General features: G+C 47.3%; 1 protein-coding gene across 1 annotated transcript; it reads right to left on the reverse strand.

Annotated features, from left to right (window-relative positions):
* Nucleotides 1–22,278: 22,278 nt before the first annotated feature.
* LOC117883054 (interleukin-20 receptor subunit alpha-like) lies at nt 22,279–54,291 on the reverse strand. The gene is made up of 8 exons (XM_034782008.1): nt 54,161–54,291; nt 43,389–43,517; nt 41,590–41,710; nt 40,305–40,480; nt 33,901–34,079; nt 32,079–32,223; nt 28,560–28,690; nt 22,279–23,919 (listed from the first exon to the last, which is right to left on the reverse strand). Exons 2-8 carry the CDS (start codon nt 43,441–43,443, stop codon nt 22,993–22,995), a joined length of 1,734 nt encoding a protein of 577 aa, XP_034637899.1. The 5' UTR covers nt 43,444–43,517; nt 54,161–54,291; the 3' UTR covers nt 22,279–22,992.
* Between the last annotated feature and the right edge of the window lie 2,746 nt (nt 54,292–57,037).

The following is a 57,037-nucleotide window of genomic DNA, read 5'->3' on the forward strand; positions in this document are numbered from 1 at the left end:
AGCAATACTCCTCTGCCTTCTCCTGCCCTCGGACTTCTCTACTTGGCACCCAGCAACACCACTTCCCCGATTCTCTGTTCCCCTACCACACATGGCCCCAGGACCCTCTCTGTGCTAGGACATACATGAAGGCAGGGCAGGTCTCTGCCCTCAGCCCCAAGGCTTTCTTCCCGCATGCCCAGCCCTGAAAATCGCAGGGTCCCATCATTGCGACAGCTTCTCCAGCAGGCACTAAAATCCCATGATGTATGATCAGTTCACAGGAGCTGACAATACTGCCCCTCCAGCTGCTCAGAAGGGACCCCCTTCCTCACTACTGCCTCCCTCAGCCTACCTCCTACCCCCTCATTCCCCTGCACCCCTCTGCCTTCCCCTAATCCCTATATATTCCTGTACCCTCACTCAGCCTACCTCCTGCCCCCAACATCCCTCCAAACCCGATTTCCCTCTTTGCTCTTGTCTTTCTATATAGGTTTTTAGACCATGCTAATTCCCGTAGTAATGAGTGCCTGCCAGTAGTGCATTAAGCAATGTGACAACACATCTGTCATGTGCTGTTTGTTCTCTCATGCTCTCCACAGAGGGAGAAGCGTGTGCAGTGGAATGTGTCATTTTGGGTATGTTTGGGATGGGGTGTTTTTGTTACATACACCATTACCATGTGTTTCTGTTAGAGAGGACGGTCAAAGAAATGCACCTTGCCCTGAGAACAGAAGGCAAGGAGGTTTGCAATGGTCCTTAGCCCCTAGGGAAGTAAATTCAACAGTCTTGGACCAGCCCCCAGAGAAAGTTGTGTCTAACACAGAGACGAGATTCATGCCTATTGCTGGGAGTTCCATCGGAACAGAGGAACCAAGCTGTCGACCATAGTCTTCGTCCTGGAGCTTTAGATGGTCTTTAGGTAGCCATGGAGCACTTTGAAGATAACGAGCAAGACCTTAAACTTGATATTTGGCATGTGTTCAACTCTGTGGTTTTTATTAGGTTTTTTCTGTAATGCTTTTACCTTAAGAATAAATGTGCTTGCTTAGAAAGTGCTGAGTGGCAACTTGTAACTGCAGGCAATACACTGTCTGTAGCCCTTGGAGAGAAAGCAGCACACAGACTGGCTTGCTGGGGATATCACAGCATAAGGCCAGGAGCTGTGCACCCTTAAAGCACCCTGTCAGAAGGGAAGGGGGAAAGGGTCCCTGCCCAGAGACAGGTGATGGCTGGAGACCCAAGACCTGATGGAGCACTCCTGGAGTGGACCATAGACAGGTGCAGTTCCTCTGAAACTGCGACAACTGGAAACTAATGGGCAGGATCCCCTGGAGGCTAATATGAGGGGCAAAGGAGTCCAGGAGAACTTTTATATAAAGCCTTATTGAGGGCGCAGGAACAAATCATCCCGATGTGCAGAAAGAATAGCAAATATGGCAGGCGACAAGCTTGGCTTAACAGAGAAATCTTCGGTGAGCTTAAACACAAAAAGGAAGCTTACAAGAAGTGGAAACTTGGACAGATGACTAGGGAGGAGTATAAAAATATTGCTTGAGCATGCAGGGGTGTAATCAGGAAGGCCAAAGAACAATTGGAGTTGCAGTTAGCAAGGGATCTGAAGGGTAACAAGAAGGGGTTTTACAGGTATGTTAGCAACAAGAAGAAGGTCAGGAAAATTGTGGGACCCTTACTGAATGGGGGAGGCAACCTAGTGACAGATGATATGGGAAAAGCTGAAGTACTCAATGCTTTTTTTGCCTCGGTCTTCACAAACAATGTCAGCTCCCAGACAGCTGCACTGGGCAGCACAGTATGGGGAGGAGGTGAGCAGCCTTCAGGGGTGAAAGAACAGTTTAAGGACTATTTAGAAAACCTGGACATGGACAAGTCCATGGGGCCGGATGCAATGCATCTGAGGGTGCTGAGGGAGTTGGCTGATGTGATTGCAGAGCCATTGGCCATTATCTTTGAAAACTCATCGCAATCAGGGGAGGTCCCGGATGACTGGTAAAAGGCAAATATATAGTGCCCATCTTTACAAAGGGGAAGAAGGAGAACCCGGGGAACTACAGACCGGTCAGCCTCACCTCAGTCCCTGGAAAAAATCATGGAGCTGGTCCTCAAGGAATCCATTTTGAAGCACATGGAGGAGAGGAAGGTGATCAGTAACAGTCAACATGTATTCACCAAGGGGAAGTAATGCCTGACCAACCTGATTGCCTTCTATGATGAGATAACTGGCTCTGTGGATATGGGGAAAGCAGTGGACGTGATATACCTTGACTTTAGCAAAGCTTTTGATACGGTCTCCCACAGTATTCTTCCCAGCAAGTTAAAGTAGTATGGATTGGATGAATGGACTATAATGTGGATAAAAAGCTGGCTAGATTATCGGTCTCAATGGGAAGTGATCAATGGCTCGATGTCTACTTGGCAGCCGGTATCAAGCGGAGTGCCCCAAGGATTGGTCCTGGGGCTGGTTTTGTTCAACATCTTCATTAATGATCTGGATGTGGGATGCATTGCACCCTCAGCAAGTTCACAGATAACACTAAGCTGGAGGGAGATATAAATATGCTGGAGGGTAGGGACAGGGTCCAAAGTGACCTAGACAAATTGGAGGATTGGGCCGAAAGAAATCTGATGAGGTTCGACAAGTGCAGAGTCCTGCACTTAGGATGGAAGAATCCCATGCGCTGCTACAGGCTGGGGACTGACTGGCTAAGCGGCAGTTCTGCAGAAAAGGACCTGGGGATTACAGTGGATGAGAAGCTGGATATGAGTCAGCAGTGTGCCCTTGTTGCCAAGAAGGCTAACAGCATATTGGGCTGCATTAGTAGGAGCACTGCCAGCAGATTGAGGGAAGTGATTATTCGGCACTGGTGAGGCCACATCTGGAGTATTGTGTCCAGTTTTGGGCCCCCCACTACAGAAAGGATGTGGACAAATTGGAGAGAGTCCAGCAGAGGGCAACAAAAATGATTAGGGGGCTGGGACACAGGACTTATAAGGAGAGGCTGATGGAATTGGGCTTATTTAGACTACAGAAGAGAAGAGTGAGGGGAGATTTGATAGCAGCCTTCAACTGACTGAAGGGGGATTCCAAAGAGGATGGAGCTCGGCTGTTCTCAGTGGTGGCAGATTACAGAACAAGGAGTAATGGTCTCAAGATGCAGTGGAGGAGGTCTAGGTTGGATATTAGGAAAAACTATTTCACTAGGAGGGTGGTGAAGTACTGAAATGGGTTACCTAGGGAGGTGGTGGAATCTCCATCCTTAGAGGTTTTTAAGTCCCCCCTTGACAAAGCCCTGGCTGGGGTGATCTAGTTGAGGTTAGTCCTGCTTTGAGCAGGAGGTTGGACTAGATGACCTCCTGAGGTCTCTTCCAACTCTAATCTTCTATGAGTCTATGATTCTAATATGGTGGTAGTGTCTGTGGGATCTGTGACAATGTGAATAAGTGCCAACAGCAGTGAGAGCAAGTACCGTGGAAGGAAAAGCACAGAGACAAGTGTCTCAAATCTTTTCAGGAAAAAGAATAGCAAAAAGAGAAATAGGAGCAGGAATTAGGAACCGCTGCAGAAAGAATAGCCATTGAAGTTTTGTGAGCAGCAAAATTTGTCTGCTGCTGATCCGAAGCAATCGGAGGTGGTGGCTATGCTGCGCTCATCTGATCTGAGGTGGGATGAGGTAGCCTCTCCAGAAAAGGAGTGAGGAAACATCCCTTTTCCTCGTACACAGTGTGCTGGGGGCTGAGGAGACAGTGCCATACAGACAGTCCAGCAGAGGTAACAACTGTGGTCACTGGTTAGAGGTCCAGAGACTTGAAGGCTATGTGGAGAAGGCTGCTTGTGCAGGAAGCAGGCCTGGAGCCATAGAACCTTGGTCCCCAGGATAAAGGCCTCTGGTTCACCCAGGAGAAGAAGGTCAAGGCATACCTCTGGGAGCCAGGTGGAAGGACATGGAGACGGTACCTTATCAGGGCTAGCAGGCAAACAGATGTGGGTGTGGTGAACCCCAGCACTCTGCCTGTGGCCTGAGTCAATATGGCCACCACAGACGGCTCTGGGATTCTGACTGCAGGCAGCGGCGGCTCCAGGCACCAGTGCTCCAAGTGCATGTCTGGGGCGGCAAGCCACAGGGGGCGCCCTGCCGGTCCCTGCGAGGGCAGCAGTCAGGCAGCCTTCGGTGGTATGCCTGCGGGAAGTCCACTGGTCCCGCAGATTTGGCAGCAATTCGGCGATGGGTAAGCCGAAGCCGTGGGACCGGCGGACCACCCGCAGGCATGCCACCGAATCCATGTTACCAGCGGACCTCCCACAGGCATGCCACCGATGGCAGCCTGCCTGCCGTGCTTGGGGTGGCAAAAAAAGCTAGAGCCGCCCCTGACTGCAGTGCAAGCCTGTGTTTTGGGATGTGTTACTTTAAACCGAATCCAGCTTTTTCTCTGGGAAGGGCAGGGCAGGTGAATCAAACTCCCCCAGTGGTTCCAAACATGCAGAGAGAGATGTTAGCCAAAATGCAAACAGAGAAGGGCAGGAGGGAAGTTGAATTTCCCACTACGGGTAACACAGGAACCGAGCCCTGAGACAGCTGGGAAGGATGGGGAAGGATGTGGGGTGAGAGCTCCTTCAGCAAGGGCCAAATCATCCAACCAATAAATGTGGGAGAGTGGGCAGCACGGATCATCACGCATGCACACACGCGCACACGGATGCTCACATGCATGGGGGATAGGCAGAACAAGTTCAGACATCAAACAACAGATCCCAAAAAATCACAATATAATCAGTTTTTTTAAAATTTCCTGATTTTGGGCCAATCTCTTGATTTTTGAACTTTTGGAGTTGGCAATACTGTTAAAGTGACTTGAAAAATGTGGGAGACCTGTCATGATCCCAGCCAAAATACATTTTTATGCACTTGATACAGACAATTCACAATTGTATTTATACATTTATTACATAATAATCACATTCAATTTCTACTGCATGAAAAAAATCATACCTATTTATTGTTATTGATTTTAAATGTGGAGAGAGATGGGCATCAGAATTTCCACTGAGGCAGGGTGAGCAGAAAATTCCCTAGCTATAGATAATATTTTGTTTAATAAATCAGTTAGTTTTAAATGCAAAACATGTTTTGATAAATGTTTTTTTTCTTTTGTATCCAATATATTTAAGAGTTTTATTTAACATTTCTAATTGAATTTCAATTTCCATCCAAGTAGATTTTGATACAAAACACAAGTAAAAAATTAATCATCATCTAGTAAATAAGAAATGCATCACATTTTGTTTCAGAGTAGCAGCCGTGTTAGTCCGTATCCGCAAAAAGAACAGGAGTACTTGTGGCACCTTAGAGACTAACAAATTGATTAGAGCATAAGCTTTCATGGGCTACAGCCCACTTCTTTGGATGCATATAGAATGGAACATATATTGAGGAGATATATATACACACATACAGAGACCATGAACAGGTGGGAGTCGTCTTACCAACTCTGAGAGACCAATTAAGTAAAAGAAAAAAAACTTTTGAAGTGATAATCAAGATAGCCCAGTACAGACAGTTTGATAAGAAGTGTGAGAATACTTACAAGGGGAGATAGATTCAGTGTTTGTAATGGCTCAGCCATTCCCAGTCCCTATTCCATCCTAAATTGATTGTATCTAGTTTGCATATCAATTCCAGCTCAGCAGTCTCTCATTGGAGTCTGTTTTTGAAGTTTTTCTGTTGTAAAATAGCCACCTGCAGGTCTGTCATTGAATGACCAGACAGGTTAAAGTGTTCTCCCACTGGTTTTTGAGTATTATGATTCCTGATGTCAGATTTGTGTCCATTAATTCTTTTGCGTGGTTGTCTACAGCCAGGCGCTAAGATATAACCGCATTTGCTCCAATCCCTCAGACGGAGACAAGCACCTAGAAGATCTCTATCAAGCTTTCTTAAAACTACAATACCTACCTGCTGAAGTGAAAAAACAGATTGACTGAGCCAGACGAGTACCCAGAAGTCACCTCCTACAAGACAGGCCCAACAAAGAAAATAACAGAACACCACTAGCTGTCACCTTCAGCCCCCAACTAAAACCTCTCCAGTGCATCATCAAAGATCTACAACCTATCCTGAAAGATGATCCCTCACTCTCACAGATCTTGGGAGACAGACCTGTCCTCGCTTACAGACAACCCCCCAATCTAAAGCAAATATTCACCAGCAACCACACATCACTGAACAAAAATACTGACCCAGGAACCTATCCTTGTAACAAACCCCGATGCCAACTCTGTCCACATATCTATTCAAGTGACATCATCATAGGACCTAATCACATCAGCCATACCATCAGGGGCTCATTCACCTGCACATCTACCAATGTGATATATGCCATCATGTGCCAGCAATGCCCCTCCGTCATGTACATTGGCCAAACCAGACAGTCTCTAAGCAAAAGAATTAATGGACACAAATCTGACATCAGGAATCATAATACTCAAAAACCAGTGGGAGAACACTTTAACCTGTCTGGTCATTCAATGACAGACCTGCAGGTGGCTATTTTACAACAGAAAAACTTCAAAAACAGACTCCAACGAGAGACTGCTGAGCTGGAATTGATATGCAAACTAGATACAATCAATTTAGGATGGAATAGGGACTGGGAATGGCTGAGCCATTACAAACATTGAATCTATCTCCCCTTGTAAGTATTCTCACACTTCTTATCAAACTGTCTGTACTGGGCTATCTTGATTATCACTTCAAAAGGTTTTTTTCCTCTTACTTAATTGGCCTTTCAGAGTTGGTAAGACGACTCCCACCTGTTCATGGTCTCTGTATGTGTGTATATATATCTCCTCAATATATGTTCCATTCTATATGCATCCAAAGAAGTGGGCTGTAGCCCACGAAAGCTTATGCTCTAATAAATTTGTTAGTCTCTAAGGTGCCACAAGTAATCACATTTTGTAACATTATAAAAATGTGAAAAATAAGAATCTGAGTAAGTGTAAGTTAAGTTATATAATTCCTTAAATCAATGTGTATAGCTACAGTGTATACTCCTGGTTAGCAAAAGAAGCATCAAATTTAGTGTTTAGGCTATATTTAGTTGCAAATCATTATATTTTAATGCTTACCAACCAATGAGAATTAACCTTTCTTTAGAAAAATAACTAAAAAGTACGAATACAAAATAAGATTAAAGTACTTATTTAAATCAAGGTTTCCTACTTGTCTTCAATTTAAATCAATCCACCCTGCAATGAGGTGATAACTAGTTTAAAGTTTTAAATTTTAACCTACTGTCCTTGGCTAACAGTGGCGATTGTCCAACATAACCTAACAAAACAACTTCCAAAGTCCTTCATGAGTATTGTCTGATGTATTCTTCCATTTCATACAGTTCTTCCGAGCTGCAGAATGTCTTCCTTTTGCCAGACGTGGTTGAAATCATGCAACAGAAGGACCATTAAGCTTGAGTCACCTGCAGGATGTCAGTATGCGAACGGATGAATGGATGATCTTGAAGAAGTAGTTGTTCATAGCACTAAATCCACGTTCAGTGATGGCAGGCAGTAATTTCACACAAATTTAAAGGCTTTTCAGAACATCAAGACATAGTTTCACTCCAAAATCTTTGTGAATTCAGGAGGCTTGCAAAATCTCATGAACATACAGCTGAAACTGACAGCAGATTTCCTTTATTTCCTTTTCTCCATGCAAAGCACTCTGTTCTCCAGTTGGCCAGAATACTGGATTGAGAACGTTTATACTGGCTATGAGCTCTGTGTCCGTCTCTGGGGCAAATAGTTTCTTTATGTTGATGGAAAAGCTTTGGTAATATTGCATGGCATTTATTGATACATATCTTGTGGCTCCTCCTTCCACAATGGAAACAGTCTGAAACACACCATCCTCTGCTACTTTCTGTGCTTTGAATAAATAATCACCTGGTTGTTCTTTCACGGCTTTAAAAAGGTCTGCTTGCTTAAGTAATAACTTGTTTGCAGTCACATTACTTAAGTCATTCTTCTGTAAACCTCTGCTAGTTCCGTGCATTCTAGATGAGCATCATTCATCATTCCCAAGTCTTTCAAAACTGCATTAGATGTTATCTTTGTCTTAAGGCCATCATACTTGCTTCTCTCTCTATTGTCTTGAGACGTGTCTTGGGGGGATTCTTCAAAGTGCCTATGTGAAGCTGAGTAGGAGTTCCAGGCGGCATTTGCGGTTTTAAAACTTGATGCCACCCAATGGGTGTCAAGAATTTTGCCAATCTTTGGCAATTTAGATCCAGTTTCACTGACATATCTTTCAAGGGCTCCCTTGTCTTTTGGTGACAGGCTGTAAAGTAAATACAGAGATCCTACCAAAAATATGAAGTGGTTGACACCAGAAGTTTCATTAACTGTATCTTCAACAGCCACTCAAGTCAGTGAGCCAAACAATGCCAGGTAACAACCAAGATGGTTAATTCTAGCTTCACCAGACTGCTGTTTATCCCCAACATTTTGGAAGCTTCATCAAAACACATTCTTACCCAGATTTCTTGAAGAAGAGATTTCTCCGTACCACAACTTTCAAAATATGCCAGGAGGTGCCCTTTGATATCCTCAGCTGTCATTTCACTATGCTCAATCAAACCAAATAATATAGTAATTGGATTATCTTCATTTCCAAATAGGCCACATAGATAAATAATCAGCGTAGAAGAAACATTACTTATGGCCATGTTTTTGTCATCAAAATAGATAGTTTTAGTTTCCTTTCCTTATGTAGCTAACAAGTTTCTTTTTTATTTCTAGAGCGATATGACCAATAATGTCTGCAGCATCATGTTGCTTTGCAGAACTCTACCTATTTCAATTCCATTAGCCTCTTGAAGACTATTAGCTTTGGATGATCAACAAAAGTCAGTTTTTTTTTTTTTTTAATATAATACGCAGTCCTAAACACTTGGGTAGTAGTTTCTGCATGGCTGGAATTACTAATATTGACTGAGGTTTCTAACTTACCATCCTGTCTTTTATCATAATTTCTTCTGCTGCAAGGTGTGTTGTGCTACTGGATTTTTTTCAAAGCTGTTTCTGTCTAAAATTCCTACCATTTCAGAAGATGTTATGTGTGTGTCAATCCACTTAGCCAAAAATAATCCCTGAGGGAGCAGAGGCAGAGGCAGAGACTGGGCGCAGCATGATCCCATGCGCCAGGTCCAATACCACTCAAATTTGGCCCGGCTACTCCTCTGTCATGCCAGCAGGGACCGGGCTCCACCATTATACTACCAGCTCTGGTTACTGCCTCCCCATTGGCAGAGGTGCATCCCGACCCACCCCACCATAAGTAACGGAGAGGTGGTGGGGCCAATGAATGGTGTTGTGACCAGGTGCGTGGGCTCCTGTGTTGTTCCTCATCAACACAGATTCTGGCCCCATCCCAAGCCGCCCAGCTCTGATTACTCCCTCCCCATTGGTGGAGGGGTGCCACTGGGGCCTCACCAGAACCTGGAGTACTCCCAGCCCCCTATCAGACAGTGGGGAGACAGTACCTGGGGCTGGGTGGCATGGGGCGTGTTGATGGGGAAGCAGAACTGACTCACTGAGTGGGGCAGAACAAGGCAGCATCCATCCAGCTCAAACATAAAAAAAACAACCCACAGTCTGGGACTGCGATCCCCTGTGAGAGCCCTCACTTTAATCACTGCCCGTGTCTGGGTGAGAATCGGTAGGTCTGAGAGGTGTGAACCCAGAGCTGGTAGCTCTGTGAGGCGTGAACCCTGACCCAATAGCTCAGAGAGGGGTGAACCCAAAGCTGGTAGCTCTGAGAGGCGTGAATCCAGAGCCGGTAGCTCTGAGGGGTGTGAATCCAGAGTCAGTAGCTCTGAGAGGCATGAACCAAGAACCGGTAGCTTGGAGAGGCGTGAATCTAGAGCCGGTAGCTCTGAGAGGCATGAATCCAGAGCCGGTAGCTCTGAGAGGCCTGAACCAAGAGCCGGTAGCTCTGAAGGGCATGAACCCAAAGCTGATAGCTTGGAGAGTGTGAACTGAGAGCTCTCAGAGGTGTGAGCTCTGAGGGGTGTGAACAGCTGTAATCTCTCAAAGGGATATTAAAGACATTCAGACATGGTGATGGGACTGCAAACAGCAGCCAAAGAGAGGACTGTGTGTGTGGCTGGGCCTGGAGAAGCACTCCATCTGCTGAGCTAAGTAATGGGGGCCTGCCTCTCTGTGAGGGGCAGGTGACCCTGCTGATGTTCCTAGGGAGAGAAGAAAGCTCTGGCGGGAGGGAGGAAGGCCACTGCCCCTGCAGATGAGGGGCAGGGCAATGGCATAGGGTGGCACAGTGAAGCCACGGGAACCCCCGTGTCATGGTGCAGCGAGGGCCCTGAATTGCCTTACCCCAGCCCTAAGCCCAAGTGCCAGCAGAGCTGCTGCCATGTTACAGCAGGACTGGTATCGATGCTCCTTTTCAACATCTCAGACCCTGAATCAGCAGTCACATGTGATGATCCCATTCAAACTTGCATATATGATGCCTTCTGTAATACAGACAGCATCCCTCCAGCACAGACACAGAGCTCTGGAGCAGTTGGACAAGCCTCCTCAGACAGACCCCTGGCCTACGCGCAAATTCGCTGCACACTGACATGCTAAGTCCTGGAAACACACGGCTACTGAGACTGGATATAAAGAAGCCTCCCCCACATCCTCACCACCCCATCTGAATAAAACCACAGGAGCCTTGGCAGCTGCTCTCTGTCTCACAGTGACAGGCATGACTGTTATTAATCACTGGTACCAGGCATGCCTCATTTTACTGTTGTCTTTAATCTTACAGCTGCTGGAAAATTCTGTGCAGCATGCTTCTAACTGAGCACAGCATGGATATAGCTCGAGAAAGTGAGAAACCCTATATGTCTCCTCGGAAACTTTGGCTGTTCAAAGGTTACACTGAAATGTCATCAGCCTTTTGTCTTTTTTCCATTGTTAATGCTTCTGTTGAATAAAGCACAGACACCATTAGCTACCTCATCTATACTGAGCATAGGGCTCAGGTAATTCCCCAGCTCTTGTGAGTAATCCATCCAAATTCCGAGAGATCCATGCATCAGCGAGAGATCCATGCATGTGCCAGCTTCCCAGATGAGACACATTAGTTGTTAAAATCCAGAACTGAGTGTCAAGGTGTCTGGGGTCTATACCCAGTTCTGCTACTGAAACATTGTAAGAGCCTGGGCAGGTAATGTAAATGATCTGTGCCTCAGTTTCCCTAGCTGCAAAATGGGGATAATAAAATGGATTTAGCTCACAGATAACAGGCTATGGGGATTAATTCTTTAATGATTGTAAATTGCATTGAGATCCTCAGACAGAAGGTGCTAGAGAAATAGATCACATTAGCAAATTCAGTATCTCACCTAGCTCTCTTTGCAATAGCTGCTCTGCGAACAGATTATACAGGGAGAAAGAGAGAGTGCCTCTTTCTTGCTCTGCTCATCTCTCTCCGTCCCCATATTTCTAATATTATTTTTTTCTAACATTCAGCTGGGCACTTAAGTAACCCGCCAAAAGGCAATGATAAACATGGACTCAAAAGTGCAACACAGAGTCAGTGGAGCTGGTGGAAAATTTCTGCATTCTACTTTGTGACTGGAAAATATCGTCAACATTTCAAATTTTAATTTAAAAAAACCCACAGGGAAAAAAATTCAGAAACATTGGGAAATGTCTTTACCCCCATTTTTCACACACCTCTATTAACTACCAAATCTGTGTGTTAACGTCTTTTTTTTTTTTTTTTTTTTTGCTTATAGACCAGTCGTTCTGTATCCTGCCAAGATGCCAAGAGTCGACTTTTTTTGTTTTAGTTTTGCTTGTTTGCAACCAGCTATTCTTGCTGCACCTGAATTCAGTTTTAATTCTTAATCTGAGTTGATATCAAGGATTAGGCATGGTTAGGCAGGGCAGAGACCTGATTGGCTGGATGCTTTAAATCTGAATTTTATATAGTACACCTCTACCCCGATATAACGCTGTCCTCGGGAGCCAAAAAATCTTACCGCATTATAGGTGAAACTGCCTTATATCGAACTTGCTTTGATCCACCGGAGCATGCAGCCCCGCCCCCCCGGAGCGCTGCTTTACCACATTATATCCAAATTCATGTTATAGCGGATCGTGTTATATCAGGGTAGAGGTGTACTTTCACCTTGACTTCTAAAGTTGTTGAGTTGGGTCCTGTATTGGTCATATGTTTAGCTGTCATTCCCTAATGGGCGATGGAAATTTCCCTATCAGACTCTAAACTTGCAGCATAAAGTATGACAATCCTTGGTGGCTGGTCTCTGTTATGCCATTCATTTTTCTTTCAATTAGCTTGTCTTCCTCTTCAAGTGAAGATAAATGTCTGGAGACAGCAGCCACCATACCTATTTTTTTCTTTCTACTTCAGGACTGAAAATACATCTGGTGACAGACTGGGAGATTTAAATCCACTGAGTAACAGTTGCAAACACACCCAAGTGATTTAGAAGCCTGACATCTTGTCTACTCTAGAAGGTTGTCTCACTTTAATTAGTTATATATTTAAAGTGGTACAGCCCCCTGGTGTGGATGCAGCTGCACTGGTGAAAAGGTGCTTTACACTTATAGAGCTACTCCCATCAAGGCAGGGGAATGAGCTGTGCCAAGATAAGGCACCCACACTACAGCTTGTATCAGTATAACTATTTCATTAGAAAAATGATACCCTAACTGACACAGGAAGGACGCTCCAGTGATTAGCTATTCTGGGCTGGGTTCAATTCCCAGCTCTGCCACACACATCCTGTGTGACCATGTTCAAATCACTTAGCCTCTCTGTGCCTCAGCTGCCCATCTGTACAATGGGGATGAGAGCCCTGCCCTGCCTCACCGGGGTTGTGAGGCTGTTGGAGATTGTGAGGCACGCTGATACTATCCTGATGGGGCAACATGTAAGCACCTCAGATCGGTAGTTATACTGGCAGAACGTTGAAGTGCCTAAGTCCCAGTGACTTTCATCTCACAGATAAATGATTGTACAATTGTCAAACATAAAGGCCCAGATTCTGATCTCCCTGACACCAGAAGTGCATTGACTTCAGCATTTCTCCCACAGTATTCTTGCCGCCAAGTTAAAGAAGTATGGGCTGGATGAATGGACTGTAAGGTGGATAGAAGGCTGGCTAGATCGTCAGGCTCAATGGGTAGTGATCAATGGCTCCATGTCTAGTTGGCAGCCGGTTTCAAGCGGAGTGCCCCAAGGGTCGGTCCTGGGGCTGGTTTTGTTTAATATCTTTATTAATGATCTGGAGGATGGTGTGGACTGCACTCTCAGCAAGTTTGCAGATGACACTAAACTGGGAGGCGTGGTAGATACACTGGAGGGTAGGGATCGGATACAGAGGGACCTAGACAAATTAGAGGATTGGGCCAAAAACAACCTGATGAGGTTCAACAAGGACAAGTGCAGAGTCCTGCACTTAGGATGGAAGAATCCTATGCACTGCTACAGACTAGGGACCGAATGGCTAGGTAGCAGTTCTGCAGAAAAGGACCTAGGGGTCACAGTGGACAAGAAGCTGGATATGAGTCAACAGTGTGCTCTTGTTGCCAAGAAGGCTAACGGCATTTTGGGCTGTATAAGTAGGGGCATTGCCAGCAGATCAAGGAACGTGATCATTCCCCTTTATTCGACATTGGTGAGGCCTCACCTGGAGTACTGTGTCCAGTTTTGGGCCCCACACTACAAGAAGGATGTGGAAAAATTGGTAAGAGTCCAGCGGAGGGCAACAAAAATGATTAGGGGTCTGGAGCACATGACTTATGAGGAGAGGCTGAGGGAACTGGGATTGTTTAGTCTCCAGAAGAGAAGAATGAGGGGGGATTTGATAGCTGCTTTCAACTACCTGAAGGGGGGTTCCAAAGAGGATGGAGCTTGGCTGTTCTCAGTGGTGGCAGATGACAGAACAAGGAGCAATGGTCTCAAGTTGCAGTGGGGGAGGTCTAGGTTGGATATTAGGAAACACTATTTCACTAGGAAGGTGGTGAAGCACTGGAATGCGTTACCTAGGGAGGTGGTGGAATCTCCTTCCTTGGAGGTTTTTAAGGCCCGGCTTGACAAAGCCCTGGCTGGGATGATTTAGTTGGGAATTGGTCCTGCTTTGAGCAGGGGGTTGGACTAGATGACCTCCTGAGGTCCCTTCCAACCCTGATATTCTATGATTCTATGATTCTCCTCGTTTTCACTGGTACAAGTGAGACCAGAATCAGGTACATCTCACACACATCCACCACTTGAAAGAAACCCACAGGTCCGATCAGCCATTTGATAACCCAGCCAGTCACATTCCACCCTGCTGCAGTTTTACAGGTAACCTCAGAAAGTGCCTGTGCACACTGGCAGGAGTCTGGCACATTGCTAACAGCGCCCAGTATTGTACCTGGTGGTTTCCCCTGGAACCAACCAATCTGAAATTGGAAGATGAAGGGGCAGGACTGGAAATCTGGGTGTAGGGACAAGGCTGCCTGAGTAGCTGTCAGGAGCTCCAGTGGGCATGTAGCACATAAAGGCAACTACTAGGTCTCTGCTGAAGAGGAGCCAGAGAATTGTGGTGTGTGGTGCACACTCCATGCTGCAACTATAGACACTTGGGATGGACTCCATCTCCAGGACCTGCTGACTATTCTAATATTTCACACTCATATTGAATCCTTCCTTGGAGGATCTCAGAACGCTGCCCTCAGGATTAATCAAGCCTCAGAATAAGCCTGTGAACTGGGTCTATATGCAGGCATAGAGAGGTTACACCTCTTGCATAGGCTCACATAGCAAGTCAGTAGCTGAGCCAGACACTGAACTCACGAGTCCTGATTTGCAATTGCTTGCTCTCCAGCTATGTAGCCCACACTCCCTGCCTTACACTGACTCTTTAATGAGAATAGTTTAGATTCAGCTAGCACTCCTCAGGGCAAAGCACTTTACAAATCATACCCTGACAGCACCGCTCTATACCGCCAGCCTCTGGGTGCTCCGGGAGATCCAGCCAAGGCACAGCCTGCAGCAAAACACAGTCAGCAGAGCAAATTCCAAGTAGAACACTCAAGTATCTCTTACAAATCTTGCCCAGGGATCCTCAGTGACCAGGCTTGTTTTTTAAAGTCTCTTCTAAAAGACCTGCCCATGGTAAATTATGTCCAACAACCTGCCTGAGAAGAATAATAGGCTAAACCGGGGTGACCTGAGCCTTGGGTGCAAACGCACCCCCAGAAATCAAGCCTGGAGAAGAGCTGAGCCTGCCCAGATTTCAATCTCTTTTTCCAGGGCAACTAGACGTTTCAGACCTGATGCTTGCTCCACTAAGCCATCCCTGTGACATTATTGACATATTTCAGTGAACTGCAGAGAGGTGTGGCCCAACCTCAGGGTCTGTGCTGAAGCTGACTGGAGTGTCAAACTCAGCAAGCCGGGAGTAGAGGGAAGCCTTCTCTGGCAGGGGGGGTTTGTTCTCAGTGGTATTCCAGTACATCTAGTGACAGTCTTGAGGGAGTTTCTGTGACCAAACCCGTCATAGTCCCCTCTGATGACTGAACAAAAACCAATGATATTTTACAAATAGCTTTTTAATCACTGTCTCACCCAGCACAAGACATACAGCTGGCTTCAGCCCTGGCTGATTTCTAGAAAAGCATGATTAATTCCTAGCAAACTATTTTTCAGAGGATTTGAGCCTCTCTGATTTCAGCGGGACTAGTGTAAATCATACTGAGCTCAGTAGAGTTACTCCAAATTTACATGGGTGTAACCAAGACCAGAACCTGTCTTCTTTCCTGCTCGTCGACTGTCTGTGGGCAGCTTGTGATTTTCATCAAATGCATTGGTTCTTCCCAGGTTTCTAATGGACATTTTTGGTGAGTTTAATCATCTCTGAGCAGTTCAAAAAGGTCTTTCCACCATCAGAATGACCACTCACAACACTGACACTGCCTTGCATCCTCTCAGCCCATACCCACACCAAGAGAAAAATAATAAATTCTAAAAAACAAGCAGAGGTTTTACCCCAAAGGTAGAAGTACCAGAGACTGCATGAAGTCCACTAGGGACTGCACTATTGCTATTGATTTTACATGGAAGGTGCCCAGATACTGTGGTGATGGGCAGCAGTCTAAAACCCTTAGATAGGATGGAGAGATTAGATAGGAGTTTGCTGTGAGAATTCAATAGTTGATAGTTAGAGGAAAAAACCCATAACCACATTTTGTTAAGATGTGATCAACTGCCACCTTGAGCACTCTAGTTAGAGGTCCTACTCCTTCCTTCTAAACACTATCCCTGCATCTGTCTGTCATACACTCCTAGGGGAAAGCATTATTTATGCCTTCTTTTCAGTTTGGAAAGGATATAGTACATTGGGTGCCCTACTAAAAACAAACAAGAAACAAAATAAGTGTGAGCTGGAGGTGACTGGGCAAATAAGCACATGGTATTGTTTCTGTTTCCTGTCTGGCTACATGTTCAGTGCATATTAAAATCCAGTTTCCATTAATACTACAACATGCAGCTTCAACATTTGCTGTCTGTGAACAATCATGCCAGTAACACTTGACGGCACGATCGCTGGCAGAGTCAACACAAATGAGGCATGTACACAGCCAAAGCAAACTCACTGACACATGTGAGCAAATGCTGCCCAGTTTTTTCAGAAGAGCTCTGTATGTCAGGAACAGGTTTTCAGCAGAGCTCAGCATGTCAGGTGGCTGTTGGGTGCAGAGCTCTTTAGAAAATCTGGCCTCAACTGTGGATGCTGAGCACTTGAGAAACTGGCTCTTCATTCTTGAAAATTTGACCCATTGGGCTGCAATGGTGCATCTGTACGTGGTGCAAAGGGCGTACGCTGGTGTGTTCTGCAGTACTCATCCAGCTGTAATGATTTCATTCTAATGAGGCAAGAGAGGATGAGATCCGCCGAAAGTTTTTCTTGCCCTTGTTTTTTTTTTTGTTTTTTGTTTTGTTTGTTTGTTTGTTTGTTTGAATAAAATTATTTTAGATCCCAAGTCTCTTGCCATCAAAGTTCATAAGAATTTTGTCATTGACTTCAATGGGAGTAAAATGTGGCCCTTAGTTGCCAATCCATAATGGAAGAAAACAGACATTTACAGGAGAAGGATGAGTATTGTTTGCAGCACAGTCTCCAAAAAGAGTTTCAGAATGACAGCCACAGACAGAGCCCTGGCCACCCCCAAATCACAGAACAGAGCTGTTGAGTGAGAATAACTCTCGCCAGATTTAGAAGCTCAGAAATGCCTGTGCTCATGAGGAGAAATGGAACTCAGGGTTTCAGTTTGCTGCTGGAAATGTGGTTTTTCTCAGAGCACAGAGAACCAGGGGCTCCCTTTACCAGTACGCCCATCAGAACGGCTTCCTACACAACAGTCCTGGAGTGGATCCCAGCCAACAGCCCCAGTGCTCTCGCCCTACTCAGCCCTGAGCAAAGACATTGGAGCTGTGGCTACACAGCATGCTCTAAGTGGTGTCTATGGTAGATCTGTATTCCCAGGCAGAAATAGAACAGTCACCTGCAACATGTTTATTATTTCCCTGGCATCCATTGTGACCTGCAGCCCCCCTACTCTTCCTGCCCTGGGCCTCACACAGTTTTCTAATGCACCTCAATCCTGACTTGCAGCACCTTGTTTTCTTGTCATCATCAGGGCAGGGCAGATATGGCCAATCATGCTCTCCTGAATGATGACTTTGTGATGTGGAGAAATACTGATTGTAATCTCCCCAGGGCAAGGACTACCTTTTTTGTTCTGTATTTGTGCAGTGCCTAGCATAATGGGGCCCTGATATCAGCCTGGGTTCCTCCAGACTCTCCAGCAATACAAAAAAAAACAAATAATAACAGACACTAGATCAGCTAGATCAAACACCCTTCTGTTTGAGAGAGTTAGAGCAGGCACATGTCTGCGCACACCCAAGCACTTAGTGTGTGTGTTTTAAACTAGCCTCTGTCAGTTCATACAGAAATTCTGGTAAGGGACAGGAAAGAAACCTTGTTTTAAATTGCCATCTCATAACTGCAGCTAATAAACCACAACCTGGGGCCTCTGGGAAGGTGCCTCCATCAGCTTTTCGTTGTGATTTGTAGACTAGTTCAGGGCTGGGCATTTCCAGATATGAAGAAATCTTGCTGGGCAGCATTTTGTCTCATCTTAGCAAAACTGAGGAGTCCCATCCCCCCAAGAAAGATGTTTCTAGGGACACAAAATTGGCTTCCTGTTAGAAAAAGCTAAAGGATGATATAACACAGCTCAATAGAGATCACATAGGGCCAGATTCCTCCCTGGTGTGGATCTACTAACTTTGATAGAGTAGCACCCAGGGTGAATTTGGCTTGTAGATTCTAATAAGGCCGTTGCTGGATCATTATATCTTAATGTTTAAATCCCGCTCTTTGTTTTGCTGTAACACATTCTTAGGTGCCACTTTATGTGCTTGACTTCTGTAGAGATTGACTGGAAATGATGAGCTAAAAGGAAAGTGTTTCTCTCCTTCCAAGCTATCTCTGTTTTTCTTCTTACCTCATTTTAAGTTCTGTGCCCTGGCAATCTCACTCTGGCAGTGTGGGCTGGGGAAATTTAATTAGATGGGGAAAATATAATGAGCTGGAACAGGGGATAGGCTTCAGGCAGCATGATAGGCAATGTAGGCTAGTGGATAGGGCACTGCCAGGCGAATTGGGTTCCATTCCTGACTTGGTCTCTGACCTGTTATATGGCCTTGAATGAGTCTGGCCTGCGTCTCCCTTATTATCCCATGTTGATCTTGTCTATTTAGAGTGCAGGCTCCTTGGGTCATGGACTGTCTGCTATCATAACAAGAGAAAGCCTGGAGCATGGGGCCTGCCTGAACCAAAGACAGCAAAGCCAGGCCATGCTAAGAGCCAAAGTCAGGCCCTGTCATAGAGCAGACACTTGCTCACAAGTTCACTGACCAGTACATGAACATGGCAAAAAAGGGTTAAGCGTTGCTAAAACACAGGCACTCCTAAGAGGTGCTAGGCACTGGGTATTCATGTAAACACATTCCAGAGTGCTAGCACAGGCACACCCCACCCTAGAGTTCTCAAGTAACAGCATAAACACAATCCCGGGTGATGATACAGGAACACACCGACCCTGAGCCAGACAAGGATGGGAGGACAGGATAATGACGGGGACGTTTTGTTCGAACCAGCATGTTCAAGGTGTAGGGTAGGTAACTAACCACACGTAACTTGTTTGTATCATTGTATAAAAGAGGAATCACAGGAGGGGCATGTTTGTCCAGCTGAGGGAGCAGAAGAAAGTCCTGCTGCTGACTGAGCTGGTCCATTGATTGTGGGCACACGTGTTTGTGTGCCTGTAGCACTTACGGGGCACCAGGACCGTGCCTCAACGACAATAAATCTGTCTGAGCACCTTCACCAATGAACCGAGTCTGTGGTCTTTCTGGGTAGTACTATCGATGTCTGCAGAGCAGGCTATCTGCAGGGCTGGTACAGCACACAGCGAGAGCATACACGCACGCCAACTGGACATCAGTTACTATGTGTTTGCACAGCACCTAGCACAACCAGGCTTCCGCTCACTAGTGTCTCTAGGCTCTGCTATAATAACAATTGTTAATATTACTTGGGGCTGGGTTTCCTTAGATCTATGGCACACAGAGCCCTGACTGTGTTCAATGGAGAAATGCCCTTTTTCTGCTTTATGTCTGCATTTAGACCATTTGCCACATCTTTATCTTAAGGTTATTATTACTTGTTATTGGTATTATTGTAGTACCCAGGAGCCGCAGTGATGGACCAGGACCCTGTTGTGCTAGGCGCTGTACAAACACTGTATGAAAAGACAGCCTCTGCCACCAAAGAATTGACAATCTAAGCATCAGACAAGAGACAACAGATGGATGCAGACACCCCGCCGGGGGCCTGGAAGGAAACAATGACAATATTGGTCAGCATGTGAGGCAATGGTCTCAGCAAAACAGAACTTCAGTGATCTGGGCCCAAGACCTCTCCCACTCTGAGACGAGGCTTATTGCCTACTACTGCACTCTTCCGCATGACAGAGTTGTCTTTCACAAGGGTAAAGCCTATGTGAGCTTTCTCAGGGTCTAGCCGAAAGGTATGGAGCTTGCTGTGAGGGGAATCTGACAACCATCACAGACACTGCCAGGTCCCGTTCCACCTGTAAAGATCATGTCTTCAGCCAGCCTCACTCATAAAAGCACAGGAGCACATCAGGCATAATTCAACATTTCAAAAGTCCTCACATGGCTTTTCCCCGGGGGTAGAGAGAGAGAGAGAACCACACGACAGCTACTAAGCACCCCTTTAATGTATCTCAGCAAGATGTTCTGATACCACAGTGATGGACGAGATAAGAACCCGAATAAAGTTTCTCTGTTTTGAAAACTGCTCTGTAATGACTTCACAGTCCATTATGCATCCGTTGATGTTATCTGGTTAAGGTCAGATATAAATATATTTAATTATGTAGCTTTTTAGTATAATTTAAATAAAAAAGCTAACAAGCTTCTGTACAAATAAATCTCCCCCCTCACTCACCCCACTCCACACCATGCTATGGACTTGCATAATTAAAGATGTTCAGAGGTTTCCAGTACCTTTGTCTGACAAGTTTTCAAACAAGATGGGCTGTTTTTCTAAAAGCTCTGCCCTAGGAATTACCGTGGGGCAGGTCTCTGGCCTGTTTCACACAGGAGGTCAAACTAGATGATTCCAGTGGGCCCTTCTGGCCTTGGACTTGCTGAATCTATGAAGCATCCAGCATTGGCGACTGTTGGAGAAAGGATACTTGAGTAGAGGGACCATAGGTCTGGCCAATGTGGCTTTTCCTATGCACTTCTATTCTTCGTAATGTACTATATATCACAGGTAATCCATTCCGTACACAGGGGCAGAACCCCTCAACAGAGGCATCACCAGCTACCAAACCAAAGGCATTCTTATGTGTGGCTCAGTGCTTATTAATCACTTAAGGTTCATTTACACTGCGAAAACCCCCCACCAAAAAACATACTCTGCAGCAGCAAGTTTCAGAGCCTGGGATGACAGGCTTACGCTATGGGGCTAAAAAAAGCAGGGTAGATGTTCCCGCGTGGGCTGGAGCCAGGGCTTTGAGATCCTCCTCCCTCACTGGGTCTCAGAGCCCAAGCAGGAATGTCTACACACTACTCTTTTTAATCCCACAGTGCAAACCCAAGTCAGTTGATCCGTACTTACAGACTCAAGAACATAAAAACGGACATACTGGGTCAGATCAATGGTACATCTAGCCCAGTAGATTCATCAGAAGAACATATCGCACCACAGTGTAATTTTTCTGGCATACGAGATCTTGAAGGCAGGGAAAGGGGGCTACCCAAAGGGGTCCTTCCTGACTCACATCAGAAACAGAAGATGAAAGCATCAAGCACTTTACCTTCCCCTGCCAGGTTTTCACAGCACTTCCATCAGCAAGTATGAGACATGGGGCCCATCTTCTGGAAGTGAATTGTGTTTGGGACATGTGCTAGGCATGACCTCCTCAAGTGAGAGTCTCAAAGAGACCTAAAGGAATCAGGCACCCATTTCCTTTAGACCCCATTGAAAATCCCACCCCCCTGGTGTCATGGTTTCCTAAGGCTACATCTGCACTGAAACCCCTCACTCCAGCAGCAGCGAGTAGGGGGATGCGAGAAGGAGTCATCCACATAGGGGGGAAATACCAAAAAAAAAAAAATGCTGTTAGTTTTTGTTTCTTTTGCTAGTTGCTCTTTGAATATTTTTTGGCCTGACTAATTATAGTTTTAAACTTGATTTGCCAGAATTTATGTTGCTTTCTCTTTTTCTCAGTAGGATTTGACTTCCAATTTTTAACTGCTCTTTTACTCTATTGTTTAGCCATGGTGGCATTTTTTTTTTTTTTGATTCTCATACTTTTTTGTTTATTTGAGGTATACATTTACTTTGAACTTCTATTATGGTGTTTTTAAAGTTTCCATGCAGCTTGCAAGCATTTCACTCTTGTGACTGTTTCTTTTATTTTCCATTTAATTAGCTTCCTCACTGTTTTGTAGTTCCCCTTTTTGAAGTTAAATGCTATTGTGGTAGGTTTTTTGGTATTTCCCCCCTATGTGGATGACAGGTTCTGAAAAGCAAGTGGCTCCCTTTCCCCATAGGGAAACCCCCAATTTTCCTAGTATATTTCTCATACATTTGCTGCAGCATATTATAGCTTTGTGTAATGTATGCAAAACTGGATTGATCTTGCGTGACGCAGAAGACAGAGCATGAAAGAGAGACATTTCCATAATAAATTAGTATTCTAAGAAAGAGATACTTACAATGTACATTCAATGTTTCCAGCTTCATGTCAGATATATACATATACTAGAGAGAAAGTCACCCCCTTAGTTTGTCTGTCACTAAAGCTGTATGAGAAATGTGAGTCGATCAGGTCTCAGGAACCACTCAGAGCCTTTCTCTTATTTTTGCTTTGTGTGGGTTTCACATACCTTATGTTTTCCTTAAGTTTCAGGTTCAGATGGACCCACAAACTCACACTAAAACTCAGACAAAACCATAGGCCTCCACTGGTTTCTATTGCAGGTGGGCCTGAACCAAAAGGCTGTATCTAAATTCACAGGTCAAACTATCTCTATTGGTCACTTAGCCAAGTCCAATCACCTGGGGCAGTGAACTTCCAACTGCGGGGCTGCTGTTCAGAGGTGAAGGTTCATGGAGCTAGGGTTTTGGTTTCAGCCTAATTCCAGAGTCTGATCTTACTGGTTTTATGTATATAACACTTCAGTGGAGTCAATCTTGATTCACACCACTACAAGTGAGTCCAGAATCAGACCCCCTGCACGTGGATAAACATATGGGAAATCTCCCTGTACGCTAATGTCTTCTTTCCAGCTCCAGCATCATTAGCTACAGGACAAGCACTTGAGGGCGTAATTCATAGCTATAGAAAGTCGTGATCTTAGTGTCATCAGTCTTTGGGTACGGCTCCCCACTGGGGTCATCGCTAAGCTCTGTGTGCTCTGGGAGGCCATGCTGCTCTTGGCTCACAGGTAGGTACTCATGCTGTTCTACATCACTCTGACCCAACCTTGACAAGTCTGCTTTGCTGTCCTTCATTGTCTTATCGGCAGTGTGACTGTACAAGTGCCTGGGAAAAGGAGCAAGGTAGTTTTGTGTTTCTTCATTGACCTGCAGTTTCACAGAGCTGAGAGGAATATCAACCCAGTCCATGGGTGGCCACCCTCTACTCTTGCCATCAGTGTTCTTTTTAAGGTCCCTGAGGCTGCAGGTTGGTGGTGAAACACTGCAGGTTTCTGATACTGGAGATGAGCACTTGCAATAAACCTGGAGGTGCAGAGGAATTTGAATCTCTGAGCAAGGCCGGTAGTCCCTGTCACTCATATAACCATCTCTGGCCAGTGCTGCTGACACTGGAGGTAGCTGCTCAGAAAACACCAACTGGCCCATGGGAAGCTGGGCCTCCAGAGCTGTCCTGTAGTTCCCTTCACCTGCATATCCATCCTTCATCTGTCCTGCTGATGACAAGGGGGCTTCAGAGTCTACAGTTCCAGCAAACTCCAGCTGGCCCGAGGAACTGGAAGAGACCACGTTTTCACAGTAGCCTGGACCAAACCCATTAGCACAGTAACCTGCCTCCTTCCAGGCCTGGCAGTCTTCCGGAAGTAGCTGGATTTGGAGTCTTTCTTGCTCCACTGGGGAGTTACCACTGGAGGCAAGCCCAGCCACTGAGATCAGCGTGATAGAGGCACCCTCGAGGTCATGGGCAAGTGATTTGTTCCAGAGGTTCACATTTAGCTCTTCATTCAGAATAGCCTGCCAAAAATGAACAACAAATCAATACAAAGCAATAACAGAGACTCACATATGATGGCAATGAGCACCACAGACATGTGCTTCAACACATGAATAAACTACAGTATCTCCAACTGTGGAGAACTGCACCCCGAAGCCCCACAACCGTGAGGAACTGCCCAGTGAAATCATAAACCACAAGAGAAACCTTCTGGAGTGGTTTGTTTGCTAAAGTGAGTCTCTCATGGTTGACACCAGTAACAGCCACAGCAATTCATTCCCATTCCCCTGTTCCTAGTTACTACACATGTATCAGTTTCAGCTGAAACGACTCTATTTTCCAGCATAAACTTATGACTGCAACAATAACTTCCAGTACATAAACTGGCAAGGAATAGGAAAACAATCTGACACTACCCTCTGTAAAGGACTGTCTCAAAATGAGACACGAGTGAAACTGTCTCCCTGCCTAGTCATTTATACCACTCTCGTCACTAACATATCGTAAGAACGGCCATACTGGGTCAGACCAATGGTCCATCTAGCCCTGTGTCCTGTCTTCTGACAGTGGCCAGTGCCAGGTGCTTCAGAGGGAATGTTCAGAACAGGGCAATTATTGAGTGATCCATCCCTGTCATCCAGCATGGGTGCAGTTTGAGGAGGGGGTATTGCCCCCCCCCCAACTGCAAACCTCGGGGCAGAATTTGCCCCCCACGCCAGGCCCTGTTGTCCTAGCTGGAGCTGCCCCCTCCCCCGCAATATAGACATCAAACTACACCTATGTCCAGTTCCAGCAGTCAGAGGCTAAGACACACGAAGAGCATGGGTTTTTTAAATTTAACTATATATGGAAATATACCTATCTCCTAGAACTGGAAGGGACCCTGAAAGGTCATCAAGTCCAGCCCCCTGCCTTCACTAGCAGGACCAAGTACTTATTTTGCCCCAGATCCCTAAGTGGCCCCCTCAAGTATTGAACTCAAAACTTTAGCATGCCAATGCTCAAACCACTGAGCTATCCCTCCCCCCATCATCTCTACCCATCACGGCTAATAGCCACTGATGAATCTATCCTCCATGAACTTACTAATTCTATTTTTGAACCCCATTATAATCTTGGCCTTCACAATATCCCCTGGCAATAAGTTCCACAGGGTTGACTGTGCGTTGTGAAGAAGTACTTCCTTTTGTTTGTTATAAACCTGCTGCCTATTAGTTTCGTTGGGTGACCCCTGCTTCTTGTGTTATGTGAAGGGGTGAATAACACTTCCTTATTCACTTTCTCCACACCAGTCATGATTTTATAGACCTCTATCATATCCCCCCTTAGTCATCTCTTCTCTGAGCTGAAAAGTACCAGTCTTACTAATCTCTCCTCATATGGAAGCTGTTCCATACCCCTAATCATTTTTGTTGCCATTCTCTCTACCTTTTCCAATTCTAATTTTTTTTTTTTTTTAGAAGGGGCAACCAGAACTGCATACAGTATTCGAGGTATAGGCGTACCATGGATTTATATAGCGGCATTATAATAGTTTCTGTCTTATTATCTACCCCTTTCTTAATGGTTCCTAACATTCTGTTTGCTTTTTTGACTGCCGCTGCACATTGGGCAGATGTTTTCAGAGAACTATCCACAATGACTCCAAGATCTCCTTCTTGAGTGGTAACAGCTAATTTAGACCCCATCATTTTGTATGTATAGTTGGGATTATGTTTTCCAATGTGGATGTTTTCCAATGAACAAATGGATATAAACTGGCCATCAGAAAGTTTAGACTTGAAATTTGACAAAGATTTCTAACCATCAGAGGAGTGAAGTTCTGGAACAGCCTTCTAAGGGGAGCAGTGGGGGTAAAAGACATACAGTAACTCCTCACTTAACGTTGTAGTTATGTTCCTGAAAAATGCGACTTTAAGCGAAACGATGTTAAGCTAATCCAATTTCCTCATAAGAATTAATGTAAATGAGGGGGTTAGGTTCCAGGGAAAATTTTTTCACCAGACAAAAGACTATATTATATATACATATACACACACACAGTATAAGTTTTAAACAAACAATTTAATACTGGTACACAGTGATGATGATTGTGACGCTTGGTTGAGGTGGAGGAGTCAGAGCGTGGGATATTTCCCCTACTGCTAAATGATGAACTAATAATTGGCTGAGCCCTCAAGGGTTAACTCTCACTCTACAAGGCAGCAGTAATGGAGGGAGGGGGTATGTGTGAGAGAGAGATATGCGCATTTCCCCTTTAAGTGCACTGCCTTGTTAATTAGATCAGCTTGCTGAGACCAGCTGCTGCAAGCTCCCTCTGTCCTGAGCCCTGGTGTGTCCCCCCTGCTCTATGGAAGATGGGGTAAGCGGGGTGCAGGAGCAGGGGGGAGGGGGAAACCCTGACATTAGCTCCCCACTTTCTTCCCTCCCCCCTGCAGAGCAAGCAGGAGTCTCAGGGAGCAGCTCCAAGGCAGAGGGCAGGAGCAGCACATGGCAGTGGGGGGAGGGCAGCTGCAATTGCTAGCCTGCTGGGTGGCTGCAGCAGAGGGAACTTAGGGGAGCAGGGAGCTGATATGGGGGTTGCCGGTCCACCCTGGTTCCAAGACCCCACCAGCTAGCTAGAATGGGCTGCTCTTCCTGCAAGCAGTAGACAAAGCAGGCGGCTGCCAAACGACGTTAGAAGGGAGCATTGCACAACTTTAAATGAGCATGTTCCCTAATTGATCAGCAACGAAACAACGTTAACTGGGACAACTTTAAGTGAGGAGTTACTGTATCTGGCTTCAAGACTAACCTTGATAAGTTTATGGAGGGGATGGTATGATGGGATAGCCTAATTTTGGCAATTAATTGATCTGACTATTAGCGGTAAATATGCCCAATGGCCTGTGATGGGATGTTAGATGGGGTGGGATCTGAGTTACTTCAGAGAATTCTTTCCTGGGTGTCTGGCTGGTGAGTCTTGCCCACATGCTCAGGGTTTAGCTGATCGCCATATTTGGGGTCGGGAAGGAATTTTCCTCCAGGGTAGATTGGCAGAGGCCCTGGGGTTTTTTTGCCTTCCTCTGCAGCGTGGGGCACGGATCACTTGCTAGAGGATTCGCACCTTGAAAACTTTAAACCATGATTTGAGGACTTCAATGACTCAGACATAGGTTAGGGGTTTGTTGTGGGAGTGGGTGGGTGAGATTCTGCGGCCTGCATTGTGCAGGAGGTCAGACTAGATATTCATAATGGTCCCTTCTGACCTTAAAGTCTATGACTCTATGATTACTTTGCATTTATCAACATTGAATGTCATCTGCCATTTTGTTGGCCATGGTGAGTGATAAACAAAAGCAATAGTATTTTTCAATTCACTTCATACAAGTACTGTAGTGCAATCTCTACCATACAATTTACAAATGTTTAACGTAAGTAGTTAGCACTAGGGCTGTCAACTAATCACAGATAATTCAACCAATTAACTCAGAACAAATTAATCCGATTAAAAATTAATTGTGATTAATCACAATTTTAATCACACTGTTAAACAATAATAGAATACCAATTGAAATTTAGTATAAATATTTTTGGATGGTTTTCTACATTTTGAAATATATTGATTTCAATTACAGCACAGAATTCAGTGCTCACTTTATATAATTATTTTTATTACAAATTTTTGCACTGTAAAAAAACCAAAAGATAGTGCAACCTTCAAACCAAAGCATGAAGAGGCATACAAATGTTTAGCATATCTGGCACGTAAATACCTTGCAATGCCAGCTGCAACAGTGCCATGCGAACACCTGTTTTCACTTTCAGGTGACATTGTAAATAAGTATCAGGCAGCATTACCTCCCGTAAATGTAAACAAACTTGTTTGTTTTAGCGATTGTCTGAACAAGAAGTAGGACTGAGTGGACTTGTAGGCTTTAAAGTTTTAGACTGTTTTGTTTTTGAGTGCAGTTATGTAACAAAAAAATCTAGATTTGTAAATTGCACTTTCATGATAAAGAGATTGCACTACAGTACTTGCATGAGGTGAATTGAAAAAATAGTATTTCTTTTGTTTATCTTTTTACAGTGAAAATATTTGTAATCAAGAATAATAATACAAAGTGAGCACTGTACACTTTGTATTCTATGTTGCAATTGAAATCAATATATATTTGAAAATGTAGAAAAAACATCCAAAATATTTATAATACATTTCAGTTGGTATTTTATTATTATTTAACAGTGTGATTAAAACTGTGATTAATCGTGATTAACTTTTTTATATGAGTTAATTTGTTTTGAGTTAATCGCTTGAGTTAACTGCGATTAATTGACAGCCCTACTTAGAAAATATCTCAGCTCCACCCTCTTTGTTATTCTCCATTCTTCCCCTCTTGTCTCATTCCTGAAACTCCCTCCAGTGCTCTCCGTTAGGTATTTCATTCACTCAACGATTCCCTAGTCAATCACTGTTCATCCCTACCAAACATATCCGTGTGAATTCACAGCCCAGCAGAGCGACCCAAGAGCTGCCAGTTCCAGAACAGGAGGCATGCTCTGTAAGAATTACAGGGCTTGGGATGTCCACCCAGTGCACAGCCTAGCTGCTGCATGGCCTCGGCAGTGTAACAATACAGTGCCATTTACTGACGCTTGACAGGAGTTGTTGCTCACTCACCAGTGTTTTGGGGAAGGGCATTTTCGAGATGCTTGAATACATGTAGAGCTTGAGGAAATAGAAGCAAACGGCGCTCAGCAGAAGCAGCATGAGGAGGGCAACCAGAACAAGAACAAGGTCCCAGAGGAAATCTGAAAAGAATTAAGAACAGTTCAAGCGGGGGGAGGGAGAAATGCTCACACTGAGCCACCTTTCAGGGCCTGATCACTCGGACTGCTACACGCCACATGGGTGTCTTACCAAGCAGTGTGAGTTACCCCCGTCACTTACACCAAAGGAGGTGCTACTCTGTGCCCCCTCACTAGCCAGCTGGGGCGTGGTCACTGACTGAAAGGGTGCCCTTGCTGCACCATGGGCTGTAGAGAATGAGGGGAGAGGGAGAACTGCACTCCCCCTGCTCCTCATTATTTTAACACTGGACTTGTACTAGTCCACTGATGTCCAGGTTTTCTGAGCAGATGTAGCAAAGTGTGCCTCCTACCCCATCTCCAATGAGGGCCACTGGTCCAAAGCAGCTCTAGTGGCTGAGCCACTGGCAAATCCTTCATGATAGCTGTGCTCCTCTTGGAGTCTGCAAGTCACTCTTGCATCATGCAGACTTTGCTCTCCTTTGCTAGAGGATGGTGTGGACTGCACCCTCAGCAAGTTTGCAGATGACACTAAACTGGGAGGAGTGGTAGATATGCTGAAGGGTAGGGATAGGATACAGAGAGACCTAGACAAATTAGAGGATTGGGCCAAAAGAAATCTGATGAGGTTCAACAAGGACAAGTGCAGAGTCCTACATTTAGGACGGAAGAATCCCATGCACTGCTACAGACTAGGGACAGAATGGCTAGGCAGCAGTTCTGCAGAGAAGGACCTAGGGGTTACAGTGGACCAGAAGCTGGATATGAGTCGATAATGTGCCCTTGTTGCCAAGAAGGCTAATGGCATTTTGGGCTGTATAAGTATGGGCATTGCCAGCAGATCAAGGGACGTGATCATTCCCCTCTATTCGACATTGGAGAGGCCTCATCTGGAGTACTGTGTCCAGTTTTGGGTCCCACACTACAAGAAGGATGTGGAAAAATTGGAAAGAGTCCCGTGGAGGGCAACAAAAATGATTAGGGACCTGGAGCACATGTCTTATGAGGAGAGGCTGAGGGAACTGGGATTGTTTAGTCTGCAGAAGAGAAGAATGAGGTGGGATTTGATAGCTGCTTTCAACTACCTGAAAGGGGGTTCCAAAGAGGATGGATCTAGACTGTTCTCAGTGGTCCCAGATTACAGAACAAGGAGTAATGGTCTCAAGTTGTAGTGGGGGAGGTTTAGGTTGGATATTAGGAAAAACTTTTTCACTAGGAGGGTGGTGAAGCACTGGAATGGGTTACCTAGGGAGGTGGTGGATTCTCCTTCCTCAGAGGTTTTTAAGGTCAGGCTTGACAAAATCCTGGCTGGGATGATTTAGTTGGGGATTGGTCCTGCTTTGAGCAGAGGGTTGGACTAGATGACATCCTCAGGTCCCTTCCAACCCTGAAATTCTATTATTCTATTTGTTCTCCTACCGGAACATGCCCACAGCTGGGTCTTGTTCAATGGCCAGACATGCTACAGGGTGGGTGGGAGGACGTTAGCACCTGAGTGCTATTTGCAATCCAGGTAAGAGGGGCACAACATGCCATCTGTAGTTAACTCTTTATCATCTCTAAATGGCTACCCTCAGAAACAACATGGTTTGGAATGCTTAGCAAACCTCCAGCCATGTTACATTGTGGGAGCATAGGCGTGCGCACGGGGTGTGCCGGGTGTGCCCAGGCACACCCTAATGCAGGGGTAAGCAAATGGCCCCACTCTCCCAGCACGGCAAGCTGCGGGGTCTGCGCTCCCAGGCCCCAGCGTGTGGCCGAGCACAGCAAGTCGCCGGCCCCTCCCCCGCATTGACCCCTCCCCTGGAGCCATGCTGCCGCACGCACAGTGCTCTGGGGGCCGGGACTGCGCGTTCTCGTGGGACAGTGTTTGGCTCCGCGGGGAGGCAGACATGCTCCCCGCCCATCCGGAGCCATGCCGCCGCACACGCAGCATTCTGAGGGACAGGGCTGCCCGCTCCCACGGGGCAGCGTGTCTGGCTCTGCGCGAAGCCAAACATGTTGCTAGGAGCCTCATGATAAGGGGTCCAGGGCCAGGGGGGGTTGGATAAAAGGGGGCAGTCAGGGGACAGGGAGCAGGGTGGGTTGGATAGTGGGTGGGGTCCCAGGGATGTGGTTAGGGGTGGGGGGTCTCTGGAGGGGGCAGTCAGGGAGCATGGGAGGGTTGGATGGGGCATGGGAGTCCCGGGGTTTGTCAGGGGGCAGGGGGTGGATAGGGGTCAGGACAGGGAGCAAGGAGGGTCCTGGGGGGGCAATTAGGGTGGGAGGTCTCTGGAGGAGGTGGTCAGGGGACAAGGAGCTGGGGGGGGTTGGATGAGTTGGGAGTTCTGGGGGGCGGCCTGTCAGGAGGCAGGGGTGTGGAGAGGGGTTGGGGCAGGCAGGGAGCAGGGCGGGTTGTATGGGTCGGGAGTTCTGGGGGTCTGTCTGGGGGCGGGGGTGTGGATAAGGGTCATGGCAGTCAGGGGACAGATAGGGCATAGAGTTTTAGGGGGGCACTCAGGGGACAAGAAGCAGGGAGGCTTAGATAGGGCGTGGGGTCCTGGGGGGCAGTTAGGGGTAGGGGTCCCAGGAGGGGGTAGTCAGGGGACAAGGAGCAGGGGGGAAGTCAGGGGGTGAGAAGTAGGAGGGAGTGGATGGGGGCAGGGTAGGGGCGGGCTCCCTGGGTGCACACCCTAATGAAATGTGCTGCGCATACCTATGCGTGGGAGCAATGACTCTCTATGCTCATGGGGCTCTGCAGATTCAACAAATTCAATCACACAGCCTATCAGGTCACCCTCCTCTCACAGACAGGGCCGGCTCCAGGCACCAGCCGAGCAAGCTGGTGCTTGGGGCGACAGATTGAACGAGGTGGCATTCGGCCCAATCCTTGGGTGGCATGGCTGCTTTTTTTTTGTTTGGTTGGGGTTTTTTTGTTCCACTCTGGCCGCCCTGTAGGGGGTGGCAGCGCGGAGGACTGGAGCGCACTGCAGCAAGCCTGGCAGAGCAGTCCTCGACCTTCCCTCCGCGGAGCCCTCCCGGCAGGCGGTGCAGCACGGTGGGAGGGACCGCATGGTAGCGCCCCCCTGTAGCCCTGGCCACCCCCCTTCTCTCTCTCTCTCCCACCCGCTCCCTCTCCCTCCCCTCCGCTAGCCGGTTCCCCCTGCACCCGCGCTCCGGCCGCACCGCAGGTATTTTTTTGCTTTGCCGCTCTGGCCGTCCCATTTTTTTTTTTTTTTTTTTTTTTTGCTTGGGGTGGCCAAAAAGCCAGAGCCGGCCCTGCTCACAGACTCAGTTCTCCGTCTCTGTTGTACTTGATGGCCATGGCCCTGACCAATCAATCCATCCCCAGATCTAAACCAGAAGTCTGAACAGGGAATACAGCAGTGGCACTGCCCTGGAACTGTCTTACCTGCTGGACTGTCTGGCGTCTTGATACATTGCACAGACACCTTGCTTTGCTGTCTGACCACACGGGCTGTGACACAATAATCGGTATTTGGTTTCAGATACTCAAATGTGTGCGAAGTTATCTTGCCCTCTGGCTGAAAGGACACCTTAAGGAGAGACAGAGACATTGCCATGATAGCACCTGCCTAACAACTGCATCATGGAGCAAAAATTCACTCATGTTACCTTCATGACATAGGAGCTGGAGAAGGGATATGCCACTGCTTCCAGGAGCCACTTGAGGTAAGTGCCGCTCAGACCCTGCACCCCCTGAGCCTCTCCCCATGCCCCAACCCCCTGCCCCAGCCCTGATCCCCCTCCCGCTCTCCAAACCCCTTGATCCCAGCCCAGAGCACCCTCCTGCACCCCAAACTCCTCATCCAGAGCCCCACCCCAGAGCCAACAACCCCATCCAGAACCTGCACCCCTACCCCAGCCCTAATCCTCCTTCTGCCCTCCGAACTCCTCGGTCCCAGCCCAGAGCACCCTCTTACACCCCAAACTCCTCACCCCAGCCCACCCCAGAGCCCGCACCACCTCCCACACCCCAACCCCAATTTTGTGAGCATTCAAAGCCCGCCATATAATTTCTAGTCCCTGATGTGGCCCTCAGGCCAAAAAGTTTGCCCACCCCTGGTCTAAAACCTCCCCAATGGATCATTCCGCAATAACATGGCTGTGGGATCAGTTTCTTCCTTTGAAGAAATAGGTAGTGGCTGATTTATGCATGTTAATATCCCATGTGCATTTTTATCTTAGCTAATGTAATTTCAGTCATTTTTCTTATTGATGAACACAGTAGCCCAATGTCTAATGCTTTCTGGAACGTTGTTGAGCTGTTAGTTTCAGTATCTTGTAGCAAGGAATCTGATATGTTCATTATGCAAAAAGAACATTTATTTATGTCAGTTTGAAACTTGCTGCCTTTTCATTCCACTTAGTGTCCCCTTTGCATTAGGAGAAAGAGAAAATAGAAGTGTCTGATTTACCAGTCCCTCACATTCATTACTTTATATATCTCTGTCACACCCTCTCTTCCTCAACTCTTCTCTGACTTAACTACTCTTGCTCTGTCAGTCTCTCTTCATTGCCTTTCTCTGGATCTTTCCTGCCTCTGCATTTTGCTCTCTGCAGCTACCTGTCAGCTAGTTCCAGTGCAGATTATGTTACCCCATCACTCAGGGGTCTTTAATCACCTCTAATAAGTACTTTCCATACCTAATCCATAGTTCTGTCCACATTTCTGTTCTTGATGTCTTCCCCCTTTACACATGCCATTTAATGGCTTCTGAGCATTCCAGTCTCTCTGCCCTTCACTTACAAGAGTTCCCTCTCCATCTCCTGATTAGGGATGGGTGAACTAGTTTGGAAAAATAAGAAACCATCCCTATCCTCAAGCTTTTGCTAGAACCCAGTTCTAGAAACAAACTCAATCCCTTTTGAAATGTCCACAAGAGTAGTTTCTTGCCCATCTCCAAACATCTGCGTCCCAGAACCAGAGATACCAAACCACCACCAGGAAGGGTCCCAGCTGGGATCAGAAGTTGAAGGACCAGTAAGCCTGATTCCATAAGATTTCCAACCCAATGTTGCTGACTCAGGAAGCTCAAATAAGCATCCAAACTTTGACATTCTTCTATCCAAAACAAACCCAACCCCTGCCCCCTGTGAGGTTCACCCAGCTTAATATCTGAAATCACCCACCACTCTGCCCATCCTCACATCACACAGAAGTGTGTAACCTCCTCTTCTCCTCCCAACACACTGTGAATGTTGTTGCTTACATTGTTGATGTGAACACCCTTTTCGGAAAGGCTGATCCGGTACTTCCAGTTCAGTAGCACTTTCTGGACTGACTTGTAAGTGCCATTTCTCCTGCGATAAGGGGTGAGTGGCATGGACAGAATTACGGTCAGATTCTCATTCACCAGCATAAGAGTCAGGATCGGGGGACCCACAATCGCTGTGAAAATCAAAGAGAAAAGGCACAACTGTCAGGCTACTTATTTTCTTAGAACTAATCACCTTCTTTTTTTGTAGATTCCTGTCTAGAGTTTGGTAACTTCATCCTCTCTCATGGTAGGTCTGGCAGTAGTGCTGTCTGGTGGTGACATATGCCACGTCTGGAAGCTACAGAAACTATTGCAAATTTTCAGTTGACTACCACCCATTAAAACAACAAGAAGTCCGGTGGCACCTTAAAGACTAACAGATTTATTTGGGCATAAGCTTTCGTGAGTAAAAAACCTCACTTCTTCCCATTAGCACCTGTTTCCTGCCAACCTGCTCTGTGCTTCTCAGATTACACTCATCTCAGGCCTCATTAAGCCTACTGCTGCCTCTAGGCAGCCTGAAAGTCCAAGGAATTTAAGTGTCCAAGGAATTTTTGAATATTCCACTGGAACTCTGTAGCTCAGTGGTCACCAAGTGGTCCTAGAGGATCTCCCAGTTGATCGCGATCTCCGGCAGTGCAGTGGGGCTGCCACTAAGGCAGACGCCCTGCCTATCCTGGCCCTATGCTGCTCCCAGAAGTGGCCGCACCCCAACCCCCAGCCCTGAGCCCCCTCCTGGAGCCAGCATCCCATACTCCCTCCTGCACCTGAATCCCTTCCTACACCCCAAGTCCCACCCTGAGCCCCCTCCCAGAGCCAGCACCCTGTACCTCCTCCTGCATCCCAACCCCCAGCATCTAGCCCCCTCCTGGAGCCAGCACCCCATACCCCCTCCTGCACCCCAACATTCTGCAACAGCCCGGATCCCCTCCTGCACCCAAACTCCCTCCTACAGCTTGCACCCCTCACCCCCTCCTGTACCCCAGCCCCCTGCCCCAACTCAGCCCAGAGCCCCCTCCCACACTGCAAACCCCTCGGCCCCTGCCCAGAGCCCACACCCCCTCCCGAACCGCAACCCCTTACCCCAGCCCGGTGAAAGTGAGTGAGGGTGGAGGAGAGCAAGCGACAGAGTGAGGGGGGGATGGAGTGAGCAAGGCGGGGCTTTGGGGAAGAGGAAGGGCCTTGGGAAAGGGGTGGGGTAGATTCTGGGTTGCCCTTAGATTCAAAAAGTGATCTTGGGTGTAAAAAGGTTGGAGACCACTACTGTAGCTCATAGCCTTGTTGGACAGAAGGATTGAGCGTATTTTATCTCAAGAGCCAGATGGGCTGGCTTTTCCCAGCAGGACTCTACAACTCAGACTTGGAGTTATAGTATAAAATAAATCTTCAAGAAGAGCTAAGGCTCAAGCTCTGGCTGCACATAGAGACCTGAGATGGGACTTGGTCTTCAGGATTGCTCAATCCTGAAGACCAAGTCCCATCTCAGGTCTCTATGTGCTCAATCCTGAAGAGACACCCAGCTCCTGGGATGATAGGATTTCAGTAGAGTTGCTTAGGAAATTATTTTCCCCCCAGTGTATCATTTCAATGAAATTGACCCCCCCACACACTTTCATTGAAATGTTTCTACATTTTTTTCAGGTTTTGGTCAAAAAACTGATAATCCCAAACTAGAAATGTCTGCAAAAAACTGTCAGTTCATCAAAAAGCTATTTTCAATTGGACTAACCCTAACCCTAGCCTTTTGCAATAGAAAATTTTCAATTGTCTCTAGAATTCCATCTTTGTGTGGATTCACTGTGTCAGTCACAAATCCTCAGCCTGGGAGCAAGAGGAGAATTTATTCAGTCAGGGTGATTATTCAGTACCTCCATTGCTCCACCAATGAACCCCAGCCTTGTCCTAAGCAAACGCTCCTATGGGGGAAATTCAATCCCTGACTATTCTGTGCTATTCTGTTCCATCCTACCTAGGACTTAATACTGTTATTCCATCCTGGGCTATTCCACACATCACCTGGAAGGACTGCGTGGCCAGCGGAAGATCCAGTCTCTATGGCTCCCTCACTGCTCTTAACTTTGGTTTGATCTGGATAGTTCGACCCAGCACCATTGAAAGGGAAGTGAATCTAGCTCTCCATCTCACACTCCCTTGCTTCACTGTCAAAGCTCAGTAGGAGTTTCAGTCAGTAACAGAATCCTTTAACTGGGTTATTTTCAGACAGTGTGTTTCAGTCCATTTATTCCAGCTCTTTTTCCCCATTAAGTCATGAGTTTTACAATGAAACAAGAAGTTCCCAAAGCGACTATGTTTTTGTTTCACTTGAACATCCGAGATAGAGTACAATAGCAGAAAGCTTGGAACAAAGGAAAGAGGCATTAACCCAGTTAATAGTGGCACCAAAAAGTGGCACTTTTAATCCCCATCCCCTTTGCCATTCCTTCCCAAACAGTGATGCACCTGTCCTCAGTTAATCAGCCCTATTCAATATGCAGCCTTTACACACACACTACACATACCAACCAACATGCAACAGTGTGAGCATGCTCAGTGCAAATATACTGCAAGAGTGGCAACTGCAGTGCTAACCACTGTGTTTCAGCTTTTGCTAATGTCTTAACCAAAACCAACCGATGGGCACATAATATGGGACATGGAAACTGCACACTCAAAAGCCATTGGAGAGATTAAAAACGCAGGAATTTTTTTTAAATGCTAAGAAATTTCTCTAGTCCAGAGATGTCCCTAATTCTGCTTGGCAGTGTTCTCTGGAATATTTTCTGCAAAGTATCATCACACTTCCCTTTCACTGAGATTCACAAGTTCACAATTTTTATAGGGATTTGTGCCCAGGATTTATTAATTACTATTGGTATTACTATAGTGCTCAGATGCTCTATTCTAGGACTGGGGCCTCATTGTGCTAGGCGCTGTTGTAACATCGCCAGACCCCAGTGAGTGGGATCAAGCCTGGGACCTCTAGAGCTTAGTGCATGAGCTTCTACCGCATGAGCTAAAAGCCAACTGGCTCTTAGCTAAGGCTGTAGAGCAGACTTTATATATCTCTATCTCTCTCAGTGGTCTTGGTGCCATTAGAGGGGACAGAACACCACACCCTGGAGGTGTCTCAGTTACACTGCACATAATGGAAAGTTGCTCTGGGCCCCAAAGAGGTTACAATCTAAGTCAGTCAAGGATTTTCAGGAAGACTGGCCATATCTAATTCTGTCTAGACTGGACACAGAAAAGACGTTGCCCAATCTTCTTCTCCAGCTAGACTCCAAGGGTATCATCCTCTATTGCTGGGATTCCTACGCCCTTTCTTTTAAAGATAGTTGAAGCCAGAAATTCCAACCTTATGCTCTTCAAGAGCTCCTTTTACCTCCCCAGATAGTTTCTTGTTCCAACTCTGTCTAGAAAATAGAGGCACTTCTCCACACAAACATGGCATCTGGCACCAAAGGGTGACACCCACTTCTGCACTTCTGGATGACCTGCCAGCATTCACAAATCTGAAGTCATTTTTGAGGCCCTCGAAAGGCTGTATGACATTCTCCCTGCATCCAGCCATGACAATGTCAACATGACGATACAACAAACCATCATATTTCACTGCAATGTGCCTCACTACGTCATGACAGCAGCTGAGCTTTTCTACTGTCAGACAAAATCCCTCAAGTGGCAACTGTAGACTCTCACTCCCATGTTAAATTTACTCAGATCAAAAGGTAAAAATTAGAGTATTACATCTACATCTTCACCTAGTATCTGAAAACCAAGGTGTCTCCATCTATTTGATATACTATCACCTACAAAGCTTCTGGAATCAGAATTTACCTGTCCAGGATTACAGGCTTGGCAATTTGTTTGTTGTTGTAGCTGTACTGATCCAAGGATATTAGAGAGACAAAGTGGGTGAGGTAATATCTCTTATTGGACCAACTTCTGTTGGCAAAAGAGACAAGCTTTCAAGCTACACAGAGCTCATCTTCTTCAGGACCTGAACACAAGCTCAACAGAGCTCAAAAAGCTTGTCTCTCACCAACAGAAGTTGGTCCAATAAAAAATGTCACCTATCCCACCTTGTCTCTCTAGGATTGGAAATGGCTTGCGTCCTGTCTCATCCAGGTTGCTGTTTTCAAATCAGGATCAGGTTGACAGTGAGTGACAGGGGTTATCATTTGACAGATGATGAACAGCCCATGTGATATGAGGAGGTGGTCTCAGTCTAGTTCCTAGTGGTGGGACATACGTCAACCATGTAAATCCATCATTACAAACAGCAATATCAGCAAATGGCCAAGGAATGAATGGGCATGGAACTGAACTAACCTTTCACCCTTCAATGGGGTCCCTACAAGTTACAGTGAAGGCATATTGGCTGGGCAGTTCTCTACCTCTAATTTACTTCTCTGCAGTCAGAGAATGAAGCCATGCCACCTGAATCCATGTTCAAAAATACCCCTATTCACCTCTGGCTGGCCCTAAAATGCACCTAAAGGAACACTTGAGATACGTTGCCTTCCCTGAGAGAGCAGGCACAGCAGAATGGCTACAAACAGGAAAGTGCCTGGGGAGACTGGCCGGAGTAACCAGCTCTCCTAGATCTGACAATGAGATATGAGCAGGTTGTGACCTCAGAAAAGATTACAAACAACACAAGGCAGTTACAAGGAAGAATGAGAAAAAAAGGTTTTTTTCTCCTCCCCCAGCCTCCCCTGCTGTGACTCAGGCAACCTGCTATGCACAAACCCTCCTCATTCACTTCTCCACAGGGACATCCTTGTGGGGTTGGGGGAAGGTTCTGGGACACATAAGTATGGCTTGGAAGACACTTGGTCCTTCTCTCTGTCTGGGACTCTGCATGACTCTGCTAGCAGCTGGCTCCTTTCTGGCAGGATGACTCTGCAAGGACCCCTAGGTCTACCCCTGCCCAGCAGCTGTTCTTTGTGTCCCTGTCTGTCTAGCTGTCTGCTGTGGTCACCACTGGGGCATCTCAGCACCTTCAGTCACATTCAAAATGTGAATCTGCATTAGCTCAGAGAGAGGCACCCCCATCTTTCCAGAGAAAATGTTCCCTGCCTTGGACTCTCACCCCTCCCCTCACCAGGATCTCATGGGATTCATCAAGGACAGGACACCCATCCAGCAAGAACCTTCTCCCAGCCAGCCTCCTCCTCCACCCCATCTCTGACTCAGAGGGGTATTTTTCACTATCCACCTTTAATCTGTAAACCTGGCCCCTTGATGCCATCTCCTCCTCACTTCTCAAGCTCCCGCTCTCAACCCTTCTCTCTCCCTCTATTTTCAATCTCTCACTCCCAGGGCCTGAACATGTCCTCATTTCACCTGCCCTCCTCTGACCACTCTATCCACTCTCACTACTGCCTCATGATCCCCTTGCATAACTTCATACAGTGTAAGGCCATCTGGGACCATTACACCATCCAATCTGATCTCCTGAATAGCACAGTCCATTAAATTCCACCCAAACACACTGTGTTTGAGTCCAACAACTTCAGTCAAACCCAAGCATTTCAATCCTCAGGAGACTAAACTGTTGTGAGGCCAGGCATCAGGAGAGACCGAGATGTCACCAGTGCCTGAGGCCCTTCCATAGCAGGGAGTTGATCAGGTGAGACATGGCCCCATGCTGCAGAGGAAGACAAAAAGCTCCAAGGTCCTTGCCAGTATGACCAGGGGCAAAATTCTTTCCTGACCCCTAGTCTGATAATAAGTTAGATCTTGAGTATGTGAGCAAGACACACCAGCCAGGCGTCTAAGACAGAGGATTCTCTGTATCAGCTCGGAGCACTGGTCCACCCCAACCAGTATCCTGTCTCTAGCCATGGCTGATCTCTGATGCTTCAGAGGAAGGTGGAAAAAAACCAACAACCAGAATACAATTGTGCATCAAGGAAAAAAATTCCTTCCCAACCCCATATCCTGTTCTCTGCATGGCCCATGAAAGAACAGGATGAACAGGGAGACTCAACAGATTCCAAGGCCAGGTGTGATTGTGACCACCATGGCCATCCAACCCAAAACTTCCCACCCCCGACACACACACACAATTTCTCCCAGAAGTTGGATTTCATCTTTCCTGTACTCCCCAGGCCTATTCAAAACACTGCGACCTAAATCACTATCCTCTTCCACTCTGGTAGATCATTCCTACCTTCTCGGAACCCCGTTGCTTTCCCCATCAGTGTCAAACATCCCATAAACCCCTCCCATCTTGCTCCCCCAGCAAGCACAGGACACCACCTCCAGGAACTCAAACCCCTGGGGAATCTCCCTGCACACACTCACTGCTATGCCCCTCCTCCTGCCCTTGGGCTCCCAAAGGTCCTTACTGTCTCTGTACGGTTGTAGTTCATTGGAAATGGCCCATTCGGACATCTGGGCTCCATCCATGGCTCTCACCCTGGCCCAGTACATTTTGTGTATGTCTTCGAAGTGCAGTTTGCATGTGTGCGATGATCTGGTGCTGTTCCTCCAACAGGTGTCCACTTTGGTCCAGTTAGAAGAGCTGTATGTGGAAGCAGCCACAGTAACGCAACAAGAAGGAGCCATCAGCAACCCTAACCCACCACCTCCTCCCAGCTCCACTTAATCCCCCCTCAGACAGGGAGACTACAGAAGGAAAGACCTTGCTCAAGTGAGTCAGATGGGTATCTTGTGGACTGAAGAGGGAATAGCCAAGACTGATCCTCTGCTCCACCTCAACCCCATCCACTACAATCTTGGCCAGTGGAAAGGGTCAGAAAATATACATATATTTTTACTTAATTAAAAAACAACCCTCTGGCTGCCATAGTGGCCTCACTTCCTCCTCAGTTCCTCCCTTTCTGGTGGGAGGTTCACATGTCTGCTGTTGGCTGGGCTGATTGGGCCAGATTAGACTTGACCAAAATGTTTCAAATAGTTCATTCTCTGAAAAATACAGTTTCAGTCAACCTGAAATTATTCACAAATTGGACACAAACTGTCTGAATGGTTTTTGCCCAAAGTTTATTATTCAGGACTCAGACACCATTCATAAAATGGCTGCCGGTGGTGCCCTCCTTATAACCTTCAGCCCTGTGGTTAGGCCACTCACCTAACCTGGGAGACCCAGGTTTAATTCCTCCTTCTCTGCCTCAGGCAGTGCTCTAATGACTGGGCTTTGGGATAATCTGGAGCAAGTCTCTCCTGTTGAAACTGTTCCACTTTGTATAAATAATTAGCCATTGGAGGATGGACTTGAACCTGGGGACATCTCAGGTGCATACCCTACACATTATAAGAAGGGCACCACCACCACCATCTCCTGCTCTATCCTCCAGGTTGTGAATCTAGCCCTTTAAAAATGTTTGACCTAAAATGGATTTTTTTCGATTTGTAGAAAATGATCGCAATCCTGGATTTGGCTTGGATTGAACTGAATTTTTGTTTGATTTTTCAAAACTGTCGTGGAACCTAACAATCAATTATTCGCCCAGCTCTAGGTAGAAGAGGGAAGCCAGGCAAGGGTCCAGAAGGGTGGATAACCTGACCGTTAAGAAACTAGGACCCTAGAATGCAGAGAGGTTAAAGATGGGCCTAGGAATACACAAAACTTGCTGAAGAAGAGTCAGTCTGCTCACGGCTGTAACATACCGCTGGCAACTTTGAACCTCATATTGGGTGCCATTGCCTGAGCCGGAACCGGGCTCCCACACCAAGAGAATATGGAAATTTTTAGATGTTAGCGTCACATTCTGTGGAGGAGACAGCATCCCTTGAAATGAAAACAAAGGAAAGCAGATCAATAGCATTATAAACCTAAGGGAAGAGAGTGCTGCTTTCCTATTGGTCAGCTGTCAGGCAGAGACCTGCAGCATATTAAGGATACCCAAAGTATAACATTTCAGTATCTAAGGAGATCACTGCAGCATGTGGATTTATCCTGCACAATTGTCTTATTTCCTCAGCAACAACAGTACTTAGCTTTAGTTCTGCTCTTGGTTACACCCATGGAATCTGAGGTTCAAGCAACCTGATATTCCATTATGCCCAAGCGCACACAGAGTGATTATACAAACCTGCAGAGTGCAGACCAGTCTTAGGCTATGGCTACACTACGCAACTTTTAGCGACATGGCTGTGCTGCTACAGCCGTGCCGCTAAAAGGTGTGTCGTGTAGCTGCTGTTTGTCAGTAGGAGAGGGGTCTCCTGCCGACAAAAAACTTCCACCCACCACGAGCGGCAGCGGTTTTGTTGGCAGGAGAGTGCTCCTGGCTGACAAAGTGCTGTTCACAGTGGCACTTTTCGTCAGTAAAACTTTTGTTGTTCGGGGGGGTGTTTTTTTAACACCCCTGAACAAAAAAGTTTTGCCAAGGAAGTGCCAGTGTAAACAAAGCCTCAGTCTAGTGCAGTGTCCCTGCTTCCTGGCCTTGCTTTGCTGGCCTGCACAGATGAACTAGAAGTGCGTGGGTGGGGGAAGCTAGTGCACAGTCTGCCTAGAATTAGAACTGTTTGAAAAATGCTATATGTTTTGTGTTAAAAAAAATAGATCAAAGTATAAAACATCCATTTCATTTGAATTTTTTTGCTGAATTTTTAATTTTTCCCAACAAAATTAAAACCTGAACACCAAAAAAAGTTGTAGGTTTTCTTTTTCTTCTCTTTTTTAAAAAAACCTCCTTTATCTTTCTCTTTTTCTACCACTGGAAAAAAGTGGAAAAATAGGAGACAAAGGAAAGTAAAACCCTCCCCAAAATGAAAAAATGATTTTTTTATTTGGTTTTGGTTTTGTGGCCAAAATTTCAATTCAAAGGAAAACATGTGTTGGTCAAAAAGTTACTTTGCATAAGAAAAAACCCAATGTGATAAAAAAAAATTCTGTCATCTCTTTATGGAGGTGGGGAAAGATTTCACTGCGTACATATCATGCATGTATGCACACCCTGTAACATATATAATCCATATGTACACAGAGGACTCTATTGTTATTCAGTTTCTCCTTTCTGCGTTCCACACAGATGCTCAATTATAGTTTCAAACTGCCCAGGGATCTTGCTGTTTGGGTTCTTTATCCCATCAGCCACACGCTTTCACTAAAGTATTTTTTTCCTAATAAACTGTCAATAGCTTATCAGTAACAAGGCTCTAAGCTATGCAGAGTTTGAACGACTTGTCCTGTTAGGATATTAACAAGGCAGGCTGTCAGAAATCTTTTCTTTTGATTATAGCAAAGGTCAGCCTTTACTTGGACTCTTCAGTAGCAAAGCCACTGCGCCGTTCACTGAGCTTGTACCTTTAGGTTTTCCAGGTATTTGACAGAGAGAGATCCTATGGGGCCAACACTGCACAGCTGTCCTGAGGCTGCATAACCATTTTTGCCTAGGATTGTGAATCCCTTAGTACCCCATAGCCACCCTCTCCTTGCCAGGTCACGGTGTCACAAGGGAGCTTACCCAGTAGGAGGGTCTGATGAAAGAGGAGGAGAAGCACACTCAATACAACAGGCATGGTCCTGCACTGCTACCGGCACAGCCACTTCCATCTGTCCCTGTGTCCTACATGTGCGTCTTGGAGCCAGTCACCTGCAGGGAGGAATGGAGAGAGAAGGGCACAACCCTCACTGGGTTACTCATGCCAAATGCAAATATCTGAGAGGACTGGAAACCAGGACTAGTGAAACACAGCCAGAAAAGAGCGAGACGGCTGGGGAAGGCATGCCCATGTCACGTGAAACTGTATCTTGTGGTTGCCACCTACCCCTGCAGGCACAGGGCTCACAAACCAGCACACCACTGTCTCCATGGCAACCACTGGTGTGAGTGACTCACCGACTGGCTTGTCTTTGGCCATGAGTCACACACAGAGATCTGCAGGGAGCACCCGTGCTGCTGTGTGTCACCCCGGGCAGGCTAGTCTTCACGCCATGCCACGCCATGCCTTGATGTGAGGCCAGACAAATTCCAGCCCTCACTTTTGTGATTTGCTACACAGAGCCTGCTCCTGTCTGCCTAGAGCTGCCCATAGGACAGAAAGTGCATCCTAGGCCTGGTCTACACTACGGGTTTAGGTTGACTTTAGCAGCGTTAAATCGAATTAAGCCTGGACACGTCCACACAACGAAGCCCTTTCTTTCGACTTAAAGAGCCCTTTTAACCTTACACCACCTTCGATGAGGGGATTAGCGATAAAATCAGCCTTTGCGGGTCGGAATTGGGGTAGTGTGGACGGAATTCGACGTTATTGGCCTCCGGGAGCTATCCCTCAGTGCTTCATTGTGACCGCTCCGGACAGCACTCTCAACTCAGATGCACTGACCAGGTAGACAGGAAAAGACCCGCGAACGTTTGAATTTCATTTCCTGTTTGCCCAGCCTGGAGAGCACAGGTGACCATGCAGAGCTCATCAGCACAGGTAACCGTGATGGAGTCCCAGGATCGCAAAAGAGCTCCTGCATGGACCGAACGGGAGGTACGGGATCTGCTCACCATATGGGGAGATGAATCAGTGCTAGCTGAACTCCGTAGCAGTAAAAGAAATGGCAAGGTATTAGAAAAGGTCTCCAAGGCCATGAAGGACTGGGGCCATAACAGGGACACACAGCAGTGCCGCGTGAAAGTTAAGGAGCTACGGCAAGCCTACCACAAAGCCAGAGAAGCAAATGGAAGGTCCGGGGCAGAGCCGCAAACTTGCCGCTTCTACGCGGAGCTGCATGCCATTCTAGGGGGTGCAGCCACCACTACCCCAACCGTGTGCTATGACTCTGTCAATGGAGAAACACACAGGGAAGACGGTTCGGGGAACGAGGAAGATGAGGATGGAGGTACTGTAGGTAGCTCACAGCAGCAAGGAAGCGGAGAAACCGGTTTCCCCAACAGCCAGGATATGTTTGTCACCCTGGACCTGGAACCAGTAACCCCCGAACTCACCCAAGACCCTCAGGGCACACAGGAGACCTCTGGTGAGTGTACCTTTGTAAATATTACACATGGTTTAAAAGCAAGCGTGTTTAATGATTAATGATTAATTTGCCCTGGCAATCGCGGCCAGTACATCTACTGGAAAAGTCTGTTAATGTGTATGGGGATGGAGCGGAAATCCTCCAGGGACATCTCCAGAAAGCTCTCCTTCATGTACTCCCAAAGCCTTTGCAAAAGGTTTCTGGGGAGGGCTGCCTTATCCCGTCCGCCATGGTAGGACACTTTACCACGCCAGGCCAGTAGCACGTAGTCTGGAATCATTGCATAACAAAGCATGGCAGCGTATGGTCCCGGTGTTTGCTGGCATGCAGACAATATCCATTCCGTATCTCTCTTTGTTATCCTCAGGAGAGTGATATCATTCACGGTCACCTGGTTGAAATGGGGTGATTTTATTAAGGGGATATTCAGAGGTGCCCGTTCCTGCTCTTCTGAACAGAAATGTTCCCCACTGTTAACCACGCGGTGGGGAGAGGGGTGAAGTGATCATCCCAGAGAATCGGGTGTGTGTGTGTGGGGGTGGTTTACTTGGGTTTGTGCCGCATGTTAACCCGGAAACTGCAGCCCCTCCTTTTACATTGAAAACCCATTTTAAATGGCCAACCCAATTCATCCTTGATATGGGAAATGCGCTGCTGTTTGAAATCTTTCCCACATGTTAAGAAGGTTAAAAAAGCCAAAAGACTGTGGCTTACCATGGCTGCCTGCAAGCCGAAATATGTTGCCTGGGGCACTGCGTGAGTGATCTCTCATACCAAACCGGCAGGCAGAGGAAAAATGTGACTTTGTAACGAAAGAGTGTACCCATTGTTCTCTAAAATGTGTCTTTTTTAACCACCTCTCCCTTCTCCTCCACCAGCTGCAAATGTTTCTCCTTCGCAGAGGCTAGTGAACATTAGAAAGAGAAAACGGAGGATGCGGGACGATATGTTCATGGAGCTCCAGATGTTCTCCCACGCTGATAGAGCACAGCAGAATGCGTGGAGGCAGTCAATGTCAGACATGAGAAAAGCACAATATGAACGAGAGGAGAGGTGGCGGGCTGAATGGTGGGATGAAAAGAGCAAGTGGCGGGCTGAAGACGATAGGTGGCGTCAGCTTGCAGACAGATGGCAAGAGTCAATGCTCCGTCTGCTGGAGCATCAAACTGATATGCTCCAGCATATGGTTGAGCTGCAGGAAAGGCAGCAGGAGCAGAGACTGCCGCTACAGCCCCTGTTTAACCAACAGCCCTCCTCCCCAAGTTCCATAGCCTCCTCACCCAGACGCCCAAGAACACGGTGGGGGGGCCTCCGGCCACTCAGTCACTCCACCCCAGATGATCGCCCAAGCATCAGAAGGCTGGCCTTCAATAAGAGTTAAAGTTTTAAAATGCAGTGTGTCCTTTTCCATCCCTCCTCCCCCACCCATCCCAGGCTACCTTGGCAATTATCCCCCTACTTGTGTGAGGAATTAATAAAGAATGCATGAATGTGAAAAAACAATGACTTTATTGCCTCTGCAAGCGGTGCTCGAAGTGGGGAGGGGAGGGTGGGGTGGTTGGTTTACAGGGAAGTAGAGTGAACCGGGTCGGGGGGGGGGGTTGGAGGGTTCATCAAGGAGAAACAAACAGAAGTTTCACACGGTAGCCTGGCCAGTCACATAACTCGTTTTCAAAGCTTCTCTGATGTGCACCGCGCCCTGCTGTGCTCCTCTAACCGCCCTGGTGTCTGGATGCACGTAATCAGCAGCCAGGCGAGTTGCCTCAACCTCCCACCCCGCCATAAATGTCTCCCGCTTACTCTCACAGATATTGTGGAGCGCACAGCAAGCAGCAATAACAATGGGGATATTCTTTTTGCTGAGGTCTGAGCAAGTCAGTAAGCTGCACCAGCGCGCTTTTAAATGTCCAAATGCACATTCCACCACCATTCGGCACTTGCTCAGCCTATAGTTGAACAGGTCCTGACTACTGTCCAGGCTGCCTGTGTACGGCTTCATGAGCCGTGGCATTAAGGGGTAGGCTGGGTCCCCAAGGATCACGATAGGCATTTCAACATCCCCAACGGTTACTTTCTGGTCCGGGAAGAAAGTCCCTTCCTCCAGCTTTTGAAACAGACCAGAGTGCCTGAAGACGCGAGCATCATGTACCTTTCCCGGCCATCCCACGTTGATGTTGGTGAAACGTCCCTTGTGATCCACCAGGGCTTGCAGCAGCATTGAAAAGTACCCCTTGCGGTTTATGTACTCGGTGGCTTGGTGCTCCGGTGCCAAGATAGGGATATGGGTTCCGTCTATGGCCCCACCACAGTTTGGGAATCCCATTTCAGCAAAACCATCCACTATTGCCTGCACGTTGCCCAGAGTCACTACCCTTGATATCACCAGGTCTTTCATTGCCCTGGCAACTTGGATCACAGCAGCCCCCATCGTAGATTTGCCCACTCCAAATTGATTACCGACTGACCGGTAGCTGTCTGGTGTTGCAAGCTTCCACAGGGCTATCGCCACTCGCTTCTCAACTGTGAGGGCTGCTCTCATCCTGGTATTCTGGTGTTTCAGGGCAGGGGAAAGCAAGTCACAAAGTTCCATGAAAGTGGCCTTACGCATGCGAAAGTTTCGCAGCCACTGGGAATCGTCCCACACCTGCAGCACGATGCGGTCCCACCAGTCTGTGCTTGTTTCCCGGGCCCAGAATCGGCGTTCCACGGCATGAACCTGCCCCAATGATACCATGATTTCCACATTGCTGGGGCCTGTGCCTTGTGAGAGGTCTATGTCCATGTCAATTTCCTCATCACTCTCTTCGCCGCACTGCAATCGCCTCCTCGGCTGGTCTGGGTTTCGCCTTGGCATGTCCTGGCTCTGCATATACTCCAGGACAATGCGTGTGGTGTTCATAGTGCTCATAATTGCCGCGGTGATCTGAGCGGGCTCCATGATCCCAGTGCTAGCTATGGCGCCTGGTCTGAAAAAAGGCGCGAAACTAGTATCTGACGGACCAGGGGAAGGAGGGAGGGCGGGCCGAGTGACGACATGGCGTACAGGTACAGGGAATTAAAATCAAGAAAGGTGGCTGTGCATCAGGGAGAAACACAAACAACTGTCACACAGAATGGCCCCCCCAAAGATTAAACTGAAAACCTTGGGTTTAGCAGGCCGTTGATTTGACGAAGGGAGGGGGAAGCAAATGAATACAGAACAAATCTATTTTTTACATCTTAAGACGACGGTGCAGCGTGACTGATAGCCCTTGGCATCTTCTGGGTGCTTGGCAGCAAATATTGGGCGCTTGGCAGTTAGTGTACTACGATTGCCTTTAGGCTTATTGCACAATCTGCTGCTCAGGGAAGATTCTGCTAATGTGCCATGATCCAACTTGTAATAGGACGGTTACCAGTCTTAATACACCATCTACTGCCAAAAGGCAAGGGGCTGGTGCAATGCATCCCCACAGCTGCCAGCACCCAGATCACCGATGAAGGCTACCAGCGGGCTCCATGCTTGCCGTGGTATGTTGTCTGCGCAGGTAACCCAGGTAAAAAGGCGCGAATCTATTGTCTGCCATTGCTGTGACGGAGGGGGAGGGGCCTGACGACATGTACCCAGAACCTCCCGCGACACTGTTTTGCATCATCCGGGCATTGGGATCTCAACCCAGAATTCCAATGGGTGGCGGAGACTGCGGGAACTGTGGGATAGCTGTGGGATAGCTACCCATAGTGCAATGCTCCGGAAGTCGACGCTAGCCTCGGTACTGTGGATGCGGTCCGCCGACTAGAGCACTTAGAGCATTTTATGTGGGGACACACACAATCAGCTGTATACAACCGATTTCTATAAAACCGGCTTCTATAAATTCGAACTGATTTCGTAGTGTAGACATACCCCTAGGGAAGGGACGGGCAGTGTTGAGTCTGGGCTGCTGCTGAGTCAGGTGTGAGATAGTGTGACTACCCTGGACAAACTTCTCCAGGTGGCCTGCAAATGGTTACAGCAGATGGGGAAATCCCAAGCAGCTCAGGATTGGGCAGAGCTAAGGGAATCCCTCATGATTAGAGCCCTACCAAATTCACGGACACGAAAAACATGTCACAAACCGTGAAATCTGGTTTCCCCCCTGTGAAATCTGGTCTTTTGTGTGCTTTTACCCTATACTATACAGATTTCATGGGGGAGACCAGCGTTTCTCAAATTGGGAGTCCTGACCCAAAAGGGAGTGGCGGGGAGGGTAGGGGGGTGGGTGTTTGCAAGGTTATTTTTAGGAACATTGCAGTATTGCCACCCTCAAAGGTGGTGAGTTATATGGGCCTGTGGTGCCCGTGCTCCACCAATATTCAAGAAGTTGGGCCCGGCTCCACCAATGTTGGGCTTATATTTTCAGAACCATTCCATCCATAGGAAGGATCAGGGCAACCATCCTGGGCCCCATGCTTTGGGGGGCCCCACGCTTTGGAGAGACGTGGAGTCCAGGGTGGCCTTGGGGATTAACAGGGGGCCTGGTCCTGGCAGCAGTGAGTGACCTGGCCCCAGCCCGCCCCATTCTGCTCTGCTCTGCCCCGCCCCACGTCTTCCCACCCCTGCCCGGCCCATCCCCCGCCCCCACTCCACCCCTTCCTCCCCCAAGTCTCTGCCCCGCATCTTTCCGGCTTTCACTCCTTCCCCTGAGCGACGCTGGGAGATGGCGGGGTGGAGCAGGGTGGGCTGGGACCCATTCTGGGCACCACCAAAAATTATACAAACCTGGCGCCCATGGCCACCCTTACTTATGCGCTGCCTTCAGAGCTGGGTGGCTAGAGAGCAGCGGCTGATGGCTGGGCACCCAGCTCTGAAGGCAGAAGCAGTGCAGCTGTAAGGTGGCAATACCATACCATACCATACCATACTATGCCACCTTTCTGTGCTGGCTGCCTTCAGAGCTGGGTGGCGGGAGAGTGGCAGCTGTTGACAGAGGGCCCAGCTCTGCAGGCAGCAGCGCTAAAGTAAAGATGGCAATACCATACTAAGCCATCCTTACTTCTGCGCTGCTGCTGGTGGCTCTGCCTTCAGAGCTGGGATCCTGGCCAGCAGCTGGCGCTCTGAAGGCAGTGCCACTGCCAGCAGCAGTGCAGAAGTAAGGGTACCAGTACCGCAAACACCCTCTACAATAACCTTGCAAACCCTCTCCCCCCACGCCACTGCTCCTTTTTGGGTCAGGACCCCTACAATTACAACACTTTGAAATTTCAGATTTAAATAGTTGAAATCATGAAATTTATGATTTTTAAAATCCTATGACCGTGAAATTGACCAGAATGGACTGTGAATTTGGTAGGGCCCTACTCGTAATGTGTATGTCTGGGGGGAAAAGTGGGAGGGATGAACAAGGGTCTCTATTCCTCACCACATCAGGTCTGGTGCAAGGAGCACAGCTACATGTAGTATTTCTGAGTGAACACAGAGCCTGCTTGATAGCTTTGGAGCCTGAACCTCCATTTATCTACAGAACAGGGGCATGGCAAGCTTTCACACTGCTCTCTTATCATAGAATCATAGAATAGAATCATAGAATATCAGGGTTGGGAGGGACCTCAGGAGGTCATCTAGTCCAACCCCCTGCTCAACCTCACCCCTTTCCTGAAGGTGAACCAGATGTCATGGCCCTTTCCACCCTTTCTTCAAAAGTTACCCTGCTGGAGTCAGTGGGAGTTTTGCCATTGACTTCAGTGGGGCCAAGATTTTACCCCAAAACACTGTCCTAGCAAGCACTGTCCTCTGCAGAAAGACCAGGGCTGGGTGCTTGAGCTGTGGGAGGAGGGACAGGGAGCTAGACATTGCTTTGATTATTCCAAAGTGGAATCCAGAAGGGGATCTCCTCAGGGCATCACAGTGCAGTGTGGTACGAAGTTGTTATCAGCATCTTACCCATGAGCAGTGATTAACAAGTGAGTTGTGCAGGCCAGCCAAAGCACTGCCAATACCTCTGTAGCACACACATTTCTCCTTTGGTCTTTAAACTTTTTTAGAAATACTATAGATAGTTTTAAGATTGTGCTGGGGAAATTGCTTCCTCCTTGCCGAAGTGATGGTTCAAAGGCAGAGCAGAACTTTGTTCTGAGAGACGCGTGCGCTAAGTGTGGGCAGGCAGGAACTCCCCCTTCCCTTTGCAGCATGGGAAGAATTGGGATTTTGGGGAGGTGAATCTGCCTGCAGGGGAGAAGGAGCATTTGAACACCCAGTCTCAAAGCGACAGCACTGGGGAGGTCAAGCCCAATCTGGATGGAAGGCTACTAGATGAGGGAGTCCACTGGCATCAGCTCAGCTGGTGCAGCAAATACTCTCAAGAATGCCATGGTGTGTTAGTGAAACACACACGGCCCTGACTGGGCTATTAGAATCATGGTTTCTTTGCTTTGTCAATCAGTGGCCATTTCTGCAGCATCCCAGACTTTGAGTTTATTTAACCACAAGGAAGACAAATTGTCCCTCAGCTCAAACCAGCATCCTGTCTCCAACAGGGGACAATACTAGTTGCTTCAGCATGTAGTTATGAAGTATCCCACCTCTAGGGAAAGTTTCTGCCTAAACATGGCAATTAATAGTTACCTGATGCCCTGGAGCTTGAGCGTTTCTATCCCTTTTGAGTTTTTATCCTAGCTAGAGTAAAAAGCGGTTACTCACTTTCTCAGAACTGTTGTTCTTCGAGATGTGTTGTTCATGTCCATTCCAAGCAGGAGTATGCGTGCCGTGTGCACGCCAGCCAGAAGATTTTCCCCTAGCAGCGTCCGTAGGGTCGGCCTGGGCGCCCCCTGGAGTGGTGCCTTCATGGCGCCCAATATAGGGCCCTGCCGACCCTCCACCCCCTCAGTTTCTTCTTGCCGGCTATTCCAACAGAGGGGCAGGAGGGCAGGTAATGGAATGGACATGAACAACACATCTCGAAGAACAACAGTTACGAGAAAATGAGTAACAATTTTTTCTTCTTTGAGTGATTGTTCATGTCCATTCCAAGCAGGTGACTCACAAGCCAAAGCTCAGGAGGTGTGGTCGGAGTCATGCACAGATTGGAGCACGGCCCGTCTCTGGCCTGTTGTGTAATTGCATAGTGCGTCGTAAATGTATGTATCGAGGACAACGTAGCTGCCCTGCAAATTTCCTGAGTGGGGACTTGCGCCAGGAACCGCCAAGGAGGCCTGTGCCCTGGTGGAATGGGCAGTAATCGGCGAGGCGGGCACCTTCGCCAGGCCATCACACTCCCGAATGCAGGATGTGATCCACAACGAGATACGTTGAGAAGACACCGGGAGATCTTTCATTCTTTCCGCCACGGCCACAAAAAATTGATTTACAGTGTTATAGTTCATATGGATGTAAGCAGAGTCAGGATGAGCTCTACCCTGACATCTGGTGGTGAATTATGGCGAGTGTGGAAAAGAACTCCAGGGGCTGATCTTGTTTGCATAGGCACACCCACTCGCCTGGCATGAAACAACAGCAACTGAAAGTGGTTACTTTGGCTGGTGTGGGATCCCCCGTTTCTCTGTTATTGGGGCAGGAAGAATAAAGTTTTGTTACCCTGATTCTGTGAATCAAGGCCAGTGGAACTGTTGTATGACAGAAGGACTCACCATTACATAAGTAGCACTTGCTTGACAAGGGGCATGGGTTACAAAACCTAGTGAATGGAGAGAGGATGGGGACAGGTATTGCTTCCTGGCTTGTTGAGCTGTGGTCCAAGTGTATGGCCCCCTTTGAGGGTCTGAAACACCAATTTTGCCCCTCTTCCTCCTCCTCCTCCTCCTCTCCCCCCCCCCCTTGTTGAATGTCAGAGCTAACTTTGATTCTATTAGGAGTCTAGTTACAGGCTGCTGAGCTGAATTCACCTTGGGCCAATGGTGTACCAGCACTGGGGCTCCCCTATTATGAGCTGAACTCACAAGAGAGCTAAAGTTACTAAGAGCTGAGATCACTAAAGTGCTGTGTTAACTAGTGGGGGAGCCTGAAGCTATATTGCTAAGTGGCTGGAGGAGCAGTTTGCGGGGATGGCTGGAGGAGCGGTGCGGAGCCGTGCGGGGATGGTTGGAGCGGCCCAAGGAACAGTGAGCAGAGCCATTTGCGGGGACGGCTGGAGCAGCTCACAGGTCAGTGAGCGGAGCCATTTGTGAGGATGGCTGGAGCGGCTCACAGGTCAGTGAGTGGAGCACAGCAGCTCGTAGAGCAGAGCAGTTTGTGGGACGGCAGGAGTGGACTGGCTCATGGTGAAGGCTGCGGCGGAACCCCATGGAGAAACGGCCGGTCGGCCTCGGATCACGTAAGGTGCCCCTTAACACCCTGCGTGCCCCCCTTTTACTCTGGGGCTGCACTGACCAGGGACAGAGACTTTGGGGGTTGTTGGACTTTTTGGGACTTTGGGTGGTTTCTGGACCCAAGAGACTTTGGGGGTGTTGGACTTTGAGGACTCTGAGTGATTTTTGGGTTGCTGGATTCAAGAACCAAAGGGAGAGGACACGGCCCAATTTGCTGGGGTGGGTCTTTTGCTCATGGTTTGAGTTGTGAATCCTGTTTGTGGTGTTTTTTTCCAATTTAATGCTGATGTCGTTTACCTCATGTTATTAAACATTTTCTGCTACACTCAGACTCTGTGCTTGTGAGAGGGGAAGTATTGCCTCTTAGAGGTGCCCAGGGGGTGGTATGTAATTGTCCCAGATCACTGGGTGGGGGCTCGAGCCAGTTTTGCATTGCATTATTGAAACGGAACCCCTAGATACAGAACCCGGCCCTTATTGCTGCCAACTTGGATGGGCAGGAGGATTATGTGTATGTAATATTACATTAAAATTTTCCACAAGAAGTGTTACTAGTGGGCCACAGGGCCTATTGCAGCTGCAGAGATGGGCCTCATGGAAAAAAAATTGTTTCACACATGCAGCTGTGCCATAGGGGTACTGGAACAATATTTATAGTCAGGGTGCTGAGAGCCCTTGAACCAAAGTGTAAACCTTGCATATAATGGAAACTACTTCAAGCCAGGGGGTGTGGCAGCACCTATGTTCCTAGTTCCAGCACCTATGCCCCTGTCGTATGCGCTACACACATTTCCCCAGGTCTTTGAAGAACAAAAACAGCGCTGTCAAAGCAGGACCTGGGTTACTGGAAGGACAGTCCTTTACATCTGACTCCCTCCCTCCCCTCACATACCTGAGGACAGATCCTTCTCTGTCTCATCTGTCTCTCTTCCAAGCGAGCAGTCCCCGCAGCTGGGCTCTGAGAGGCTTTGGGCGACAACTTACCAACAACTGCACTCTGAATGACTTCTGTGGTTCATGTCCTTTTCCTGGTTTCGTCTCCTTTTCTTCCTTCCTTGTTGATGTTTTCATGCATGGCTCAGGTGGACAGTGCACTAATTCTATCCGCACCATTGCCTTCCTCTCCTGAGCCAGCAATGCCCTCAGCAAGTGGTGAAACAATACAGCCTAGCCTAACATTCTTTGTTGTATTTGTCAAATCCAATGGTGGCTGCCAGTTTCACTTGCTAATCTGACACACCTCTGAATAGCATTGTAAGGTCAAAGCAAATATTTATGACACATGCAGAAGCCTACAGCACAGCAAATCCTCAGTCTATTAACTCTTTAATACTGCCTATCACTCGAGCATGCTTGAATGTGTCCAAGCAGGCATTCATTTGGAAATGCATCTTCATTCTAAGGGTCCAACAACATTTTTTTTTATTTTATTAAATTCGAGTGTTTGACAAGATAGAGAGTTTTCAGTTGGACCAGTGAATGGTTTGCAATGCCTTGCTCATATTTCCTGGCCAAAACCATTCTAAGTGCTGTCCAACATTTTTTAGCCTTAAAGTTTTCTGTATAGTGTTGCTGCCCTGTTCCACCCCAGAGATGGCTGTGTCACAGACTCACAGGTCATGCCCACTCTTGACCCCGTACAGTCCCTGGGGGGAACCCCATTCAGTGTGACAGCCCCTCTTGGGGGTCCACTCTCTCTTGGGGGTTAAGTCCCTCCACCTCTTGGAACCACACCTCTCTGAGCCTTAGCACACCTCTCTCTCGCCATGGGCCCCCTCAGGGAGTCCACTTGCTCTGGAGCCCCGGGACCTCCACTCCCAGAGGGAATAATGCAACCCAGTTCTCTATAACAGAGTGACTCTCAACCAACTTAAAACAGGAGGGTTTATTAAGCGTCTGAACATAGCATAGGAAACTTCCAGGGCCCTCAGGCCTAACCTCCCTCAGCACAGTACATCTGAGTCTCCCCTGCATCCAGGTAGGCTCTGCCTGCTCTCTGTCTCCAGTCCCAAGACCCTGCACTTTCCAGATGGGCATCCTATATCAGGGGCCCCAACAGCTCCTCCCCTGTCCTTTGTCTTCCGTCCCAGGTAAACAGGTCCCAGCTATCCCTCTGTGAGGCTGAGCCATGCTGTGGAGGGGAAGAGGTGGTCTAAGCCCAGTGGAGGTGGTCAGCAGGCATTATAGCTTAGCAAGGCATAACACTGTCTGATCACTGAGGGCAGTGTGCTGGGACGTGCCTATTGCTACACTTGACCAACAGGCCTGGCCAGCACTATCCATGGAGAAAGGATCCTATCTGCACCCATATCCCACCCAGGCATGGACCCTCCACTCCCTCCCCCCTTTAGACAGAACCAAAGGTCTGAGAAAGCTTCCTACACCCTCCCCACTATAGGACACCTCTAAAGGTGGGACATCATTTGGCCAACTGCCTCTGAATTTCAGAGGACTCCTTCAGTACGAGACCCCATTATTAGCACAGTGATACCCACTCATCTCTGCTCTTATTCAAAGAGTTCAAAGAGCTTCCCAGAGTAGTATTAATGGTACCTGATTTATTGGCATTGTTACAGGACCATAAATCATAGCTTGATTACTGTACCCTGAGGACAAGCAGCCTCCTCAGTTTGTATCCAAAAACCTTGCCCGTTTCACACATGAGAATTTGCACCAATGCTTTGGGATCCTTTTGTATATTCCTGATTTTCAAAGCAATAAACATGATTTTTTTTAAAATGGAGTTACTATAGCCTTGAAAACTTGTCATGAAAACTTATGAGCCCAAACATTTAACATGATTGCTTGTATGGGGGAAAAAAACCTGTTTCACTGGCCCTGGGGTAGAATTTTGCAGAGGTATCACAATATCTGCTTTGTCTAGGGGTTTTCCTTTGAGGTCATTAAACAATGGCATTATTTTTCTACAACAGGTTGAACAAGCAGAACCCAGGACGTTTCTATTGTGAGACTCTGTGCCCCAAAGCAATACCCTGGCACCCCCATATTCACCACTGTCATGTAATTAGAATATGTGTTGTACAAAGTATGCCTTGTGGGGTATCATCCTAAAAGTCTTGAACTGCTAAACATTAGTATCTCATTGGCTTGTATGTGTTACCATTGTATGTGAAGTTATGAAGTTTTGCTATGTGTGTGTGACGGGTTCGGTCACAGAGATCCCCTTGGGACTGTCACTTGATGTGCTGAAATTACTTCTGAGCCCGTTTTCCATGCCAACCTGGGACTCCAGGACCCTGCCTTGTTGAGCCAGACGTGCTACTCCAGACCTAGGGTCTGGTCCACGCCCCCAAAGCTGCAGCCTTTAACCAAAAACAGTTAATCAGGTTATCTCTCCAGCATCCAAACACCCAATTCCCAATGGGATCCAAATTCCAAATAAATCCATTTTACTCTGTATAAAGCTTATACAGGGTAAACTCATAAATTGTCCGCCCTCTAGAACACTGATAGAGAAAGATACACAGCTATTTGCGCCCCCAGATGTTAATCACTTACTCTGGGTTCATTAATAAACAGAAGAGATTTTATTAAGTATAAAAAGTAGGATTTAAGTGGTTTCAAGTAATAACAGACAGAACAAAGTAAGTCACCAAGCAAAATAAAACAAAAACACACAAGTCTAAGCCTAATACATTAAGGAACTGATTACAGGTAATCTCTCACCCTCAGAGATGTTCCAATAAACTTCTTTCACAGACTAGACTCCTTCCTAATCTGGGCCCAATCCTTTCCCTTGGTACAGGTCCTTGTTAGTTCCAGCAGACATCTCAGGTGGTAAGCAGGGGTTTTCTCATGACTGGCAGCCTCCTTTGTCCTATTCCACCCCCTTTTATAGCT

Source organism: Trachemys scripta, chromosome 9, assembly GCF_013100865.1.
Source record: "Trachemys scripta elegans isolate TJP31775 chromosome 9, CAS_Tse_1.0, whole genome shotgun sequence".
NCBI lineage: Eukaryota > Metazoa > Chordata > Testudines > Emydidae > Trachemys > Trachemys scripta.

Excerpts from the sequence above, each read along its gene's own strand:
- LOC117883054 (XM_034782008.1), bottom strand. The coding sequence starts at position 43,443 with ATGCCTGTTGTATTGAGTGTGCTTCTCCTCCTCTTTCATCAGACCCTC. Across the intron at positions 32,224-33,900 it reads AGGGTGTTCACATCAACAAT|GTGTCCTTTCAGCCAGAGGG; the intron begins GTAAGCAACAAC and ends TCTCTCCTTAAG. Across the intron at positions 28,691-32,078 it reads GACGCCAGACAGTCCAGCAG|ATTTCCTCTGGGACCTTGTT; the intron begins GTAAGACAGTTC and ends AATTCTTTTCAG.